General features: G+C 36.9%; 7 protein-coding genes and 2 long non-coding RNA genes across 10 annotated transcripts; 4 read left to right on the plus strand and 5 right to left on the minus strand.

Annotated features, from left to right (window-relative positions):
• The first annotated feature begins 914 nt into the window (after positions 1 to 914).
• On the plus strand, positions 915 to 2,360 carry LOC125186658 (xyloglucan endotransglucosylase protein 1-like). Its single transcript, XM_048083072.1, has 3 exons — positions 915 to 1,249; positions 1,332 to 1,525; positions 1,811 to 2,360. The coding sequence occupies exons 1-3, from the start codon at positions 986 to 988 to the stop codon at positions 2,190 to 2,192; spliced, it is 840 nt and encodes a 279-aa protein (XP_047939029.1). The 5' UTR covers positions 915 to 985; the 3' UTR covers positions 2,193 to 2,360.
• A 16,772-nt stretch (positions 2,361 to 19,132) lies between these two features.
• Positions 19,133 to 23,768, plus strand: LOC125186501 (ethanolamine-phosphate cytidylyltransferase-like). 2 transcript variants are annotated; one of them, XM_048082870.1, is made up of 10 exons: positions 19,133 to 19,274; positions 20,021 to 20,426; positions 21,007 to 21,242; positions 21,616 to 21,794; positions 22,400 to 22,471; positions 22,793 to 22,860; positions 22,963 to 23,083; positions 23,175 to 23,240; positions 23,332 to 23,454; positions 23,551 to 23,768. In XM_048082870.1, the coding sequence occupies exons 2-10, from the start codon at positions 20,074 to 20,076 to the stop codon at positions 23,620 to 23,622; spliced, it is 1,290 nt and encodes a 429-aa protein (XP_047938827.1). In that variant the 5' UTR covers positions 19,133 to 19,274; positions 20,021 to 20,073; the 3' UTR covers positions 23,623 to 23,768. The 2 variants fall into 2 exon arrangements, with proteins under 2 accessions (XP_047938827.1, XP_047938828.1); XM_048082871.1 differs by lacking the exon at positions 19,133 to 19,274 and adding an exon at positions 19,421 to 19,533.
• A 991-nt stretch (positions 23,769 to 24,759) lies between these two features.
• LOC125186500 (probable glycerol-3-phosphate acyltransferase 2) lies at positions 24,760 to 26,747 on the minus strand. The gene is made up of 2 exons (XM_048082869.1): positions 26,041 to 26,747; positions 24,760 to 25,704 (listed from the first exon to the last, which is right to left on the minus strand). Exons 1-2 carry the CDS (start codon positions 26,707 to 26,709, stop codon positions 24,829 to 24,831), a joined length of 1,545 nt encoding a protein of 514 aa, XP_047938826.1. The 5' UTR covers positions 26,710 to 26,747; the 3' UTR covers positions 24,760 to 24,828.
• A 10,702-nt stretch (positions 26,748 to 37,449) lies between these two features.
• LOC125186950 lies at positions 37,450 to 38,941 on the plus strand. The gene is made up of 3 exons (XM_048083436.1): positions 37,450 to 37,650; positions 37,719 to 37,938; positions 38,330 to 38,941. Exons 1-3 carry the CDS (start codon positions 37,567 to 37,569, stop codon positions 38,653 to 38,655), a joined length of 630 nt encoding a protein of 209 aa, XP_047939393.1. The 5' UTR covers positions 37,450 to 37,566; the 3' UTR covers positions 38,656 to 38,941.
• A 1,015-nt stretch (positions 38,942 to 39,956) lies between these two features.
• Positions 39,957 to 42,579, minus strand: LOC125187269. Its single transcript, XM_048083824.1, has 2 exons — positions 42,276 to 42,579; positions 39,957 to 40,172 (listed from the first exon to the last, which is right to left on the minus strand). Exons 1-2 carry the CDS (start codon positions 42,441 to 42,443, stop codon positions 40,119 to 40,121), a joined length of 222 nt encoding a protein of 73 aa, XP_047939781.1. The 5' UTR covers positions 42,444 to 42,579; the 3' UTR covers positions 39,957 to 40,118.
• Positions 42,580 to 43,067: 488 nt separating this feature from the next.
• Positions 43,068 to 47,455, minus strand: LOC125189545. Its single transcript, XM_048086812.1, has 2 exons — positions 47,381 to 47,455; positions 43,068 to 43,625 (listed from the first exon to the last, which is right to left on the minus strand). The coding sequence occupies exons 1-2, from the start codon at positions 47,453 to 47,455 to the stop codon at positions 43,068 to 43,070; spliced, it is 633 nt and encodes a 210-aa protein (XP_047942769.1).
• Positions 47,456 to 48,294: 839 nt separating this feature from the next.
• LOC125190960 lies at positions 48,295 to 51,164 on the minus strand. The gene is made up of 3 exons (XR_007171006.1): positions 50,921 to 51,164; positions 50,779 to 50,842; positions 48,295 to 48,501 (listed from the first exon to the last, which is right to left on the minus strand). It is a non-coding gene; the product is annotated as an uncharacterized LOC125190960 (long non-coding RNA).
• LOC125190959 lies at positions 50,200 to 51,481 on the plus strand. The gene is made up of 2 exons (XR_007171005.1): positions 50,200 to 50,622; positions 51,284 to 51,481. It is a non-coding gene; the product is annotated as an uncharacterized LOC125190959 (long non-coding RNA).
• Positions 51,482 to 64,198: 12,717 nt separating this feature from the next.
• Positions 64,199 to 68,388, minus strand: LOC125186749 (proteasome subunit beta type-6). Its single transcript, XM_048083195.1, has 8 exons — positions 68,182 to 68,388; positions 68,018 to 68,094; positions 67,283 to 67,338; positions 66,954 to 67,026; positions 65,855 to 65,966; positions 65,315 to 65,388; positions 64,924 to 64,998; positions 64,199 to 64,456 (listed from the first exon to the last, which is right to left on the minus strand). The coding sequence occupies exons 1-8, from the start codon at positions 68,291 to 68,293 to the stop codon at positions 64,325 to 64,327; spliced, it is 711 nt and encodes a 236-aa protein (XP_047939152.1). The 5' UTR covers positions 68,294 to 68,388; the 3' UTR covers positions 64,199 to 64,324.
• Positions 68,389 to 69,847: the final 1,459 nt, after the last annotated feature.

Consider the following 69,847-nt stretch of genomic DNA (forward strand, 5'->3'; position numbering starts at 1 on the left):
TCGTGTTCGTGTCGTTATCGTGTCGACACGATAACGACCCGACACGCACGATTTGTCACCCCTAATCTACACTGATTAAGCCTAAAAAACAGCACAATTAACTAACAGACCTAATCAAATAAGAATAAATCTAGAAATATGGCCCCAAAAAAAATAAAAATTCGTCAAGTATCAAGAAATGGAAATTGTCTCAAACATGATAATATCAGCAAAGATTAAAATTCACACGTTTTTTACTACGGATATTGGTGCCTAATATTACGAAATCTTTTAACTATATCACGAACTTAAATAGTTATTGAATTTTTCCCACCAGGGATATTTTAATCACGTCGGTATCATTTTTCAGTGGTAATAACCATATCTTAGGTGATGTAATAACAAATTAAATGTAGCCGGATTTTGTCACTGGTGGAAAAAATTCAACAACTATTAAATTCGTGATATTATATGTCAGGTTCAAAGTTCATGAGAAAAAATAGATTTTTGAAAAGTTTCGTGATATTAGGCGCATGATTCAAACTCGTAATTGTTAGAGTTCGCACGTACTTTGTCATCGTGTCAAGTCCATCTCGTTTTCTTCGACGCGTCTGCTTAACCATTGTTGCCTCAACCTGCTTAAAACCTCTGTTTTTTAAAGTCCAGAAACAAATCAGTCATCAGCAGACAGTTGTGAGAATAGAATAAGCCCCAATCTTTCCTTGAAAGATAAAACTAATAACAATTTCTTAGATAAAAAAGAGAAAAAACTATAAAATCTGGTTGCATGCATGTTGAATTGATTACTCTCATGTCATTACCTTAGCTGGCTCTACCTTGTCATATACCTATCCCTTTCCCACCAACTCATATCCTCATGCTTATTTATTTCACTTAAAACCCCTATTTAAACCCATTCTTCACTCTCATCTCATGCACACACCACCAACTTTTTTGATAGAATTCAAAGCACAATTAGATAGTTTTTGAAGTTGATTTACCTGAGATGAAGATGTTCCATGTGCTTCTGCTGTTGGTAGCAGCCTTTTCCGGGCCAGCTCTCGCTGGCCGCAATTTCAACCAGGATTTCGACATCATCTGGGGTGAAGGCCGGGGAAAAATACTCGATGATGGGAAGCTTCTTACCCTCTCCTTGGACAGGGCTTCCGGTTCGGGATTTAGATCCAAAAACCAATACATGTTCGGTAAGGTAGACATGCAGATAAAGCTCGTTGCCGGTAACTCTGCTGGCACGGTCACGACCTACTACGTTAGTATACACTCTTTCTCAAGTGAACATATACACATCCATCCGGATGCTTACTCATCATCTCTTTCTCTTTCTCTTTCAGTTATCTTCCTTGGGGCCTAACCACGACGAAATTGACTTCGAATTCCTTGGCAACCTCACCGGGGAGCCTTACATCCTGCACACAAACGTATTCGCACAAGGGGAAGGTAACAGAGAGCAGCAGTTCTACCTCTGGTTCGATCCCACAACGGACTTCCACACCTACTCCATCTTGTGGAATCCTCTCGGCATCATGTAATTTCTTCGCGATCCTCCAAAAAAAATAGACCAATTTTATTATATTTGGCTTCCACCAAAATTAGACTAATTTTAGAAATAGAAAGTTTTAAACCAATACCAACCTTACACCTCATTCTAAATGTGGACCCCACAGTCCACTAACATTACTTCCACCATATTTTCACTCTCTCTCTTACTTACCAGTTGTGCATTAAAACCCGTGCCATTTATAACTTTGTCTAATTTTTTGGACGGAAGTAGTATTACATACTGAAACTCAAGTGGTGTTTCAATGTGCAGATTCTCAGTAGATGGAACCCCCATCAGACAATTCAAGAACCATGAAACGAAAGGGATACCTTACCCCGAAAACCAGCCAATGTGGATCTTCTCAAGCCTCTGGGACGCGGAAGACTGGGCAACGAGAGGGGGGCTCGTCAAAACTGACTGGACACAAGCCCCTTTCACAGCCTCCTACAAACACTTCAACGCACTGGCTTGCACGAGCCCTTCCGGCTCCTGCTCCAATAACTCATCTGCCAATTCGTGGTTTTCACAATCACTGGACAATCCTGGGATAGAAAGAATAAAATGGGTGCAAAAGAACTACATGATCTACAACTATTGCACCGATTCTAAACGCTTCCCAAATGGATTTCCACCAGAGTGCTCCATTATATGATACTATAACTGAACTACTCATGCATTCCTGTTGTCTTTGATCACTAGAACCAATCCTTGCGCTCGGAGGTTATGATGATCCCCTGCTGCACGTATGTATACAAGTGTTCGTTTATTCATTCAGTAATATGTTAAATAACCGGAGCGAAGCAAGCATTATGCAACAAAATGTGTAGTTCACACGAACATATTCAAAATATCTCACGAGAACAAAATTGTGTACTGAATTAGTATGAAGAATCCAAAGTAAAATGCAGATTAGTAGCAGTAAAGACAAATTGGAAAACCACAAGCAAAATGAAGTAGTTCCATGCTGCTGGCAAGGCAAATGCCTATTCAATATGCTCAGGTAGAGCAGTGTAATTCATCTTCTACATAAACTTTTGTTGGCTAGATGTGCCATTTCAAAATGAGAAAATCTACCATTTCCTGAATGACGTCAGAGATGAGATATATGGTTCAAATTGAAGACAAGTCAGAAGATTAAAGTGGTTTAAAATACAAAGAAAAATCAAGATTCTTGCAAACCCATCAAAGCTTAGGGAACAAACTGGTGCATTTCCTCATTCCAAAAAAGGCTCTATTTCAGTAACACGATATTTGGGTTGGTCAGGTCCTTTTTGTAATGAATCATTTAGATAGAAATATCTAGATATTTTAGTAGAATTCCCTTGAATACAGTAAAATATTTAGACTTTTCTAGATATAAAATATTAAAGAATTAGTAGAGAATTCTAGAATATGAAACGAATGCATGTACCATTTTCCATAAGTTGAAGAAGTTTGAAATAGAGAGTTTCTTAGTTTATATATTCCAACAAAGTGGAACCAGAGCCATAAGTTCTATCTGTAGTAAGGCTAACTTGCTGTTGTTGTTCCAAATGAAACTGTCTCTAAGCAACACTAATGAAAAACATAGAATTTAATTCCAAATGCAAATCAAATAATTAATACCATTTCTAAACAAAATAGTGAAATCGTAAAATCACTACGCAATTCTGTTACGATCGTTCTTCGCATCGTATCTGATGAGCAATTGCCTCGCTGATTATGATGCTCAATCCTTCGACGTGCTCAAAGAAAAGTGCACAAATTCTTGTTGTTTTTCGGACGTGTTCCGTGGACAGCAAAGAGAGAAAGTAAATTCACGCTTCTTGCTCAAGTAGATTTAGGGAAAATATTTCATTCATAAAAATGTTGTAAAATACCGACTTAACCTAAGCATTTGGGAAAGAACCACAAAGAAAACCCGAACGGGGCTTATAGATGTTTGCCCGACTCAACATTAATTTAAATAAAAGGTTCAAAATAAATAAACACCAAAAAGAAGAACAAAAATAAAAATACAAACCGTCGCTGCTTTATTTATAGAATTTACTTGGTGGCTTCAGTTTATCTCTTGGTCTCAATGACCTGGTCTTCTCCGCTCCCCTGTTCCCTCGATCCTTTGGTTCTTCTGCAGACTCTGGCACGCTCTCTGGCTCCTTCACCTCCTCATCATGTGTATCCTCGTCCCTCGTTGTGACCACTGGGGTATTCGTATCAACCTCCCGCTGTTAACAAGGTGAATATCTGGAAAGCGACCCGCGATTACATCCAACGGCTCCCAGGTTGGTGCATCCTCTTCATCACTCCACCTCACGAGCACTTGTTTCTCAGGCTTGCCTTCGCGCCAAATCACCTTCTCGTTTAGAATTGCCACTAGTCTCACCACCGGACGATCCCCCACAAAATCTGCTGGAAGCTTAACACCATCAACATCCCCCGTACCTGCCACAAACTCACGCAAGAGGCTCACATGGAATACATTGTGGATTCTACTACCCTCCGGCAACCGAAGCTTGTATGCTACTGGTCCCACCCTCTCAAGAACTTCGAAAGGCCCATAATATCGTCGTGACAACTTCACAGAGAGAGGTTTTGCAACCGAATGTTGACGATAGGGCTGAAGTTTCAGCCACACCAGATCACCTACTTCGAACTCGACGTGGCGCCTATGGCGGTTTGCCCCCGCGACCATATGCTGCTGTGAGGACTGGAGATTCCGACGCAGCGTGACGAGCAGCTCTCCTCGCTGGCGGATCAGGTCTGCTACATTCAGGTGTCATGGCTGATGGTGGAGCTGCCACCAATGATGGTGGTTCTCTGCCATATAACGCCCGATAAGGCGACGTCCCTAAGCCGGAATGATGAAAACAATTTAAGGCGAGCTCTGTCCATGGTAAAAAATTTACCCATTTCGACGGCTTATCAGCGGTAAAGGCCCACAAATATTGTTCCAGGCCCTGTTGCGCACCTCTGTTTGACCATCCGATTGTGGGTGGTATGCTGTCGAGAATTGTAATTTGGTACCACTCAGTCGCATCATCTTCTCCCACCTCTGTTTGACCATCCGATTGTGGGTGGTATGCTGTCGAGAATTGTAATTTGGTACCACTCAGTCGCATCATCTCCTCCCACCTTTGTTTGACCATCCGATTGTGGGTGGTATGCTGTCGAGAATTATAATTTGGTACCACTCAGTCGCATCATCTCCTCCCACGTTGCATTCAAGAACACCGAATCACGATCCGACACCAATGTCTTCGAAAAACCATGGTGGCGGACTACCGTATTAACAAATAATTGAGCGGAGAGTGTTGAATTCGTAGGTAAGGGCGCAAAATGAGCATAATTAGATAGCCTATCAACAACCACCATAATTGTGGTGTACCCGCGAGATTGAAGCAACCCGGTGATGAAGTCCATGGATACATCCTCCCAAACCTGCGACGGAATCGGTAATGGTTGCAGCAACCCATCTGGTTTCCTTGTGGAATACTTTGTCGATTGGCACACAATACACTCGTCGACAAAAGCCTTTACATCCTTGCACATCGTTGGCCAAAAGAAACCTACAGCTAGCAAGCGAAAGGTTCTCTCGTGGCCCGGGTGACCCGCCAATGGAGAGCAGTGACGCTCCTCTAATAAAGCTCGCTTCGTAGCGAAATTGGGGCTTACCAGCACCCGCCTATTATAATAAATCAGACCATCAGCCCACGTAAGACGTGAAGGGGCTGAACCTGCCCGAATCTGACTCCCCAATTACACCAAATCATGTAATGTTGCTGCTTCTTCTCACAGAACCTGCATCACTTTCGGTACCGACTTCGCCACTGTGAAAAATGCATGCTCCACCTCGGCAGCCCCTACATCAGCCGAGTCCTCCTCTGTCACAGTACCAGGCGTCGCGCCCATGACCAGATCGCCGTCTAATTCGTGCTGGCGAGACAGCGCATCTGCCGCCTTATTTGCAATTCCTCGCTTGTACTCAATAGAGAACTTGTAAACCATCAGTTTCCGAACATACAATTGTTGGTCCGGTTTCTGCACCACTTGCTATAATAATTCTTTGAGGCTTTTGTGATCACTCTGAATAATAAATTCACGATCCAATAGGTATTGGCGCCACTTCTGGACAACCTCGACAATTGCATATAATTCCTTATGGTATGTTGAAGCGACTTTCCGACAGGGACCCGGTTTCTTACTAAAAAACGCAATAGGATGATCCTTCTGCATTAGGACAGCGCCAATTCCTACATCTGATGCATCCGTTTCCACACAAAAAGGTAAGCTGAAATCTGGCAGGCGTAATACCGGCCCCGACGTCATTGCCTTCTTCAACTCTGCAAAGGCCGAATCAGCCTCCTGAGACCACAGAAAACATCCTTCTTCAATAAATTTGTTAGAGGAACCACAATCATAGCGTAGTGCTGCACAAAACGGCGGTAATATCCCGTCAGACCCAAGAAACCCCGTAACTGTTTCACTTTCCTCGGAGTGGGCCAAGTTGTCATCGCCTCCAATTTAGCGGGGTCGGCCTTGAGATGTCCTTCAGAAATGAGGTGACCCAGATATTCCACTGATGTGCTACAAAAAGAGCACTTGGAGAGTTTTACAAAGAATTTGTGTGAACGGAGTAAACCCAATACCGCGGCCAGATGCTCCCCGTGCGACTCGAGCGTGGGGCTCTAAGCCAGAATATCATCAAAAAATACAATCACGCATCGGCGGAGGAATGGTTGGAAAATGGTATTCATAGCCGCTTGGAAAGTAGACGACGCGTTCGTAAGACCGAACGGCATCACTAGAAACTCGAAATGGCTGTCATGAGTTCAGAATGCCGTCTTAAATATGTCTATCTCGTTCATCCGGATTTGGTGATATCCCGAGCGAAGATCCAGCTTAGTAAAAAATTTGGCCTTGCCTAATTCATCGGCGGTGGGTATAGGGAAATGATCTGGTACTGTTGCTTTATTCAGAGCGCGGTAATCAATACAAAACCTGAAGGTGCCATCCTTTTTATGAATTAACAAAACCGGAGAAGAGAATGGGCTATGGCTGTGTTGAATAATGCCCTGCTCCAACATTTCGAATACCTGTTTCTCAATTTATGCCTTCTGAAAATATGGATATCGATAAGGTCTCACATTAACTGGTTTCGTGTTGGGCAAGAGATGAATCCGATGATCAAATGGTCTCTTGGATGGCATGCTACGGGGCTGATCAAAAACTGAGCTGTTTTCCTTCAAAACCCCCAATATCACGTCCGGCAGATCACTCGGAAACTCAGCCTGCGGATCACCTGCCTCTGGTCGCTCGTCATCGGCATTAGCAATCCGCACGATTTCGTAAAATTCATGTTAGGCTGGCTGTGCAGTCAAGAGGGATAAAGAATGAAACGAGATTCGTTTGGGGCTTGGAATTATACCTCGTAAAAATACCGATTGTCCTCCCTTTATGAATTCCAACGTTTTCTCCACAAAATCAGCCGAGATTTTCCCCCAACGACTCCTGCCATTTCATTCCAAGAATAACGTCCGGCCCATGGTGTGCGAGGATGTGGAGATCCACCAAAAATAATGTACCCTGCATTGTCAGTTTCGTTGCACGGGATATGTGAGTGCAAAGTTGAGAGGCGCCGCTACCCACCAACATCCGGAACGGTCGAATAGGGGTGTGCTCCAGCTGTAATCGTTCTGCGATACGGGGATGAAGAAAATCCAACGTGGCTCCCGTGTCTATCAAGACCCGGACAGCAGTCGTCCCTACAACACCCTACACAATGAAAGGTTTTGAACTCCCCCTACCATCTATAGCCTGCAGTGATCTTTCAATTTGCAGCTCTGTCCTGGTACCCACTTTTCCGGACAATGCCAACACAGCCCAGGACGGGACCTCTCCGACTTTTCAGCATTGGAAACCCGGATTGGTTGTATGCGGGCACGGTCCGGATCTCGATTGATCATCTCCCCTGTCGAGGCAGGAAATCCCGAGGTGGGAGTCGGCCCTGGCAGCGCGCTGCTACTGTGAATCGAGTGTCTCTTCCAGACCATTGTTTACGTGAAAAAGATGATGATTGGTGGTGGCGATCCTCCCGAGTTTCCGCCAAACGCAGCGCCAAAGCCATTGCATCCGCCAAGGAAGCTGGATGTTGTATAAAAATCGGAATCAAGGCATATTCCGACAAATTGTCAACACGATTGAGGTATCTCTCGAAAGTAGCGTGGTACTCTGCCACCATGGTTGTCTGCATCAATTTAGCAATCAATCCCGTATAATTTCTGAAGCTCTGTGGATCGAAGCGGTGTCGTACATCTTCCAAAAATTCCTACCAAGTGACAAAACCATTGTTTGCTCGATAATTAAAATCCATTCCGAGGCCGGCGGGTCGAACAACATCACCACATAATGTAAACGGTCTGTTTCCGGAATCATCATATGGTCAAAATAATACTGCACTCGCGAAATCCAATTCGCCGCATCAGATCTGTCAAAATGCGGAGCATCCATCTTCACCCCCGTCAGATGAACGTGTGGCTAGCGATTGTAGCGACCTCGACGCTGGGGAGGGTCCCAAAATGTTGGAGCACGATGGTCGTACTGATCATCGTCCTCCCAAGTGTCCTGCGTATACAGATAGGGATCCCCAGTTATTCCGGCGACGATTCCGCCGTAATTCCCTGTTGTCACGTTGCTGCTGAAGGTTTACACGAGTCAAATAACCACTCTCGCCAAAGCGGTTTCCATAAATCTGATAACCACCCTCGCCGAAGTGATTTCCGCAACCTCCACGATTATTTTGTGCACTACCACGACCCCTCATATTAGAAGAGCGGTTATCGCCAAATTTCTCGACGATCAGAACGTCAATAATCCTCCCATTCCTGGTCGGCGTCGTCATACTCCGAATTAAAACCCTCGTTGTGGATAGCAGGTGGTCTCTCCAAACTTTCCACTCGACGATCCAGATGATCAAAACGAACATTCAATTTCTCAAACCCCAAAGTAATTGGGTTTGTTGCCGCTTTACCCAAATTCAGTGATTGTGTTGCTCCTCTCGTCGGCATTTCCGATGTTGACGGACCATGATTCATTGATGTCATGAATACGGGATGAAAGCACCAGATGTTATGACTGTTCTTCGCAACGTATCTGATGAGCAATCGCCTCGCTGATTATGATGCTCAATCCTTCGACGTGCTCAAAGAAAAGTGCACAAATTCTTGCTGTTTTAATCAATTCACATGTTAAAACAGATAATTGCATGCTAGAACGCAAATAATTCATGCTTAGAAAATATAAATCCTAAACATGATTTCTACGGTTTAGAGTTACCGATTTGATTCTCCAAAGAATCGACGATTGCTCGCGCTTTCTCCACGATTATCTTCAATACTAGACCACAGATCTTTTGTCTTGTTCCCGGACTGTATCTCGATATCAGGGTGGGGTGATCTTAACAAAATACTAGGACTCGAATAAAGAAGACAGAAAAATCTCACGGAGGAGAGCTGAGAGAATTTTCGAGCTCCTCTTAAAACAGAGGGGGACGAAAATTTCTACTACTAATTAATTGTGATTCTGTCTCTCCTTTATTCTCCTATTTATATTAAGTTCATATTGGGCCCAGTCAGGGATCTATGGAAGGTTTTGGATATGGGTTCCCCCAATTAGCTTTTTACTAATTAAATTGAACCCACAATTTAACACAAGCTTATATTGGAATATTACGAGCAGCCACTACAGAAGTAATATTGCACTCCCAATCCAAATCCGAAATTACAAGTAATCCGGGTTTCCATTATTTATATTATTTATTTCCGCGCTTAAGATATAAATGTCCATTAATTAATTAATGTCGGCTATGGACTTAATTAATTAACATCTTATTTATTCCAAGAGTGGACTTAGCAAGAAACACTTATTTATTATTCATAGAGTAATAAACTCCAACGGCCAGTTTTCCGAATAATAAAACCTTGTTCGAGCTCCTCTTGAGGACATTATCAAACGAGACTTACCTCGCGCACGATTAAACATAATAGAAATCCTAGCATCGCTAGATATTAATCACCACCACCCAATATATCAAGATTATTGGGTTGCGAAAAACCCGCACCATTTGATAAGTCAAAGTAGTGCATAATCAATGCCGTATGCTCAATGCTAACGTATGTAGATTAAGAAATAGTTATTTATCAAGACCTAGTCTTTCAGTAGATAGCATAAAGACACGTCTTGTTGTTAGATCCATTCAGTGCTATACCACACCAATGTCATCTTATTTCAGTAAGGCTTAGAAATAATCGGATTTGACATTGCAACCTTTCACGATAGGTAGTCTAAGCCTATCTGGGTTGTGAAATTCTTCTTTTTATTTTGCAAAGCATTGCATAGAACCGATTGTGTTACCTTAAAGTGGACGACGCCCACAACCCGGTCTACTAAGTAAAAGACTTAGACTTTGTTTGCTTCTTATACATTTAAATGTTTATAAAACATCTTATAAATGCACAAGCAAACACAATGTAATAATTTACTGATTCTATTCGTGCGAAACTGCTCGAATAATACTGAATCGGGTTAAAAGTGGATTATAGAGTTTTACGTATACAAGCAAGATTCTATTCGAGCGAAACTTGCTCGAAACATGCTTTTCAGTATACCAAACCTAACACGTCCCTCGCTGTGACCAATGGGGTATTCGTATCAAATTCTCCTTATCTGCATAGGGCAAGAAGAGTCAGACTCTTCATTGTAGCTCCCTTTTTTTTTACTCAACCCCCAACCTCACCTCGTCTAGATCCACCACTGCTAGCGCCAGCAACGATCACCTCGTCTAGATCCACCACTGCTAGCGCCTAGATCCACGGCTGGCGCCGCCGCCTTCAGAACTGCACACGAGATGCTTGTGTAATTAACAACCTCTTCTTCTGAACTTATAGAGATGGACGAAATTGACGAGAAATTGTTGAATTAAAATAAATAAACTTGATTTTTGTAATAGAATTATCTAGATATGATGCAAATATCTGGATATTATAGAAATCTCTAGAATTAAATAGGAGAATATCTTGATAGTTTAGCAGAATTCTCTAGAATATTAAAATATCTAGATTTTTATGGAGATAAATCTAGATATAAAATATTAAAAAATCTAGTAGAGAATTCTAGAATATGAAATGGATGTCTATAAATATGGCATAGTTGTATCATTTTCCATAAGTTGAAGAAGTTTGAAATAGAGAGTTTCTTTGTTTCCACACATTACCGAGAAAAAATTCCCTAGTCCATGTATACCACATGACAATCTTATTTAGTATGCCTCTCTAATAATATATTGCCAAATGGAAATGCATAGCATACATGGAAAAATGATTATAATGACATAATATGATGATATAAGGAAATTTTTATAGTTCCAATATATAATATGTACAACCATACACACACAATACCCTTCAATTATTAAATATTAATCGTTCACTTTAATTATAAAAGTCACCCTTTAATTCTAAGCACACTCTTTTTTTTATTATGCTTTTTATTCTTTTGTTTTTTTTACTTAAGTACATACTCCCTCCGTCCCCTATTAGGAGTTACTCTTTGACCGGGCATGAGTTTTAAGAAATGTAAAGAAAAGTTGGTTGAAAAAGTTAGTGGAATGTGGGACCCATTTTTTTATATTGGTTTTATAATAAAATGTGAGTGAATTGAGTTAGTGGAATGTGAGACCTACTTATTATTTATGGTATAAATTAAGTGTGACTCTTAATTGGGGATGGACCGAAATGGAAAAGTGTGACTCTTAATGGGGGACGGAGGGAGTATTTATTTATTTTATACTTTATCACATAATTTTCTAGAATTTTCTATAATCATTTGTATCAAATTTGGTCTTTTTTTTACTTGACTAAATTTATAATTTATTGATTATATCTTTATATATGTGTAATTTTTATCTTCATTATTTTATAATTATTTTTACAGTTAAGTAACTATAAATTAAAGACGACATATTTGTCTACTAAAGTTTTATCTTCGTAGATTTATAGTTGATTTTTCTTTATTAAGATAATCTTATTTTAACATAAAATAAGATTGTAATCCTTAATTTGAATACTTAGTAGTATTTTGATTTCTTTAAATTCATATTCAATTTTATTCATATGTTGTCTATGGGGAGTGTTATATTGCTAACTCAATGCTTAATTGCTAACTACAACTCAATAATAGCCATTAGATATTCAAATTAAAGGCCTAGATCATCAACCACAAAATGTCAATATGATCAAAAAAAAACGTCAATAAGGCTATAGGATTAATTCCAATAAAAATCAATAGGGGTATTAATGTCAAGTTAGTTATAACTAACTTTTAAAAGAAATCCCAAAACTTTAAATTCATATAACATATATCAAATTAAAGATAATTTTATAAGGATTCCAACGATATACTACATGCATATGTTCCGACGTCAAAATTTGAAAAAAATTTAATTTTTTTTTTGAATTTTCGTATTTTTGACGAACAGATTTATGTCAATACACCTTACATAATATGTCAATAGTACGCTTGTAAAATGTCAATATGAAATTGTATTGACATTATTATGTCTTCGTGTTGATGTATTTCATACACTGTATTGACATTATATTTCTAAACCCTAAATTTGATAATTGCTATTATCTTTTTAATATTAAGAAATGAAAAATGAAATTACACATGGCAAATTGTAGACCACAAGATTTCTAAACTCTTATGGTCTTAAATTAGTTGTAGTTAGCAACTAAGGGATAAGTTAGCAATTGATCACTTCCCTGTTGTCTATTGTATAAAATCCATCAGATCAATTTATCATTATTAACTATCTTAATCAATATTTCAACTTAACATATAATCCTTTTATGTGTTATATGTAATGATAAAATGAAAAAATAGAATATGTTGTATAGTCATTCATATATTAAATTTATTGCGTGCAATGCTAACATATTTTAGTTTATATATACATCAATAAAAAAGATAAATATTTTCATGAAATAAATAAATAAAATTTATATTTTATATATCTATATAAAAGAATAGCAGTATCGATTAATAAATTGGTGGTGCATTATGAAAATCATTCGTGTTCTTGTTAAAAAAAATTGTAATATTACTAGGGATAGTTTCCATTATACATTACATGAGAATGTCTTTTTCTTTCCAAATATTTATGCTTCCAAAAAAATGAGTAAATATATACTCAAGTAAAAGAAAAAAGAAAAAAAAAGCATAATAAAATAAAAGTGCTTAGCATATCTCAATGGCAGTAAACAATGACTTTTATAATTAAAATGAACGATTAATAATTGAAGTGTATTGTGTGTGTATAACTAGTACTATATATTATTTATGGAAACTACAAAAATTTCCTTAAAATATCTTATTATGCCCAATGGCGGAGTAAAAATTTAATAGTCAATCCTCACCAAGGTGTCAATCCTATTTGGTATGCCCTACTAATAGAGATTTGACAAGTGGAAAATACATATGGTCATATTTCCAACTAGATATATAAACAACGGAAACATTAAATTATATGGAAAGTTTCTTCAAATTCCATGTATAATAAATACTCCACTACATATGAAAGAGATATTCATTATTCTATTTATTTAAATAATTAATCATCATCACAATTATTGTCAAGTCAATTTATATGTAAATATACTAAAATGGTAACTTTAGTTTATAACATTATTCGTTTTATTATGAAACCATGGTGATATTTCATGTATTAACTATTATCAATTAACTTGATAAGATTAAATTTTTTAATTGGGGATCACTATCACTTTTATTATAGTAGATTTAGTTTTTTATTATTTTAAATTTAAATGTTATTTATGGAATTTTTGTTTATGAAACTTTTTGATTTTATATTGAAAAGGATAAAAATGTACTGGTATAAATAGTTAAATAACAATAAGATGATCTAAAAAACTAATACTAGTATATTTTATCCTTTTCAGTATACCATCAAAAAGTTCCACAAACAAAACTTCCATAAATAACATTTAAATTTAAAATTATAAAAAACTAAAACTACTATAATAAAAGTGATAGTGATCCCCAAGTGAAAAATATAATCTTATCAAAGTTAATTGATAATAGTTAATACATGAAATATCACCATGGTTTCATATTAAAATACAACAAATAATGTTCTAATATAAAGTTACCATTTTTGTATATTTACGTATTAATTGATTTGACAATAATTGTGATGATGAATAATTATATAAATAAATAGAATAAAAAATATCTCTTTCATATATAGTGTATTTATTATACATAGAATTTGAAGAAACTTTCCATATAATTTAATGTTTCCATTGTTTATATATCTAGTTGGAAACATGACTATATATATTTTCCACTTGTCAAATCTCTATTAGTAGGGCATATCAAATAGGATTGACACCTTGGTGAGGATTGACCACCAAATTTTTACTCCAATGGCGGATCCAGGAACAAAATATCGTGGGGTCGAACAAGATAGTAAATGTTTATGTAAAATAATTATTTAAATTAATTATTTTCTATAAATATATATTTTAATATAAATAATTCATGCGAGTATCGATATTCTAAAAACAACATACTCCACCTTCTTTGGCCCGTCATAAGTGAGACGCTACATAATTTAAGAAAAAGACGTTTACGGAGTTAAGTGAAGAAATAATAAAATAGGAGGTTAGATAAAACAAAGGTGCAAATAAATAATAACGTAAGAGCGAACAATTATGTTATGGAGTACGTATTTTGACAAAAAAAAGTTTACATCCTTGGGTTGGGACGTACTAAAAATAATACGAGTCGCTTATGGTGGGACATAGCATAACTTTTTTGTAACATACCAAATTTTTAAAGATTTAAAAAATTGAATATGAATAATAAGATTGAAAATTTAAATTATAAAACTAAATTTGAAGAAATTAAGAAATATTTACTTATAAAAGTACGTGTTTAACTAAGATAAGTTGATTTTGATATACTGTACTACTACTATTTAACATTAATTGATATTTTAAGATGAAAATACATTTTTAATGGACTTCTAAGAATTAATGCAAATAAAGAAAGAAATTTCAAAGCATATTTTACAATTAGATAACATATTTAAGATATTTAATATTTTAAATTTAGTCGTGGGCATATATATTTATTGATGCCAGTTTATTCTAGTTCACGTTAACATAGGGATGAGAAATCAATAATGACATCTCCAATTCGATTCCTCTTTCTCTTTGAAAACAAAAACCGCGGAAGGACTCTTCCCCTCCAACTCTTTCGTTCTCGACAACAGTCTCCCCTGCGATGCCGGCATCCGGCTGCCTCACTTCCTTCCTTTTCTCTCTGCTCAGTCTCCTCATCATCTCACACTCACACGGCGTGAGGATGTGAGGTGGGGGCGGAGACGTGAACGCCGTAGGGTCGGAGGCCGAAGAAAGTAGCTTTCCGATGGCACTGCGGGGCATGCAGGTGGTGGGGTCGGCTGATGAGACCCGTTTCATGCATGTGTTTTATAGTAAAACTGCACGTAAATCAGCGAACTAACGACCCTTTTTGAGCCAGGTGTGTGTAGATTTCACCAGAAACCGAAGATCACACCATTTCAGAAGGCGAAAGCAAAAGTTGAGGAAAAGAGGAAAAAAGAAGCGGCAAACGAGCTGATCAAGTCAATCATCAACTGGAACCAGCCAGACCCTGCGCTGAAGAGAAGATTTCACAACTCCACTCTAGAGTGTGAAGGGCAGAAGCGTCATTTCAGGGCGGTGGTACCCTAAGGATCAGAGCCCTACGCCTCCCTATATAAATGAGCCTACTAAGAGAGGGGAGTTCCCCTACATTTCATGTCATGCTTAGTAGTTTAGGGAGGTTCTCTTTAGAGTATATAGGATTTCTAGCTTTCTTCTAGGGCTGAAATCAAAGTTCTCTTCAATTCCTCGCTTTTCAATTCATCGCACACACTTGGTTCTGTCTAGATAGCTGGTAGTTAGCTGATTTCTATTGCTGTTTTCTGGAACATTTCCATTTTCAGTCTGTAATTCCACTCCGAGAAGGGGTGATGAAATAATTTACTGCTTTCCTAGTGTAGTTCCTGTTTTATTTTCATGTAATTGACTCTTTCCTTGTTTCTGTTTTAGTTTAATCCAAGTTTCTATTTTCGTTTCTTTGTTATGCTCTTGTTTTCTGTTTTAATGTTTTAGATCTGTTTTCGCTTTTGTGTTTTGTGTTGAGTCTTAGATTAGATTTAATATTTGTTGTTTGATTCGTCGCTTTCCTTTTAGATCTAAGTGTTTTCTTTTCGCTTCTGCATGTGAGTGTCGTAGATAGTGTTTTTACGTTGTCATAGTTTAGATCTTAGAAGTAATTTTAAGTTTTATGTGTTTTCTTTTGTTTCGTCTTCTTCAGCTTTTCAGATCTGTCGCTGCTCTGTTTTCTTTACGTTGATCTGTTGAGGAAGACGATTCTATTAAAGTTGTTTTACTTTCCGTACCTTTTAGCAGGGCCTGACAACCCCGTTTATTCTGTTTGTCTTTTTATAGTAATGTTTAGTTGAGTTGATCAGTTATGTAGTTTAGTTGTTCAGTTTAGTTAGTCTTCTCCTTTCCAAACCAGTAGATAACTTAACTCACCTCCAAAGTGAAGCGTGGCAGCAGCCAAGCCCCAAGCCGTATCACACAAAATGTCACAATGCCTCATCTCTGTGGGATCGATCCTTACTTCCCTATACTAGTTAATTAGTAGTATTAGTGGGTTAAGGTTTTTGTTCGATCGCCCTCCAGTCAGCTATTCCCTTATTCTCACTCGAATCGGAGCCACTCAACATGATCAGCTTGAGCTTTTACCAGATCCACTAACCCACATTTTTGCAGGTAAACAAGCAGAAATAGGCTGGTCTGATCAGGTAGATTGCCCAATTTAAGCAGCTCGCAACGATACACACACGCTTTAAAGAGGATGAAGAGCGTGCTCGAAGAAGGAGGGCCAAACATCGGCCGACCCCGCCCGACCCCACCTGGATCCACCGCTGATTATGCCATTTAATCATTTTACCATGTATGCTATGCATTTCCATTTGGCAAGATATTATTAGTGACGCATACCAAATAAGATTGTCACATGGTATACATGGACTAGGGAATTTTTTCTCCACATTACCTCTTCTAAACTATTTCCCAAATATTCCATCTATTCTCCTCTCTAATATTTCCTCCAAACTAAATTACTCCTCTAACATATATCTTATATATTCCAATAAAAATCGCATAGATTGTCATTGAGGTCAACCTCCGCCTATCGCCTAGTCATCTTAACAATTTCGTCCTCCATAGTTTGAGAATTACTTTGATTGTTTTCAGAGAATGATTTCTAAACTTAGGGAGAAGTATAATTTATAGGCGTTGTGTTGCTTCCGTTGTGGATCTATTTTGTGCTTCTTGTTGCGGTTGTGGTGTGTAGTTGTACTAACTTTTCTTGTTTTCGAATTCTGATTACTTTCTCAGTTTGATTAAAAATCAAAACAAACACAAGAATTTAAAATTTAAAAAATCAAATTACTTTTCCAGACAGAATCCTGGCAACCAAACATGGCCTATATGATAAATGACTATAGATATAAGTGACTAAGAATGATTAATGAATCAAATACATCATATCTTTATTATATTAATACACCAAGTCAATGATAGCCACGTGTATATTTTTAATAATTTAAAACTGTTTTATCATAAAAAAAAAGTTGAAACCCTAACTCTAAGGGCCCCCCACATCTCAGTCTGACAATATTGTGATTGAATATTACTGATATAATGAACCCTTTTCCTGTTTCCCAATGACTTTAAAAAGGAACTTCTGGAAACTTGTTCTAAGAGCATTCACTATGGGAGATCTTTCCATCGCCTTCCGGGAAGGCGGTCGGGAAGGCTCCCATTGCAATAGCGGAGCCCTCCTAAGGAGAGAGAAAGTGCCGATAGCACGGCGGAGGGACGGCGTTGGGATGGCGCCTATTGCGCGCCGACCGCCGAACCCTCCTGATTTGTAATTTTAATTTTTTTTGTATTCTATTTTGTAGGGTCATATTCTAATGCTTATAGCACCTTAATCCAAAATCAAGACCAAATCTCCACCCTTAGATTTTAAATGAGTGGATGAGATTAAATCTTACGAATCTCAATAAATAGTAGACAAAATATCAATAAAGGGTAATATCGTCATTATGTTATCATATGATAATTTTCGTGAATATTTTTTATATCAACATAGTGTATTACAAATATCAACAATATGACATAGGAATATCAACACTAGTACAAGAAAATCTCAACACATATTTATTGAGATTTTTACATGGTTTTATTGAGATTTTTTGATTTATTTGTTAATGAAAATCTGGTTATCAACATTTACGAAAACTAAAATAAAAAATATCAAATTTCATCATCCGAACGTCGTCGTAACATATGCAATTGCGATCTCGTTGGAATCCTTATAAAATTATCTTTAATTTGATATATTTTTTGCGGAAAAAAATTTAAATAGAGAGAGTTACGTAAATTTAAAATTTTAAGATGATTTTAATGAGAAGGAATTGACATTAATACCCTCTAATTTTATTTATTAATTTTCTTAATTAAAAAAATATAATACATGTGGCATTATTTCAACCACTAGAACTTCTAATCTAATGGCTAAGATTTAGTCTTAGTTTGGGATTGTTAATTAGTTAGCAATTGATTACTCCCCCTATTTTGTATATACAACTTATTATATTTTAATTTTTTAATATTTGATACACACCAATGAATTAAATTAGAGGTAATGACTAGGGGTGGGTAGGTAAGGTATACCTTACCGAAACCACCATACCGTATACCTTACCGTAAATACAGTATGCGAAAAATTCATACCTTTACCTTACCAAAGTTTTCGGTATGCCGAACTTCGGTATACCTTATGTTCGGCATGAAGAATTTTCATACCGATACCGTACCTCATTTTCGATATACCGTACCGAAGTTCGGTATACCTTACTTTTGCGGTATACCTGACTTTCAACATCAATTAAAATAGAAAATTAGAGTTTTAAAATATTATTTATATTTTATAATTTTAAAAATAAATTAAATATAATTTATTCATAATTACATATATATTTCACAATAAATTTTATAATTTTAAAATATATAAAATATATTTTATATATTTTTGTGGTATATACCTTAGTTTACGGTATATACCGAATTTCGGTGTGCAGCGGTATACCGCGGTATTTGAAAATTCATACTGTTACCTTACCAGAATCTTTCGGTAAGGTATCATACCGTACCAAAAGTCACGGTATACCAAAAATTCAGTATTTTCAATATTTTTTCGGTACGATAAGGCCGGTATTTCGATATTTCTATATTTTTTTCCCAGCCCTAGGAATGAGAGGGCTCACATTACACCATAGTGAATGCTCCATGAGAAACGAAATTATTCTCTTGACCGAATCTGAATCAGTTCAAAACTTCAAATTCTTCTGTGGTGGCCATAGAAATTCAAAAAATTTAATTAAATCACATGTAAACCTTCTATTGTATTCTTTCTCGAAGCCAAAGATCCAATCTTTTTACCATATTTCTTAGTACAAAGGTTGTCATTGGTAAATCTCCCACCAAAGCAAGAAAAATTGGTGACACGGGAGGCACCAACCAAGAAAAAGGTGAAGATTCTCCACTGACAGGACACCCCCATTTGTTTCTGAATCTTGATTTCTGCCATGGTCCTTAACTTTTTTGTGCAATTTACATTATGGAAATGCATTTTTTATTATTTCCCACCACATGTATTGCAATCTAACAACGAGTAATTTCATTTTCTCCTTTCCATTTGACACTCACATTTTTGTGTATGTGTGTCATCGTACACACTTCTCTAATTTCTCGAAGTTCTCACCAACCCTTTCTCTCTGCTGCTCTCTGGTTCGATTTTATTTGAGTGTCTAATCTTTTTAACATTGCTTGTGATTACATTGTTGTTAAGTTTGTATTCATTGAGGGGTTACATTTGGATGTGGCTGCTGCTTTGATTTGAATGAAGTATCTTCGTGAAGATTCAGCTTTGGTGCTGCAGATCTTGTTTATTCTTCAAATTGGAGTATTAATTGTTCTGATTGGATTTGTTGGTTCCAAATTATTTTGAATTGTTTGATTTTGGCAGGTTCTGATTCCATGTTTTCCTTAGCAATTTTGCTGTTGATCTACTTTGCTTTCTTCACTGCATGTCTTCTTTTTTTGTTGTATTTTGATTTAAAGATATGATTTTGGATATGGTCATTGTGAGAACAAATCATTTTCAGTTTGAGTGATTGAACATCTAATCAAAACTCTGATATGATTTAAAAGAAATGGAATTTTTGCAATTTGTATACTTGTATGTATACTCACATTTGGTGTAATTTTGTTCAAGGTTTGTGTCTCCTCTTGTATTGAGTTGCAAAGGACCAAAGCAAGAGAAGGCAGATGGAATTTGAGAGCAGCAGTTGGATAAAAGATGGGGTTTGTTTCTATCCCCATCTCTTTGGTGGTATTATGATCACTTGTGCGCTGCTCAGTTTCTCAACGAGTTACTTCGGTATGATTGGTGTCCCACCCATGCCTCACCTTTTTCCTGACTTGAGGGTTTTCCACAAGAAAAAATCCGCTAAGAAACATGTTCGTGTATATATGGATGGATGTTTTGATCTTATGCACTACGGTCATGCCAACGCACTGAGACAAGCTAAGGTACTGGGAGATGAATTAGTTGTTGGAGTTGTCAGCGATGAAGAGATCATAGCCAATAAAGGGCCTCCCGTTTTGTCTATGGAAGAGAGGTTTGTATTTGCAATACATTCATTTCACTCTTGATTTTTACAACAGAGTACGCTTTCTACTCTTTAAGTTCATTATTCAACTTAAATTATGAATCTACCATTATTTGTCACCACAGCTTAGCTTTAATTTTTTATACGTTTTGTCTTGAATTATATATGCTGTGGAAAATCCACTTTCCTAAGCCTAGTGATTGGCCTTTTTGTTTCTTTGTTTACCACATAGGACAAGCTTGTTTATCCGTTTTTTGGGTTATGTAGTTGAATAGTTTCTACTTGAAATACTTTATTAAATACTCAATATTTTCATTCCTGGTCTTGTGTCGATCTTGAGCATCAAATTTCAGCCCAAAAGTAATGTCAAATGTATCTGCTAGCTCAAAGTCTACATTTAATCTTCCTCTTATATCTATGTCCTGAGATCAACTCACACAATAATCTGCATTATTGATCGATTCAGTTTGTTCAGTTTATTTCGCCAGTTTGGTTTTTAAAGATTCTATCAGCATGTTGTCAATTCCTATACTATCATGCATCTATAGATTTTTTATATGATTAAATGCCTGATTTTCTTATATCTCAGACTTGCACTTGTTAGTGGATTAAAGTGGGTGGATGAAGTAATTCCTAATGCTCCCTATGAGATTACAGAAGAATTTATGCACCGACTTTTTAAGGATCATAAAATTGATTATATAATACATGGTGATGATCCTTGTCTTCTTCCTGATGGAACTGATGCCTATGCTCTAGCTAAGAAAGCTGGTCGCTACAAGCAGATCAAACGTACAGAAGGTGTATCCAGTACGGATATTGTAGGTACTGTATTCCTCGTGTTCAAAGTTCATTTTTTTTGGTTAAACAATGCTTACTTGCTGTTGTATGAAGAAATCCTTTATTGATTTAATAGGTCCATTATTATAATTTTCCAAAGAACTCAAATATTGTTTACATCTCTAATGTTTCATGATTTTAATGATTTACTCGTCCAACTATGAACAACATGATATTTTTACGAGTTTATGATTAATTTGATTTAATATTTATATGTACAATCTACTCTGATTTGTTTAATTGTCTCAACTTATTAGCCTTTTATCCCTGGATTGTATTAAACAAAGAGCTATTCCCCGACACTCTAAGATTTGATGACTATATTACAATTTTAATTCTGGTAGTGATATGTATTTAGGAAGGATACTTTCGTGGGTGAAAGAAGCTAATGTCGGCAAACTATGCTTAGAATCATCTCAATCGGATGAAAGTGAAAATATAAACAGCAGCGCTACTAACAAAGTTCAAGCAAAGGGTGTCCAGGTTTCAAGTTTCCTCCCTACTTCAAGAAGAATTGTGCAGTTTTCAAATGGCAAGGTATCTTTCCGCTCTTTTGCTTATATTATCTTGCCGAACCTGAATGTCAAATATAGATCTTTAACTTAAAGTCTGTTCTCTAATAATATGGGCGACCTATGAAACATGGTTGTTGTTTAAATTTGCAAAATTGCATATTTATAAATTTTATAATGCTCTAATAGTCCTACAAGGAACTGTAACTAGAATATAGAGACCATATCCTGTCTATAATCGAATATATAAGTTTTCGCAACCAAATTTCCAGAATATTGTGTGCTCTGCTCTCAATTTGGCATGTGGCTCAAGGAACTGCAAAGTATAGGGCAATTTGATGCCAACTTGTTTCTTAAAAAACCATAGCAATGAATGAAATTTAGTATCCTTCTTTATGGCCTCCTTTTTTGTTTATTTTAAGACCAGATTTTTTACAAATAGAGTAACACTAAAAGAACCTGAGTTTCTAATTGTACTATAGCATTATCAGATAATCACAATTCAGTTACTTAGTAGCAAATGCCGATAACAGAGTGGTTAAACTGTGGTGTTTTCTTCAAACAGGAAATTTGATCATAGATTCTTCCCTGTTTTGGCTCTGAAGGATTTGCTGGTAAATTTAATTTCAGGGTCCTGGACCAAATTCCCGCGTTGTGTACATCGATGGTGCTTTTGATCTTTTCCATGCTGGACACGTGGAGGTATTCTTGAAGCTTGAAGCTTTAGTTCTCAGATCATTTTTTCAACTATATGTATACATTGTGTTAATATAAATTACATACTTGCTTCTGAAGACAACTGAAAGAATTCAGAATTATTTGCTTCTAAAGTGATTCATTCAATTCGTATATTTACCTGTTTAGGGTACAGTGTTTTTGGTCTCGATTTTTAGTAAGGAAAAGCAAATTTTGGAAAGTGCAAGTAGGAAATTACAATGTTAAAAATAGAAAAAATACTTCCCTTCTGTTCATCACTAGACTCAGATTTTCCTTTTGCGTTTGCTTTTGCTTTTCGGTTAACAGATTCTAAAGAGTGCCAGGGCACTTGGTGATTTCCTTCTTGTTGGTGTTTATCCCGACCAGACTGTGAGGTATGGATCATTTGCTCTGCGTAACTCTTGCAACTCTACTCTGAATAAATTGACATGTTTTAGCCTCGCCGTTATTCATGCTCATCATTTCATTTGCTGCAGTGAACTCCGTGGCTGTCGTTACCCGCTGATGACTCTCCACGAACGCAGCCTTAGTGTGTTGGCCTGCCGTTATGTCGATGAGGTCATTATTGGTGCGCCTTGGGAAGTCACAAAAGATGTGGTAAGTTGTTTCTGCATATTGATGAATTTTGTACTGGTTTTGGATGAATATTTGTATCTTGTTATATTTCCTAATATATGGCATGTTATAGATGACCACATTCAACATATCTTTGGTGGTACACGGGACAGTAGCTGAGAAGAACCCTTTCTCGAACGTGAGTTGAATCATTTCTTCAATTGTGGTGAATTTGAGCTACAGCTATATGTCGAAAGCACGGTGCTAAATATGGCTATTATTTTATACAGCGAAAACATGATCCATACGCGGTTCCAAAATCTATGGGGATTTTCCGAACGCTAGAGAGCCCGAAAAACATCACTACCACTTCGATAGCAGAGAGAATCATTGCCAACCATGAGATTTATTTGGTATTTTTCTCTAACATAGTAACGTTTTCTGTCCCATGTTGGAGATTCATTTCTGGACTTGGTTTATGAGTAATGTGCGGTTTATGTTGGCCACAGAAACGAAATGCAAAGAAAGAAGCAAGTGAGAAGAAATATTACGAGGAGAAGAAATTTGTGGCAGCAGACTGAGTAGATCCAATTTTGTTCTTAGGAATCCGTCGAGAAAAAGTTCGATTGTTTTGTAGAATTTTATTACGGCCAGTTTCACCTCTATCGATCGGTATGTATTTGTAAATTATCAGATGCCACCTCTTTTATTCGTTTATTTTTTCGCATCTTCTGCTTCAGTAGGTCGGTCGACCCCCAACCAATTCACCTCTCTCACTTCGCACACTCGTTTGAGCTCAAGCTCAACCAGATAACATCATCATAAACTAATCAAAGGATATTTTTGGTTGGTAAAACAACTTTAATCAAAATTTTTTCAATTGCAAGTGTTTATGGCACTTGTATTTTATGAACTTCTGATGCTCACTACTGGAGTTAGGAATCTTGCTCTTTTTAGGGTTAATGCATTCAATTCGTGGGGAGAAGATAAATGAATACCTAAAACAAAAAGGTGAATTAATGCTTAATCTCTCCAATCTTTTCGACCAAATATAACATAGAGTACATTATTTTAACAAGGTAGCTAATTTTTCTGTAACTATTCTTGACCTATTACGTCAGCATTTGATCAATTTTCGAAATCGCTTGATGGAAAAATGTCCCGAAATGTTGCTGAAATTACAGGTACAAAACCCATTTTCAGCTAAAATTCATTATTTTCATCCCCATAATTGAAACCTAATCGCTGGTGGTGGTATCTATATTTTTATTGATTATCACTTCTCACAATTTATAACCGTTGAAAAGCTAACTTATTCTGAAATGATACTTAAAATTAGAAGCTACCATTTTCATTTTGGACCGTCGCTTAAACATTTTATTTTAGGTAGTAGACCCTACAAATTCACTTACACTACTACTATTTTTTCTCTTCATATCTCTTACTTTATCATTTTTTTCTCTCTCTCTTCCTTTCCTATTTCTTTTTTCTTATTTTATAAATTATGCATTAAAATCTGTGACATTTTAAAAGTTTCTATTTTTTGAAGATGAGGTAGTAAATATTTGGAATCAAATTACATCGTCAAGATTTCATTGGATTGGATGAATTCGTCACCCATCCTCTAAATTCACGCCAAATATACTAGTGTTTTCCTAAACTCACGTATCTCATCTAAAAAGCACATTGATCCGATTAATATAAACAATCTACAACAATAAATTAAAAAAAATATATAAAAAACGTGCAATATTCCAAAGTTGTACTAATAAATTCAATTCATAAAGTCAGAAATAGTTCCCATCATTTCCTGCCAACATAAAGTACTTATCTTTCCTTGTGAGCTTAGTGCAAGTAAATCCTAACGCCTTAGCAATCTCATTTTGCACCAAATTTGCCACCACAAATCTCGAATCTCCATCACCACCAACGCCTCCACGCACCACATCTAGAAACCGGACCCCATACCTCACCCGCGGGTTCATGAGGAAGAACACCGGGTCCATCCACTTCGACCCGCCAGCTGTCGTCCCATAGAACATGCTGACGCAGCACTCCACCGCAACCGGGAATATCTCCTCGCTTACCTCAGCGAACAAAGGGCTAAATCTCAACAGATACGGCTCCCTACACGTAGTCCCCTCAGGGCACACCACGAGGTCGCCACCCTGGCCTAGCACCCTACACATCAATTCAGCATCCCGGACCCGGTTCCTCGTCAGCCGGACCGTCTCAATGACCGACACGGCCTCCGAGACCCTACTTAGACCATAGGTGACCGCGGTCAACGGGGTCCCGAGGCCGTAGTAAATGAAGACTGGGTCAAACAAGGTCTTGTGATTGCAAACATATAATATGCCCTTATCAAGGGGATTTCTTTTGGCGGCCAATTTGGAGAACGCCTTCGACTTACAAACCCTAAGATGAATTCCGAAGAAGCGAAATAGCGTCAGCGCGATTTTGGGCGGCGCTGTGAAGAAGATGATTGCTCTAGCGAGGGCGAGGGCGAGACCAAACGGGAGCCACACGAACATGAGAAGCGCGGCCACAAACGTCGGCCGGAAAGCCAGCCTTCCGTCGTGAAGGATGAGCGGTTTAGGGTATGAATGTCTTGCAAGTTGGCGCCAATTTCTCCTATCTTCATCGCTCACTAAGTAAATCTCCTACAATTATTCCAACTTCAAATTAAATTACAAAATAAAAACATCCATAATATTTGAGTAACATGAAAGAAAGAATTACTACCTTGTCCACAAAAACGAGACTAGTTTTACAATTTTAGGGCGTCTACCAAAATTAGACCAATTTCTAAATATAAAAATTTTAAATTATTTAAATACTAATAACGTGGACCACACAATTCACTTAAACTATTTCTACCACTTTTTCCCTTTTCTCTCCAATTATGCATTAAATTAAACCCGTGTTATTTACAACTTAGTCTACATTTAGTGAACGGAGGTAGTATAAAAAAAAGTAGTAGCTAGCTAGATTTGCACCTTGCAAGTGGAAAACAATTTATTTTGGAAAGGTTGGTTGGAGCTACAAACTCCAATGGCATTGGGAGTGATCACACCATCTAAAAAAGGCACCTTTCTTTCTTCCATAAATCCCAAAAAATAGCCATGAAAGAGTTTGAGATCTCTTCCAACAACAAAATCCACTTCTAGATAATCCATCAAGAAGCTCTCCACCATGACTTGAGGCAAACTGCTCACTGCAACCGTCGTCTTCGCCCTTCGTATGGCACGAAAGCTCTCGTCCCCCACGTCTGCTAGGAAGAACTTGGGGAGGACGGCCTTCCCCTCTTTAAATCTATCGGTCTTAAGCCCGAAAAAGCAGATCATTACCATGGCCTTGAAGGCGAAAGCGCGGGCACAAACCCTAATCAAAGGGTAGAGAAGGAGGAGGAGGAGTGACCTAATCGGGCCGCCCGCTTCAAACGCTACAAGCATGAAGTAAGGGAAGTGCGAAGGGGATTTCAGTAGGGCTTTTTCGACGTCGAAGATCAACACCTGGTTTTCGAGGTCGGATCTCTGCCCTAGAAACCGGAATTCTTTAAACTCGGTTTGTGATGTTGAGATGAATTCTTGGGGATTTTTCTTTGTAGGGGTTTTGAAATGATTGAGGAAAGTAGAAAAGAAGAGGGAGATGATTTTGAGAGCCATGTTTACAATTCATGGGATGGGGATGTAATGTAACATTTGCATGGAACTTGCTTGTTAATTTATAATAGTATTAATGGACTTTCTCTTATTTTGTGAACTTATTTTATGAAGTAGTAGTAATATTATACTTTTTTAGTCTATTAAAAATATGAACTTTTCAAAAGACATGAGTTTTAATATACAAATGTTAAAGTAAGATCAGAGATATAAAGAAAAAAGTTATTGAATTCTAAAATAGACATCCTAAAATGGAAATTATTTTTAAAACTGAATACTATCATATTAAGTATTAACAGCATTGCTGATGGTGATACATAAAAGGAAATTTGGGACCAACACTTTCTCCATCTATTTCAAATCTTGGGAATCATAAATTCAATAGATTTGGTGATATGGGTATATACAATGCCACAGTTGGCTAGTATATGTAATGTGTTGTAAGACCAACTATCATTAACCAAATCAACAAAATTTGTTCCTTTATATATTAAGTTAACTTAGTATGAAATGAAGATATAATTATTAATTAAGTTTAATTACTCACTGCGCACATCCTAATATAAATGATGCAGATTTTCACAACATAACAAATAAGAAAATTAAATTAAATTAAGTTTTCATTGAATAACTTTTAAATTAGGAGATTGGCACTCCGTATTAATATGAGTTCACACCAATTAATGTGAATGGCATTTATTTAGATTACTTAAATTACAGATGGTAGTATGTTAGTTGCATCAAGTAGTTAATGTTAGGAGGGAAATAATCCATATGTAGACGTTGGAACTTAATAGTAATAATAGTAAGCCAATCAAATAGGGAGCAAGCAAAATAGAAATATCATCTTTTTTCATATAAGAAAGTGGAAAATTGATGGTGATAATCATATGCTTTCTTGCTCCAACGCATTAAACTTTGACTCTATTATTGAAAACTTCCTATGTTAAGGTGCTCATAAGCTCACCATCTCTACACTCCAATTAATTTTACCCTTTACTTTATCGTCTTTTCATTTATTACGGAATTGACATACCACCGAATGATTTCTTTCATTTTTATTTTATTTTACTAGTTACAAAAATTTGTGCCCGCTAAAAAAAATACTCCACCATCAAAATATTCCATATTGATCCACCATTCTAATTTTATTTTTATTATGGAATCTACGTTCTATTAACTTATTCATTTAAATTTTAATGTATTTCCTTATCATTTATACTTTATTTTTCTATTAAAACTTAAAGTGAGACATTAGAACATCTCCAATCATTCCACTAAACTCAAACTCATTTTAGTGTAAATCTCATACTAAATATTGATTTTACTTCAACCATTTATATTAAAATCAAACTTAAAAGAATATTCTCTATATTATGCCTTTTTTATTCTCAAAATTTGAAAAAAATTTAGGTTTTAGTTTATTGTAAATTTAAAGATAGGTATTTTTTTTTCTAAAAAACCTAAAATAGGATTGATTTTTGAGTACTATTGAAGCTAAATACCTATCTTATTTTAGATTTTAGTGTACCCTTAAAGATGGTCTTGTTAATAGACGGAAGAAGTATTAGTCAATGTTAGATCAAGAATACCTACTTTACTAGTTAGGCATCACTCGTCATCAATGAATGTCTCTTTCCTTTTAAAATTTTTAATCGCTTACATCTTTGATTTTTTTATATTAAGAAATTGTGAGATTAATATATGAGATTTTGTGATTTAGAGCTTAAATAACACACAAGCATACATATATACAGTGGCGGACCTATATGGGGTGTTGGGGACCCATGGAACCCCCAACAATTTCACATATTACTATATACTTTATATTCATTAAGTAGAATATGGTGACTTAGCACAGGTGGTAAGTGCCTTGCCTAGCGTTTTCTCAGCCTGTGTTCGAGTCCCATCAAGCTCAACTTGGCTTTTACTTGTATTTTTACTATTTTTCTGATGTTTTTTAATATTTCTTACATCAATTATACACAAAAAAATCATATTTTATGTACTTCACCAATTAATCCATTCAAAAAAAAAAAAAAAAATAGCTAGTATTTTTTTTGTGATGTTTATTTTTTTATTTTTCTACAACTATTATACATAAAAATTTTCATGCTATATAGACTTCATTACTTAACTTATTTCAAAATTTATTCATAATTAATATTAAGTATTATATACACATATCTAGTTTCTATATCATCTAATTAAATCTATCTCATTACTAATTTCCATCGCATCATAATAATATCGCAACTTTCGACTACGACTACATCAAATAATACCTTACAATTATTATAAAAAAATTGGATCCCCCAACTACAAAATCCTGCGTCCACCACTACATATATATATATATATAGGGGTGCATTACCCTCCTTATCACCCCCTAGTATAAAACATAAAACTAATATAAACCCTTGGATCTATTAATCTAATGGCTTTGATTTAAAGAATCGCCGTACATTATTATACCAGTTTCGTACATTAAGGGCAATTTGGGTATATTACTGTTACATCATTTATATAGATTAGTACATTAACTTAATGTGTACATTAATGTGTTAATAATGTACATTAATGTGTTTTAATGTATATACCCCTTCTACGTAATGTAGATTATAATTTTTTTACTAATTGACGAAAGTTATATCCATTCCCCAGGGGTTTAGTAATCCATGAGGTTAGGGTGTAGTACTGACTCAGTAACACAACGTTCATTAAGGTAATCTTGTAGATACTATACCCTAGCCCTATGGATGAGTTAACCCTAGGGGACTGGATCTAACTTCCATCGGTTAGTGAACTTATGTTAATATGATGGTACTACACCCTACCCCCATGGACTACTAAACCCTTGGTGAATGATGTTAACTTTGGGTCTGATGTGTAATGCGATGCTACATTATCATGGGTGTATCGTACATTATCATAGGTACATCGTGCATTATCACGGGTATTTCGTACATCACTCTCCGACGGGGTATGGATTTGTGAATTTGTGGATGCTATATAGTATAGCTTCCATCCGCGAATTCATACCCCGGTACATTATCATAAGTATATCGTACATTATCATCGGTATATCGTGCATTATCACGGGTATTTCGTACATCACTTTCCGACGGGGTATGGATTTGTGAATTTGTGGATGCTATATAGTATAGCTTCCATCCGCGAATTCATACCCCGGTACATTATCATGAGTGTATCGTACATTATCATCGGTATATCGTGCATTATCACGGGTATTTCGTACATCACTCTCCGACGGGGTATGGATTTGTGAATTTGTGGATGCTATATAGTATAGCTTCCATCCGCGAATTCATACCCCGGTACATTATCATGTTTATATCGTACATTATCATGGTTATATCGTGCATTATCACTGGTATTTCGTACATCACTCTCCGACGGGGTATGGATTTGTGAATTTGTGGATGCTATATAGTATAGCTTCCATCCGCGAATTCATACCCCGGTACATTATCATGTTTATATCGTACATTATCATGGTTATATCGTGCATTATCACTGGTATTTCGTACATCACTCTCCGACGGGGTATGGATTTGTGAATTTGTGGATGCTATATAGTATAGCTTCCATCCGCGAATTCATACCCCGGTACATTATCATGGGTATGTTGTACATTAAAGCTTGAGAATTGTACATTAGAATACAATTTTCATACATCAACATCATGTACTAATAGAACATAATGTACAAATATAACAACATCATGTACCGAAATCATGTACAATTGTGCTTTACCATTTTTACCCTTTTTGATTATTTTATTAATTTTTAAATTCCACGTAGTGGCATCCATATCAACCATCAGATCACACCTAATCAAGGGATGAGATTAGTTTTCCCTTTTAACAGATTTTTACACATTAATCTGAATACACCCCTATATATATATCCCTATATATATATATTGTGATTATAATAAGAACTTTCTCATTGTGTGCAAAATGAATCGTGCGAATTTTTGGGGACTATACCGATCGAGTACAACGTTGTCGTCAATTTAAATATACTAATATTTTTTTTGAAAAAAATATATAGAAGAAGAATGATTGAACAGAATGTGTAGGGACTTGGTAGAAGAAGAAAAATACATGATCTTGTTTCACACCACCGATGATAGAATGAAAATAAATACCTCTATCCACGAAAAATATTGTTGATTTATTATTTTAGATCCTCCACCAAAATTTGTCTATATTTATTTAGTTTTTCTCATTTTTCAATTACTATACTTTAATAATTTATTTTCTCTATATTTTTATTAATTTTATATTAAAATTCATGTCATTTACGATCAGTGGACAAACACATAGTATTGGGGACCCACATAACCCCAACAATTTCAAATTTCACCTATATAAATATTTATTGTGAAATATTTTTTTATTTTTCTACAACTATTTATAAATAAATAATTTCAACTTTTATACTTCATTAATTTACTTATTACATAATTTATTCATAATTAATAATATAAAATAAATACATATCTTTAGTTTAATTATTTCTATCTCATTACTCATCTCCCTCGCAATTTCCGGCTATGCCGTAAAAATACCCTACAATTATTATCTATGCATTGGACTCCCAGCGTCAAAATTTTGCGTTTGTGTCTGCCTCTGTCCATGACTACGACTATTTATTAGAACGTAAGTGGTAGAAAGAATCTTGTAATAGATGAAGGCAAAGTGGTGTGATCTTTCAGATCAAGGAAGCAGCCTACAACATCTTATACTCGCGTTTCTCTCATGATCAGGTTGTTCTTCACCTCCCTGATAGATGATGTTTGTTACTCCCTCCGTCCCAAGATATTAGAGCCCTTTCTTTTGGGCACTGGAATTTAGGAGATGTTGTTTAGTGGTGTAAGTGGAGTTGGTAGTAAAATAAATTTTTACCATAAATAAAAATTAGTCAAATATGTTGGGACACCCCAAAAAGGAATAAAGGTCTAATATCTTGGGACGGAGGGAGTATGATTTTTCGGGTGACTGTGGAGGTATGGCACGTCTTGAGTCACTCATCAGGATACTCTTCTTTCCCTTGGAAAGCTTTTTTCCATGGGATTTTATTCCCAAGGATTTTAAGGAGGCCCGCCCACCTAGGGTTTTAATGGGTGTCTCAAGACACTGCTCTTTTGGGACTCAATATCAACCTTGATGACTTAGTTTCTTCCATGGACTTGTTGTGTTTACTCTGTATGCTTAGTCTACGTAGTGTCTAGTTGATGTTGTTTCCTCCGGGTATGTCCGAGTGTATGATGTAAACGTTTGATTTTGATGATATTTAATTTATTTATTCATAAAAAAAATATATGAATTTTATGAGGTCTATGGATTATCGAAATGACATATGAAAATCATTAAGTGCAGTTTTAAATTTTTAAATTCAGTTACTACAGTTATTTGATAAACCTGGTTAGTTGTAGAGGTGCTCACGGTTCAGGAACCGGCGGTTACGGTTCGGAACTGTCGGTTCCAGTTTTGGATATTGTTGAACTGGAACCGAACTGCGAGGGTGTTTCGCGGTAACGGTTCTGGTTCAAAAATAGCCGGTTTCGGTTCGGTTCCTAACCGCTGATTTTTTGCGGTTCCGGCTTAGTTTCACAGTTTATCGGCAGTTTTTTGCGATTCCGATTTGGAACCGGCGGTTCCGGCACGGTTTCGGTTAAAAAAAATTTGAACTTGGACCGAACCACGGTTCAAAGATCAATGATTTCGGTTCGGATAAATTCTCACGGTTTCGGTTCAGAACTGTAACCGGCGGTTACGGTTTCGGTATTAAGCGTTGGTTCGGTAAACCTTAGAGCATCTCCAATGGCTTTAAGCCAGCCACAGGCTAGCCACTCTCTCTCCCTGCCACGTCATCAGCACTAAAATTCCACCTGCCACATCATCATTTTACTCAAATAGGCTAGCCTAAGGCCAGCCACAGGCAGGCCGCAATAAAAATAATTCAAAAACAACTACATTTACGCAATGAAATTTACGATAAACTACGGAATTAAATTTACGAGACATATACGGAAAACTGCATTCATTTAATTTAAATAAAAAAAAGATATATAGATAAAAAAAGTACATAATAAAAAAAAATCGGGCTTCCACACATGAGCCCCGCCTCTCTCTACTCCTCATCGCCGTCGCCGCTGCCACCCGGGACCTCCACATCGGTGGCATCTGAGCCCGCGTCTGTGCCCCCCCATCAGTGCCCTCGTGGCATCCAAATCCACTTGTATGTTCTCGAGCATCGAGTGAAGAAACCTCTTCTCCGTGGGGTCAGTTGCGGCCCTCCACTCTTGGAAGACCTTGTACATCTATTCCCGCGTTTTTTTACGCGAGAATAAGGCATGTCTAGTTAGTTGTCAAACCAATTTTAAAAAGGTACCCGGACTAGTTTTTAGTTTAGCGTATTAATTTTGTCATTTAATAGATAAATTGGTTCGATTAAAATCGAACTGGTCAATTAATTAACCTCAATGATAAAAATAAAAAAAATAAAAAATCTACTCCATCCGTCCACAAACAATAGATCTATTGTTGTTCGACACGGGTTTTAATGTAGAATTGGTAAAGTAAGAGAGATGAGGAGAAAAAGTAGGTAAAGTAAGAGAGATATGGAGAAAAAGTAGGTAAAGTATTGAGAGAGGGAAGAAAAAGTGAGAAAAGTATGAGAGATAAACTTTGCATTTTTAGAAAGTGATCTATTTTTTATAGACGTCCCAAAATGGCAAAAGTGATCTATTTTTTGTGGACGGAGGGAGTATTTTGTAAGAGTAAAGATTCTAATCAATTGCAAGCAAGAGAAAAGTCACAATTATCTAGAGAAGCCCAAAACACACTCCAAAAAGTCTCAATTTGGTAGAGGAGTCCAAAGCACATAAGAAAAAAATGAAATCTAAATAAAATAATACTCACTCCGTTCCATAATAAGAGTTACATCTTGTCATTTCGGTTTGTCCCACAATAAGAATCACATTTCTTTTTTACTATAAATGGTAAGTAGGTCTCACATCCCACTAACTCACTTCACTCACATTTTTATTACTTCCTCCGTCCCCGATTAAGAGTCACACTTTGACCGGGCACGAGTTTTAAGAAGTGTAAAGAAAAGTTGTTTGAAAAAGTCAGTGGAATGTGGGACCCATTTTTTTATATTAGTTTTATAATAAAATGTGAGTGAATTGAGTTAGTGGAATGTGAGACCTATTTACTATTTATGGTAAAAATGAAGTGTGACTCTTAATTGGGGACATGCCGAAATGGAAAAGTGTGACTCTTAATCGGGGACCGAGGGAGTATAAAACAATTACTCCCTCAGTCTCACTTTTAGAGTCCCGGTTGATTTCGACACGGCTTTAAAGAAATGTAAACGAAAGTTGGTGAAAAAAGATAGTGAAAAGTGGGTCCTACTTTTTTATATTAGTTTTATAATAAAATGTGAGTGAGAAAAAGTTAGTGGAATGTGGGGCCTAATACCATTTATGGAATATTCTAACCGGGACTCCTAAAGTGAGACACCCAAAAATGGTAAACCGGGACTCCTAAAGTGAGACGGAGGAAGTATAAAAAAGTGGACTCCACGTCCCACTAACTTTTCCAATCCATTATTCTTTATACTACCTCCGTCCCACATTAAATGTCACATTTAGTATGGGCGCGAGTTTTAAGAAATGTAAAGAAAGTAGGTTGAATAAGTTAGTGGATTATGAGTCTCACTTATATATATTAGTTATATAATAAAATGTGAGTATAATTGGTTGGTGTAATGTGGGGTCTATTTACCATTTATGATAAAAGTGAAATGTGACTCTTATTATGAGACGGACCGAAATGACAAAATGTAATACTTAATGTGGGACGGGGGTAGTATTTCTTAAATTTGTACACACTAAAATTCAACTCCTATTCTGGGAGAGAGTACTCTACAGGAGTACCTAATGAGAAAAAAAAAAGACCAAAAAAAATAAAACAAGTAGATGCATGGTCGAAGGTAACCTATATTATGAGAATATAATTACAATATGGTTCAGTAAAAAAATTATAGTTTGAATCCTCCATTCCAATATTTTAATTCGTTCATGTTTCATTCACGTCCACCATTAATTTTATTGGTTAAGAGTGTCCAGTAAGGCAGCCCAACCAAGTCACAGCCATAGAAAACTTATCCGTCTAGTCAGCACAGCTACAAAAACTTGTTTTGGTATGCCACAATTACAAATCACTTATTTTATCAATTGTTAGTATATTTTAATTATAGTGTGGATGTGTGAAGTAAAAAATGAGGAATAGGTTGTATTTATAAAAATAAATTAAAAAAAAAAAGATCAGAAATTGCAGCCGCGGCGGTCTCGCGGCTTGCAATAGGCTGCCGCGGCGCCGCCGTGCTCTCCGCCACCCCCGCCACATGGGGACCCGTGTTCGCTGCTGTTCCTCCCCGCTGCAGCGGCCCCCGCCTTGCAATAGACCGCCGCAGCTGCGCCGCGGCGTCACGCGGCAACCTATTGTGGTTACTCTAATTTTATTATTTTACTAATATTTAATAGTAGTATATAACTATTCTGAAAATTAATAAAATGTGTGTGTAATGAGATTGGTGAACGTGGGTTCTCTTATATAAAATGGAAAAAATAAATGAGACTTTAAATTAAGGACATCCCAAAATAGCAAAATAAGACATTATTTCACGGACTTTGAGAGTACCAGTACTAAAATTTGTGAAGTTGACACAGTGGAGCTAATGTAGGCATGAAGGTCTTTTTACAATGAAAATATCTTTTGTACTCCCTCTATTTCATTAGATGTAAAATATTCTTTTTTGGGCACGGTTTTTAAGAGTAGTAGAGAGAAAAAGTAAGACAGATGATAAAGTAAAGGGAGATGGAGTGTTGTTTTTTGTCATAGATGTATATATCTCATTTATAGTGGGATGGTCTAAAAAAGAATACGTCTCACTTATAATGTGACCAAAATGAGTAGTTTTCTCCTTTAAGTGGAAAGACAACCATCATTGCTGAAGAGTTATGCTATAAAATGTTATAGCAGATTGGTTACTCTTTGCCAAATCTCGACCAAATATATTTGATTAGATCTTTCTGTAATTGGGTGTGGCGAAGGAATTGTTGTAAGAACTCACAAAATGGTACTGGCGCACCCTCGCGTGGGGAACTGTTTGCGGTGGAACCAGTTTGCCGTGTTTGGTCATTCATCAATAATTATCAGGTTTTGCATATGGTAATGAGGTTTTGCACATACCACATTCGACCCGAGACTTTGATGCAAAAATTGTAAAGTAAGAGAGAGGTAGAAAGAAAAAATAATTAAAATATTGTTAGTGGAAAATAGATCTCACGTCGTTAGGGCATTGACAATGGGGGTCGATAGCAAGGGCCTATCTATTGGGCCCCCCATCGGCTCTCTAAGGCTCCCATTGTGGAGCAAGGGCCGATGGCCACTCTTATGGGCTCCTCCCCAAAGATCAATAGATCGGCTAAGCCGATATCCTTTTTTTTGTTATGTTTTTATTTATTTTTTATCCCATATATATGCTCTATTCTCCATTAATTATTCACATTCATCCCATTTCATTTTATCTCACTTTACTTCTCTCTAGTCACAATGTTTTCAATATTTTTATTAATATTTTTATTTGTTTTTTTCCATAATTTTTTTAAATGTAGGATATTTTTTTACTGAAATTTGTTTTTTATTGAGTTGTCTTTATTTCTAGTTATTTTATATTATTTTATTTCACACTAAATTAAAAGTGAAAAATATAAAATAGTGATGATGTGGAAATGAGATGGGCTCTGAGATAGGCTCTGAGATGGGCACTCATTGCAGGGAGATAGACTTTAGGATGGGCCTGCTAACATGGCATGAAAAAAATAGAGATAGGCTCTCCAAAGATAGGCTCTTATTGTGAATGCTCTAAGAAAGAAAAAGTTTTCCAAAATCAAAAAGTGTATACTCTTGTGGGACGGAGGGAATACTACTTTTGGTAATGGACCTCACGTTCCACTAACTATTTCAACAATTTCCAATATATTTTTTTAAAACCTATGTTTAGGTCAAAGGGTGACGTTTAATGGCAGATATTTTTGTAAATTAAGTATGCGTGTTGAGGATAAGAGGAGGTTCACTGTTCCACCATATGGTCCATATCTAAGGTATATATGTTGGTTCAGTTGTATGGTTATTGTAATTTGCCTATGCATATTCTGATGACTTATTTATTTGATTGATACAATTATGGAGATGAAGTTCGTGAGGGTAAAGTACCACTCAATTTTGGCTTGTGTATAAGATTTAAGTTGCTTGCTCATGGCCCATGGGTATCCGTATATCTTGGAATATCTTGAAATATGTTTTTCATTATATTAACCCTAACATGAGTCACTAAGCAGGTTTTCAAAGAATTTTGACCACCTAATCAAAGATCGTGACTCATGTTCTTTGAAATGGAAGGGGTAATATTTTATTAAAATATAATATCATAATTGATTGAACATAATATTTGAAGGGTTGATATAGAAACATTAAGTCTATGCAGATTAATCATCTTTTTTCTATTGGGATTTTACAACCTAAACCCTTTTTGTACTGTACTACTATCCACCAAAGCACTAATTTCAAATGTAAAATAAATTGCTGCATAATGAATTATGTAGAATAAAAACATAAATTTACACAGAGACAGGTCTCCTAGTTTCTGGAGACATCTGGAAAAATTCAGTCGTATAAATATACTCCCAACTAGTTGAATGTAGAATCCCACTTTTGACGCCAAATTTCAATCGATTGATTGTCTCTCCTCGGAATCTCGATGAAAAGGAAAGACTTTGAAGACGTTGATGATGATGTCTCAGATTTTATCTTCTCTTCTCCCGCAACTAAAATCCGTCGGCTGGTAAATTCATGGTTTTAGCTAATTCTAATTACTAGCTTAGTTACGAGTACTAATTTATACTAGTGTAGGATGCTGAATTGCCGCCGATGGTAATCGTAGAGGACGAACCTGAGGTCGTCGATCAATCGCCGGAACAGAGCTGCAGCGGTGTCAAAATTGAGGAGTTGCCCAATTCGGAGAGGGCTATCGTGCTTTTCCACCCAACCATCACTACACCAAATCCAATCATGCATTCTCCTTCCAATTTTTCGGTCTCCCTTGATCCTCGATTCATTGCGGGCTGGAAAGGTAGAAATTGCAATTTACTACCTTATGTCTCAAGAAATCCCAATTTGATTGTGAAATTGATCTAACCTTAGGTCATACTTATAATTGTACTGATTAGGTCAAGATGTTATGCTATTAAGGCCTCATTAGTCTTTTCATTTTGTACCAACATTTCTACTACCAATTGTGTTTGAACTCTTTATTTAAGCAAACACTTAGGGGGCGTTCGGTTTGCAAGATTATATCTCGAGATTAAATTTGTAGTGTGTTTGGTTCATCAGATTAAATCTCACGACTCGATCTTTGATGGATAAACATGGGATAATCTCATAGTTCAATCCTATATTATATCTTGATATTATTTTATCTAGGAAACCGGACACCATCTTACTGATTTGTGTGATTTGTGTAGATCAAGTGTTGAGGTCAAGCACCGGAAATTCTTGGAGACTAGCTGAGGCTACCACAGAGGATGACAGCTCTAGTAGCCCTAGCAACGGGTGCCAAGCTGTTGTTCCATGGTTTCCACCGCAGTTTCCATCTTCGGGTGGAGGTGGTAGTGAAACGGTGGACGATGAAGCGATGGGAGAGGCAAGCATGGATGTTGATGATAGTTCAAGCATCCAACAAATGAGCTCTGGCTCGGTCGCAGTAAGCCAAGGTTTGCCTCAATGGCAGCACTGCACGATCTTGCAACCTCCTCAGAACACTACACCGCCGATTGTATGGTACCGGTGATTAGGTTAGGCGACGCGACATCAGTCTTCAGCTCTAGGTATTGAAGTACTTGGAATGAGATGTGGGTTTTCATCTGCTTGGAGAGAGGCACGGCACGGTTTGATTGGCACTTCTTTGTGTGGTATTGTTTAATGATAAAATGGGATTCTCCTTGCTTGATCACTTGGAAAATGGATCAAATTAGCTTTCACCTTTGTTGGGTTGTAAATGAGTTCTGCTATACGTGATCAAATGAGGCCCGATTAAAAATACATATTTTAATGAGAAACACTATGGAAGTTTGTTAGCTGCTTATGTGTTAAGTAGTGTTTTCTGCTGAATAGAACGTTTAGCCACTACAGCCTTATCTTGTACTTATTCAACTACTACTAGTTACCATTGTTATTATGTATATGATGAGATGGGGTATGAGAGCATCCGCAAAGCAAAACTAGGATCCCTTTCCGGCGGGACGAGATAGGGAGATGTGTAACATGTTCTGCCTCCCGGCGAGACTCACGCGAAGGGGGGAGTGAGAGTGGGTTATCCCCTACGAGGTGGCTCCAAACTTGTTGTGTTGCGAAGCCATGATTTGGCAGGAAAGGGCACAAATTTATCTATGAAGGAAATTTAAAATTTTGAAGAGGGCATTTAGTGAGAAATTAAAAGAAATAAATTTCACAATAGGTAATGGGTAATATATATATGTGGAGTAGAAAATATGAAATGGGGCAAATGCCCCTCCTATCCCTTTACTAGATCCGCCCACAGGAAAATAAATTAATCAGAAATTATACAGTAAAATATAAAAATTATCCTACTTTTCCAAATCGGAAATTAATGTGCTGCAAAAAGTTTATTGTTTAATATTTTAATTATGTTTCTACACCATGTCATTTAGAATGGGACGAAGGAAGTATCATACTATCATAGAGTAAATGATGTGTTAAAATGCTAACTTTTCTTAAATGGCTAACTTGCTAACTCATCAACGTAGTGCATTAAAAATATCAACATGATCACATTAAAATGTCAATACATATTTGTGTTGACATTTTAATAAACTATGTTGACATTTAAATATCAATGTCAACATAATATATTAAAATATCAACATAAGTTTATATTGACATTTCAATATCATCGTGTTGATATTTTTAATACATTGCACTGATGAGTTAACAAGTTAACAACTTAAGAAAAGTTAGCAATGAATCACACCCTAATAGAGTAACATGTATAGATTACATAACTGCAGCTCACTAATATTATTGAAATGGATGGGAAACTCATTTTGGAGAGTAATTTCTTGCAAACAGAAAAACACCAAAACTGATAAAATATTATCGTACAAAGTAAAGTTTGCCGTTTTATTTGTTAAAACATAATTCGGGAAAAAAAGTTGCAGTTTAACCTCCAATGACCACTGAAGATGATATTCAGCAAAAGCAAAAAAACGAACAGGGAATGACAAGATCACTGCATCATGTGAACCAGAATTTTCTGGGGGGTCTTCCTGCATCCTCATCTTGCATGTGCTGCCACAATAAATATGGAGGTTAGTATTGGAAAATAGTCCCAGGTCACAGCCATGGTAAAGGAGAATCACTATGAAATTAAATTAAAATAAATTTAAAGCACTAAGCTTCTTAGATACCCATTTGAACAGATTATAACCATGAAAGTCACATCAAACCAACAAAATCAAGAGTAACAAGAAAGAGTAATCAGTTATGAACCCAAACCGCTGCCACTCGAGGGACATTTGGTAGCTATGTTAGAACAAGTTACAAGCTGTTATCTAGCTTTAATCGTGTGTTTAGTAATCATATTAAACTCACATGTTTAAATATAATTCGATTTCCTAAAGGAGTAATCTGAAAACAAGAATTGTTTGGAAGAAAATCCAAATACTAATAAACAAGAAAACAAAATAAACTAGTATCATATACACTAGCATTATTTCCAAAGGATGACCACTGGTCAAGACTTGTAATTATTTTATATTACAGCACATAATATGATCATAAAGAGACTTTAGTCATTAGAGAATCTTATGTTTCATAATAATCTACAAACGAGAACAAGAGACATCTTTGTACACAAGGAACCTAAGACCAAAGTACTTCCACACCAGTAAAGTTCAGAAACTGTGGAATCACATCGGCCAAGTCACTTTTGATTTTGAAAGCAAAATTAGTTCTCATGTTCAATGGTGTATCGCTTCCGCAGAATCCTAATGAAAAATGGTCTATGCTATCACAGTCAATATTTAACCTACTAGGTACCAGAGGAATGATCACAATATTTAATGATAAAGACGAGAATATAATTAAACACTCATGACTGGGACAACAATACCATTTTCGAAACACAGGAAAGCGGTGGATAGATAACACACGGACAAGTCTAAATTGGTGCCATGGACAAGCTTCGTATTGTTAAAAAATAGAATATCAAAAGCGATGTGAATGCCAGACAGCAGAATAATGAATAGTATGTCGTGTTGACTCAAATAGACCATGAAGCACCAAGTGACTACAATTAATACAAAGGATTTTACGTGGACATCACCTAACAATTGTGCAATGGACCTCATCAAAGTAACCATGAAAAGTGCAGGAAATGGAAGTTAAAAATAATAGGCTTAATTGCATATTTGCATCGAGTATTTGCTATCTTAAATAGGGAAAGTAACATATAGTACCGATGGAACTGAACAAAGTAAATTATGGCTTACATAACAAAGCAAATTATGGCTTACATAACAAAGCAAACATACAATCACAAAAAAAAAAGCAATAAAAAATAGGAGAATTGGTTAACAGTTCGACTCTACGAGACTACATCTAGGGGCACTGTAAAGCCAAAGATATTTCACTAGAGAGTATGATGCCCACTATAATTACAATCAGAGGCTATTAATATTCAGAAAGAATCCTAATCTGAATATAATTTCTCTTAGGCCATGGGCTCTAATTCTAATCATTATGAGACTCCTAACACAACAAAAGGAAAGGCAAATAGGTAACAATAAGAAAAGTTTAAGGTATGTCTTCAGCTGATTATAATCTGTGGCGTGAATAATCGAAGAGTTCACGGATAAGAAAGCAGACAGCATATCCTTCCAATAACACTGATAAGAGTGCACTGCACCCTTCACTAGTATATGAACATGAATGTACAGCTACGAGAAAGATGAAAGGTGTTATATCCAATGAATTGTTACAGATAACTACCAGTGATACTACTCAATCTCTTGCCTAGAATTTTTCATTGATTCCATAGTATCATCTCAACTAAAGCCTTCAAGCAGTTTTTGCTTCACACTCCAAATAACTAACCATGATTAATCACTTTAATTTTGAGAAATTCAATTAATAAAAGCTATGAAAGGATATGAGTTTAATATTTTCTTTCTCATCAACGACAACTCTAGACGATCGAATTGAGTTTTATACTCCATCAAAGATAAAAAATTAAAAGCAATCGAGAGAAAGCCAGCATTTCGCACACATTTCGCGTTTTTAGGGAAACAAAACCGATAGAATTAACGGAAACATGAAGCAGTAAGTTAGGGCACAGATACAAGCGAAGAGATGATTCATAAATTGATTTGGGGGAATATAAAAAGAACGTACGAATTCTTTGACGACGCCTTTGTAGACGAGGATGGGAACGGCGACGCCGAAGATTCCGACGAGGGCAAGGTTGCGACGGGTCCAGCGGAAGTGGTGCTCGAGATTCTCTCTATTAGTAGCCCAATCCTCGATCCAACGGTTCTTGTTAGTCTCCATTCCGCCCCCCATCTTTTTCTTTCTACTCACTACTTTCTCTCTCTAGGTTTCAGGTAAGATCAAGTGTATTTTGAATCTAAAACCTGCGTTCCGTCTATTCAAAGGCCATCCGCCATAGGAGGCTCATTGATGAGAGAATAAGGGTGTTCCTAGTAATTTCACTAACAACGTGTTTCTAGCGGAATATGGATCCTATTTCTATGTAATTTCATTTGTCCTATAAAAATTGAAACTATTTCCAAATATAGTCCACTTTTATTTATAGTAACTTCTTTCACTTTTATTCTCTAGTAAGAGCATTTCCAGTGGGGACGGATTTCCCATAATCTTTCCGACGGACTTCTCAAAAACACCTCCTGACACGTCAAAAGGATCTCCCATAGCCTTCCTACCATTGCCACGTCATAAGGACTTCCCACTGCACAGTGGCGGACATCCCATAGCCTTCCCGCGCGGACTTCCCGCAATTAAAAAAATTTCACAAATTCACCAAATTATAAACAATTTACGGAATTGAACAATGTACATTATTAAAATTTCGGCATGAATACAGAATTAAACAAAGTGCAAAATAATTTCATTAGATAAAAAAAACAACAAAAAAAACAACTTAATCAAATTACACTCATGAACATATCAACGATGACCCCGACGCAACCATAGCTCTTCAATTAAATCGTTCTGGAGTCGAATATGGGCTTGTCGTTGGCGCATGTCGGCAAACGCACGCACCCGGTCGGCCCCTTCTTGGGGTACCCCGTGGCTTGGACCGGCACCATCATCATCATCACTGGCCCAATCAGTCAGTGTTGCACCTTCATCTGTGACAATCATGTTGTGCATGATAATACATGCGTACATGACATCAGCGATGCAGTCCATATGCCACAACCGCGATGGACCCTTCACTATCGCCCATCGACTCTGGAGCACACCAAATGCCCACTCCACATCCTTGCGCGCTGCCTCCTGACGACTCACAAAGTATTTCTTCTTATCTTTTGTTGCGCATCTAATCGTCTTCACGAAGACGGGCCACATAGGATAAATCTCATCCGCCAAATAGTAGCTAATGTTGTGCTGGTTGCCGTTGGCGACGAAACTGACAGCCGGACCAACGCCAAGTTCTTGGTCGTTGAAAAGAGGGGACGACTGTAGGACATTGATGTCGTTGTTCGAACCGGCTACTCCAAACTATGCATGTCAAATCCACATACGGTAGTCAGCTACCGCCTCAAGGACAATCGTGGGATGCTTGCTCTTGAAATCGGTTGTGTACAACCCTTTCTAGGAGGAGGGGCAGTTCTGTTAGAGTTTGTATCCTAGAAATCACCTTTCGAGTGATTGAATACTGTTAAAACTCTTATTTTATTTTCCAAAAGAATAAACAGATTATTTTTGTCATAATGTTGTTATGTTTTACATTTAATGGATGTTTATTACATGTTTAAATGGATAAGTAACTTAACAAAGTCTAAGTCTTTGTTTTACTAGACCGGTTGTGGGCGTCGTTCACTTTAACGTAACACGGTCAGTTCTGAACAAAGAAAAAGAAAAATTTCACAACCTAGATAGGCCTAGACTACCTATCGTGAAAGGTTGCAATGTCAGTCCGATTATTTCTAAGCCTTACTGAAAAGATGACGTTGGTGTGGTATAGCACTGAATTGGATCTAACAGCGAGACATGTCTTTATGCTATCTACTGAATGACGAGGTCTCGTAAATTATTGTTTCTTAATCAATGTACGTTAGCATTGAGCATACGGTATTGATTATGCACTACTTTGACTTACCAAATGGTGCGAGTTTTTCGCAACCCAATAAGCCTGGTATATTGGGTAGTGGTGATTAATATCTAGCGGTGCTAGGATTGCTATTATGTTGAATCGTGCGCGAGGTGAGTCTCGTTTGATAACATCCTCAAGAGGAGCTTGAAATAAGGTTTTATTATTCGGAACCTAGTTAGTTGGAGTTTGATTACTCTAAGAATAATAAATAAGTTTTTCTTGCTGAGTCCACTCTTGGAATAAATAAGATATTAATTAATTAAGTCCATAGCAGACAATAATTAATTAATGGATGTTTCTATCTTAAGCGCGAGAAATAAATATCAAGTAATGGAAACCCGGAGTACTTATAATTTCGGATTTGGATGGGGAGTGCAATATTACTTCTGTAGTGGCTGCTCGTAATATTCCAATTATAAGCTTATATTAAATTGGATTTAATTTAATTAGTAAAAAGCTAATTGGAGGAGCTCATATCCAAAACCTTCCTAGATCCTTATCTGGGCCCAATATGTGACTTAATATAAATAGGAGAATAAAGGAGACAGAAAACACAATTATTTTTTAAGCAAAATTTCGTCCCTCTCTCTTCTTTGAAGAGGACGAAAATTCCTCTTTTCTCTCCTCCGTGGGATAGGTTTTACGTCTTCTTTATTTAAGCTTCGGATTTGGATGGGGAATGCAATATTACTTCTGTAGTGGCTGCTCGTAATATTCAAATTATAAGCTTATATTAAATTGTGTTTAATTTAATTAGTAAAAAGCTAATTGGAGGAGCTAATATCCAAAATCTTCCATAGATCCTTATCTGGGCCCAATATGTGACTTAATATAAATAGGAGAATAAAGGAGACAGAAAACACAATTATTTTTTAAGCAAAATTTCATCCCCCTCTCTTCTTTGAAGATGACGAAAATTCATCTTTTCTCTCCTCCGTGGGATAGGTTTTACGTCTTCTTTATTTAAGTCCTAGTATACTGGTGAGATCAGTCCACCCTGATATCAGTTTACAGTCCGGGAACCAGACAGAAGATTCGTGGTTTAGTACGGAAGATCTTCACCTGAAGAAGGCGCTAGCTATCTTCGATTCTTTGGAGAATCATCAAGGTAAAATAGCTAAACCGTAGAAAAGCATGTTTTAGGTTTTAATTAATTTAAAGCATGATTTATTTTAGTTATGCGCATGATACATGTGATAATTGCGCGAATTGAATTTGTCTAAATAATCTGCTAAATAGATCAGGATTATTATGTAATCGATTTATGTTAGCGCTTTCGCTGCCAACCCCTTCAACTTCTTCCATTCCCAATGCTTACAGTCAATGCTGCCCAACATTTCCGGAAACCAGTGCTGAGCCCCGTGCATATTCATCATATCCTGGTAGTCTTGAGAGGTAGGCTTCCGAAGATAGGTATCCCTGAATATCTCCCTAATGCCTTGACAAAAAAAACTCCAGACATTCGCGGGCAGTCGACTCGCCGCCGATGTGGAGGTACTCGTCGACCATGTCGGCCGTACCTCCGTACGCCAGCTGCTTGATTGATGTCGTGCACTTCTAAATGGGCGTGTGACCGGGTTTACCAACCGCATCCTCTCTCATCCTGAAATATTCGTATCTACACTTTAAAGCACCAACAATACGAAGAAACAGTGGACGACTCATCCTAAAACAGTGATTGAATACTGTAAAACTCTTATTTTATTTTCCAAGGAATTAAACAGATTATTTTTGTCATAATGTTGTTATGTTTTACATTTAGTGGATGTTAAATGCATGTTTAAATGTATAAGTTAACTTAAAAAAGTCTAAGTCTTTGTTTTAGTAGAGCGGTTGTGGGCGATGTCCACTTTAAGATAACACGGTCAGTCCTAAACCAAGAAAAAAAAAAGGATTTCACGACCTAAATGAAATTAGACTATCCATCGTGAAAGGTTGCAATGCCAGTCCGCATATTTCTAAGCCTTACTGAAATAAGATGACAATGATGTGGTAAAGCACTGAACGGATCTAACAGCAAGACTTGTCTTTGTGCTATGTACTGAAAGGCGAGGTCTTACAAATATTTGTTTCTTAATCAATGTACGTTAGCATTGAGCATACGGTATTGATTATGCACTACTTTGACTTACCAAATGGTGCGGGTTTTTCGTAAACCAATAATCCTAATATATTGGGTAGTGGTGATTAATATCTAGCGGTGCTAGGATTGCTATTATATTGAATCGTGCGCGAGGTGGGTCTCGTTTGATAATGTCCTCAAGAGGAGCGCGAAACAAGGTTTTATCATTCGGAACCTAGCTAGTTGGAGTTTGATCACTCTATGAATAATAAATAAGCGTTTCATGCTAAGTCCACTCCTGGAAATGGATATTTTTATCTTAAGCGCGGGAAATGAAAGTTAAACGGAAACTCGGATTACTTATAATTTCGGATTTGGATGGGGAGAGTTCAATATTACTTCTGTAGTTGCTGCTCGTAATATTCCAATTAAAGCTTATATTAAATTGTGGGTTCAATTTAGTTAGTAAAAAGTAAATTGGATGAGCCCATATCTAAAACCTTCCATAGATCCATGTCTGGGCCCAAAAGGAATTTAAAATAAATAGGAGAATAAAGGAGACAGAAATCATAATTTTTATTGCTTAAATTTTCGTCCCCCTCTACCTAGAGGAGTTCGAAATTTTCTCCTCTTAGGAGTAGGATTTCTTCTGTCTTCTTTATTTAAATCCTAGTATTCCGGTGAGATCAGCCCACACTGATATTGGAGTACAGTTCGGGAACCAGAGAGAAGATCCGTGGTCTAGTATACAAAGCGTCACGTGGAGAAGTCGCTAGCCATCGTCGATTCTTTGGAAAATTAATAAGGTATTACTTTTGCTCCGTAGAAAAGCATGTTTTAGGTTTCTATATACTTAAAGCATTATCAATTCAAGTTATGAGCATGATACATGTGAAAATTACGCGAATAGATTTTTTCTAAATAATCTGCTAAATAGATCTGATTATTATGTGATTTATTTGTTCGATTAATTATTAAATTATGTAACTCGGATCGCGCTTCCGCTGCTAGTTCCTTCAGTCGCTGCTGTTGCATGGCCGTTTGTAACGCCCGATTTATCTTCCTAGACGTAACGGCACGCTGCTCATCCCTAATGACCTGGCACCAATCTGGAGCACCGCTACCACCCGCACCACTACCACTATCACTACCACTTCCACTGCTACTTGCCATTGTAATAAGAAACGTAGAGAGAGAGAAACTTGTTAACACAAGTGGTGCGAATGAAATGAAGTTCAACGAGCCGTATATATAGAGTTTGAAAAAAAAATTAATTATATCGGACGTTCGTCCGCATGCCATAGCGGTGGACGTCTCGTAGTCTTCGCGACGGACGTCGCGCAATAACCGCGGAACTCCCGTATCCGCACGGGACGTCCGTCCGCCTGCCTTCCTCGCCCAATGGTGGACATCCGCCACGGACGTCGGGCACGCCGGTCTGACGCCCGGCGAACGTCCGCCGCTGCTGATGCTCTAACATACTCCAATAACTTTTTCTTTCTATATGTCTCACTTTACAAATTGTGCATTCAAATATAGATGAATGATATGTTACATACCATATGTGACATTCTTATATGAGCATCACTCTCGTTTGATGCACGTTTAATGTTATTCGTTTTGATTTATATATTTAGTTTAATTATAATACATTAAAAACTATTATTGAAAATTTTAATTTCACAAAACTCATAAAAATCAAAGTTTGATTTGTTGTTTTATTAATTTATTTGAAATTATAAACGAGCAAATCAAACTTTGATTTTTATGAATTTTGTGAAATTAAAAATTTCCGTAACACTTTTAAATGTATTAGAGTCAAATTAAATATATAAATCGAAACGAACAACACTAAACATGTCACGACCGACCTTTCAGGGGTTAGTAAATGCGGGTGGTCGCAATGGGACTTTAAGAAAGGGAAATAGTCTAGAGTTTCAATAAATAATTTGACTGAAACATTTAATATCCAAATAACTGAGGAATAATCAGAGTAATGCCTTAGCATTTAAATCAAAAGACAACAGGTATCATATTTAATAAACCAATAGTAAACAGGGTTCATAACATAGTTGTGAAAGAATGTATTATCTCAGCGGAAGCATTCAAGAGTAAGAGTGACGCCATGTATGAAGACACGACGCCCCTTAGAGTTCAAAATAAATCCAAGAATGATTAAGGTTCGACTCAACACCACCACAAGCTCGTCGCCGCTCAATCTGCACATAAGGAAAACATATGCATGGCTGAGTACTATAAAATACTCAGTGGACTCATGCCGAAAACAAGTTATCAAAAAAATTTATATGTATCATGCCATTGTAGGTAGCCATCGGGGTTTTAGCTTTTTAAAGGCCCGAGACACCAAAATATTCCTTTGTTCAAAATTCGCGGTTGCGCAGCAATTTTCCCATAAATATTTACCATATCTGCTCATACAAGACTTGGAATGTGGCCACAAACTAAGTCACTAGACCGGCCCCCCGTACGCTGACACACGGTCTACCATAAGTGTACACTAATCCAAGTAGGGTTTGCGGCCCTACAAGGACCCAAATTCGATTTAAATAATAAATGGCGAAGCCATTTCAGATAGGCACGTTAAAACAAAATACGGCATGATAAACGTATTTGCATTTCATTCTCATTGATAAAAATAGTTAGGACATTGTCCTTATTTAAAAGAGAGCCCACCTCGAGTGCTTAATCCGAAATTAGATTCTTTCCCTTGCGATCACGGCTCACTTGCGAAATATCACCTTTAAATTTAAGGGCAAATTGGCTTTAAAATCGTGAACTTTCATAGAAATTTGGGTTTTCCAGTAAAGTATAAATGTTGCGTAAAAAATCGTGAACTTTGTCGAGTTGTGTAAATTTCTCGTAAGACCTGACCCGGTATATTTCCGGCCAAAACTTATCCTACGTGGCTGCCGGAGTTGTGACATGGCATACCAACTGTCAATACACAAAACGGCGTCGTTTTTACACGCTCAAAACGACGTCGTTTTGTGTAGTTTCTGGTAAAAAATTAAATTTAATCAAATTGGGTTATATTATTCTTCTTCAATTTCTTCCTCCTATCGCGATTCCTCTTCCTCCAGCTGCAATTCCTCCATCCCATCGCTAATTCTCCTCCTCCATTTGCAATTCTCCATCTCGTCCTCCTCCCCAGCTGCAATTCCTCCATCCCGTCGCGATTTCGTCTTCAATCAAATACGAGGTTAGATTTAATCGATTGTTAAATGTAGGGTTCGAAATCGATTGTTAGATGTAGGGTTCGAAATCGAGGTTAGATTCCGTAGTCCTCGCCGCCGTTGTCGTAGCCCTCGCCGCCGCTGTTGCAGTCGTAGGCGTCGCCGTCGCCGTCAGAAGATGGGAGCACTTGAGGCAAAAGAAGGGTTTGCTAATTCTCGTTTCCGTCAATTCAGTCAATTTGGGGATTTATGGATAAGTATTATAAGTATAATAAGTAATGCTTTAGTTTATAAAAAAATATTCCATCTCAGCAGTCAACTCATTGTCCACGTCAGCGTCAATATCGCCATCTTAGTCCGAATACCTGATACGGGAAATCGGCACATTTAATGAAAGTTCACGATTTTTTGCGCAACATTTATACTTTACGGGAAAAACCAAACTTTTATGAAAGTTCACGCCAATTTGCCCTAAATTTAAATAACACATAGATTAATACAATGGATCAAATAAATAAATAGATGCATGCATCTTGTTTATTTTTATTGAGTAGATTACGAATTTTTCCCAATTAAAAGCTTAAGAATTTCTATCAATTCCAGTTCACGCCGCAGCAAATTTTGGAAAAGATAAATCAACCCACTATTATCTAATTAAGCCCAAACATATAAACTAAACACAAACATAAAAAGGAGAGGAAAAGGTTTTAAATAACCAACAAAAGAAAATACTCCCTTCCAAACTCATGTGTACTCCCTTTCCATCATCCACAAACAAAACTTTGAAATTCTTTTTGAAAAGAAAAAGTAACGAACATAACACTCTCCTTCCTAAAATCCATCGGCTACTCTCTCTCTCTCTACTGTTTCTTCCCAAACATTGAACAAGAATTTAAAACTCCAAACTTGAAACTCAGCACCCCTCCACAAAATAAATCCCGTCGGCTCTCACTCAAAATCACAACACCAAAAGAACAGAAAAATTTAAGCTCCGTCGCCCTGCACAAACCGATCGGTCACCACCGCAGCTCCCTTCGTCGGCTCGCTGGTGGCACTCCGCACCCACCGTCGTCGCAGCAGCCACTGCGTCGCTGCTCCGGCAGCCCCAAACTCACCCCGAAGCGCAGCCCCGTTTTCCCATTAAAGGTACGATTTTGATTTGGCTATTTTTCAAATTTTTAATTCGGGTTGCTTTGATTTCTTCAATTAGGAGATTGATTCCAGATTTTCAGTATGTGGTGTAGGATGTATGAACGAAAAGAGATAGAATTGAATGCTGGTGTAGGTGTGTGGGGTGTATACCTTAGATTGTCAGATTTGCAACTGAACGAACAAGCAGGATCTCCCTCTCTTTAGCTCTCAGTTTCTGACAGGAAGAATGGAAGAGTTGATTTCTAAAACATTTTAGAATAGCAGGAGGGGGAAAATCTGCATATGAAATTACCTAGAATCTGTTTCGAGGGGATAGGAAGAAGGACAGCCTTGTTCTTGTAAATTCTTGCAGGAGTGGAACTTGATTTGTGAATGAAATACTATGGAGGAGTGGCGGTAGAAAAAAGAGCAGATTAGAGTTGGGAGATTTGAAATAAATATAGCGTGTGATTTGAGGGAGTAGAATATGGAATTTGATTTCACAAAATAAATCATCTTAATGGCTAATGGAAGTTTAAATTTGGGTATTATTTGCAGATTAGGGTGAGGGAGCGTGAAATCATGGGAGGAGAGTATTTTTAGTAATGGATTTCACAATTAAATTGAGAATAAGAGTTGCCTTGACTAAATTTTAAATTGGCAAAATTATTTGCAGATTTGGAAGAAGAACACGGTAGACTGGAGGAAAGATCCGCGCTGGGATCTTTTAAGAGAAGGCTTTGGGCTCAAGAAAAAGGATCAAGGATTAATTAGATAAATTTGGCTCATAAACCTTTGTATTTTATTTAAATTGTGCAGCCCACAATTTATTCTTCGCAATATTTAATTTGTTCTATTTATTTAATTTATCAAATCCAACTCGGAATTGAGTCCAATAATTATTCCTCAAGGAAAGGATTTAATTAAATTCACATTGTGATTTTACCATCACAAATTTCGAGCTTATAAAACAAGGAAAATGTTTTAGAGACATAATTTCTCCAAACCATAATGCCATAATGAGGTTAAAATAGTCATTTTAGATTGTTTTAGATTTTTATTTAAATTTATGTTTTGTAAATATACCATACTACCCTCGTGCATATGAAACATTTATTTGTATTTAAAAATCTTGCTTAGGAAAATTGTGTGTATATTTATGAATGGCTTGATTTAAGCAAATATATACTCAAATCTTCTCGCCAATCTCTCATAAATTTCCAAATAGCTTATTACGTAATATTAGTTTATTTAAATTCATTACATAAATATGCTTTTGAATTATTCTTTCTAACTTCACGTAATATTAGTTTATTTACATTTACTTTAATATAATGAACTAACCTTTATTTAAATAATACTTTATACAATATCTTTTAAATTCTAAACTTATAGGTATTTAATAGATTTAATACTCAATCTTAATTTTATTTTTACAAAACATTATTGAATCTAGAATTTATATTTATAAAAGTAATAAATCAATTTAATTGCATGAGTTCTTAGAACATCAAAATTAAAATTTGAAATTTATACATCTTTTATTTTATATTTTTATTAATGGACAAAATGTTAGGGAACAACGATTTAAATTTGTATACTGAAATTAAATTCTTGCATGGTGTCAAAAAAATATTTTTTTTTTACTATTAGAAAATTAATAGTCATGTTTAACAATAAAGAAAAATTATTTTTTATTCGCAACTCTCCCTTCCATTGATGTGAATGACTATTACTATATAGTCATATTTATGATTCAGAATTATAATAATTATTTAATATTATTAAAATAATTTGATGAGAATGACTATTACTATTTCGTCGAATGATAACAATTAAATATATATAATATACATATGCACATATATATACTAGTCTTTTACAATTTAGAACTTTAACGATTATTTAAGAACAAAATAATTGGATGCGAATGAATACTACTATTTCATTGGATAATAACACTAAAAAATTAAGTATATATACACATGTAGTCATTTTTATGAGTTCAAATTTTAATAATTATTAATAAAATAATTTGATGCCAATGACTATTATCCTTTCATTAGATGATAACAAGTACAGTATATAACATAGGTATACTACTAGTATTTTATGATTTAGAATTTTAAATATTATTTAATAAAAAAAATAATTTGATGTGAATGACTATACTATTTCGTTTGACGATAACAAGAAAATAAGTATATAAATGCATGTATTCATTTTTATGACTAAGAATTTTAATAATTATGTAATACTAATAAAATAATTTGATGCGAATGACTATAACTATTCCATTGGATGATAACACTAAGAAATTAAGTATGTATGTGCATTTAGTCATTTTTATGACTTAGATTTTAATAATTATTAATACTACAAATAAAATAATTTGATGCGAATAATTATTACTATTTCATTAGATGATCACAATCAGAAATTAAGTATATATACATAGGGGAGTGATCAATTGCTAACTCATCATTTAATTGCTAACTACAACTAATTTAAGGCCATAGGATTTTAGAAAACGTGTGGTCTACAATTTGCCACGTGTAATTTTCGTTTTTATTAATAAAATCAAAAAAGATAAAAAAAAACGCCAAATTAGGGTTTTAGATGAAAATGTCAATATAGTGTTTCGGAAATATCAACACAATGCTTTGAGAATGTCAACACGATGCTTTAAGAATGTTAACCCATTGCTTATATTGACATTCTACATGTATTATATTGACATATTTTATATAGTATGTTGACATTTCTGCTTTACGAAAAAATTGAAAAATTTTTGAATTTTTTTTCAAATTTTGACGTCGAAACATATGCATATATGATATCGTTGGAATCCTTATAAAATTATCTTTAATTTGATATATGTTATATGAATTTAAAGTTTTGGGATTTCTTTTAAAAGTTAGTTATAACTAAACATGTAGTTAATTGACATTAATACCCCTATTGATATTTTATGAAATTAATCCTATGGCTTTATTGACGTTTTTTATTGATCGTATTGATATTTCTTGGTTGATGATCTAGGCTCTTAATTTGAATATCTAATGGCTATTATTTAGTTGTAGTTAGCAATTAGGTATTGAGTTAACAATATAACACTCCCCTATATACATATGTACTCATTTTTATGACTTGGAATTTTATAATTATTTAATACTAATAAAATAATTAGATGCGAATGATTATTACTATTACGTTGGGCAATAACACTAAGCAATTAAGTATGTATATGCATATAGTCATTTTTATGACTTAGAATTTTAATAATTATTTAGTACTAATAAAATAATTAGATGTGAATGACTATTACTATTTCGTTGGACGATAACACTAAAAAATTAAGTATGTATATGCATGTAGTCATTTTTATGACTAAGAATTTTAATAGTTATCTTATAGTACAACTAATAAAATAATTTGATGCGAATGACTTTTATTATTTTGTTAGATGATAACAATTAAAAATGAAGTGTATGCACGTATAGTCGTTTTTATAACTTAGAATTTTAATAATTATTTAATACTTTCTTAAAAAAAATAATTATTTAATAGAGTACTAATAAAATAATTTGATGAGAATGACTATAACTATTCCGTTGGACGATAACACGAAGAAATTAAGTATGTATGTGCATGTCGTCATTTTTAAGACTTAGAATATTAATAATTATTTAATACTAATAATATAATTTGATGCGAATAACTATTACTATACCGTTGGATAATAAGACTAAAAAATTAAGTATGTATGTTTATGTAGTCATTTTTACGACTTAGAATTTTAATAATTATTTAATACCACTAAGAAAATAATTTGATGCGAATAATTATTACTATTTCGTTGGATGATAACAATTAAAAATTAAGTGTATATATATGTAGTCATTATTATGACTTCGAATTTAGTAATTATTTAATATTAATAAAATAATTTAAATTTGAATGATTATTACTATTTCTTTGGATGATGATACTAAGAAATTAAGTATGTATATGCATGTAGTCATTTTTATGATTTATGGAGTGAGAAATTAATATATTTGAGATTTATGCAATTGTTTAATTCTCGTTAGTTTTGATTTGAGTATATTTAGATGATTGAGTATATTTTGATAAAAGAGTGTAATTTAATGAGTTGACTTTTGATATGTATTTGATTGATTACTTAGATAAATGACATAATAAATGAATTGTCTTTCCTTTTATAATTTAATATTAATTTAATATAAGGGTATATTAGTCCATATAATAATTTGGTTTATGGCAAAGTGACATAGGGGTATTATGGCTCGGAGACATTATGTCTCTAAATCATCACTCATAAAACAAATAGATTCGTCAAGCACCCATTATTCCAAAAGCCACTTCATGTAATAAATGAAATTGACTCAATCAACGCATAGTCAAAACACCAAATAAAAATAGGTCTCGAGCATTTCAAAACCAAAATTCACTCGCTAATAAATCCACCGACTTCACGACATCAAAAGCATTAAATGCGAAAATTTTAGGGTTCAAAAAATTAGGGTTCAAAAAGTGGGGCGTTACAAAACATGTGTCAAACGAGAATGGTGCTCACATGAGAAGCTTGCATAAGGTATGTAGCACATCATTCCTTATAAAATATGTATCATCCCAAATGTCCCTATTTTTATGGTACTGATGGAATATTAGAGTGTCCACAATAAGCCCACCGCAGCGGTCTATTGCTGGACGAGGACAGCCATGCGTAGTGTGTGGGGGGGGGGGGCATTTGCGGCGGGGAGAGGGCGGAGGTGGTGGCGGAGCCGCGGAGTGTATTGCATGCCCTGAAGGGAGCCACGACAGTCTCTTACGCCATTTTTTTTTTATTTTCTTAATTTATTTTGTGATGATGTGGCGGAAGAGTTTTTATTAGGCGGATAAGTTTTTTGTGGCTGTGGCATGGCTGTTCCGCCTTATTGTGGACACTCTTAATTTTATAGCGAAATGTAAGTATAATGATATAGTTGAATGTGGAGCCGCCTACCTAGGAGGAAAAAAAGTAAATGAGGCACAATATGGACACCCTAAAATAGAAAGTAGACAATATTTTAATAGAATGGAAATCTCAATTCCTATATTTAAGTTTTTGAACGGTAATTTTAATGAAATGAGTAGGGTTGTGCATATTCTACAGAAAAAATGGTGAAAGGTTTGATACGGACAAATGCTAAGGATTTGGCTAGAAACAGAAGGCAGGTTATGTCACTATAAATGCAATGCAGATACTGAGGAGCCTCAGATCAACTCCACTATACACCAAAATCAATTTTTGGTGTAAAAATCATCTCCCATCATATACCTGATAAGGCTAATTTCATGCATCGGTTATGTGATGAAAAGTCACCATTTACTGGGTCTAACGCATTATTTAAGCCAGGTGTGTGAAGGAAGTCGCCAGGTCCAGGAAGAACTGAAGGGCAGTGGACCAGCGAAGAAAAAAGGCGAAAAAGTGAGCGAATTCGAGGAGAAAATGGCTGGACGAAGGGAGTCAAAAGCTGAGGGCAAAGAAGACTATTCACACAAGAGAGCCCTTGCTGGACCCACTTCCACGCCTATATATAGAGGAACATGCAACACTTTGGCGTGTGGAGGTCACTTTGGACCAAGGAAGACAGCAAGGAAAGTATTGGATAGTGGGTTCTACTGGCCGACGCTTAATAAAGATGCCTTCGAGTTTTGTCAGTGTTGCGAGAGGTGCCAACAGACAAGGGGGAATTTCAAGGAGGGACGAGATGCCCCAGGTCCTGGTGATTGTCTGCGAAATCTTCGACGTGTGGGGATGGACTTCATGGGACCGTTTCCATCATCCTATGGGAACACATATATATTGGTCGCAGTGGACTATGTGTCTAAGTGGATAGAGGCCAAGGCCACCACGACATGTGAATCGAAGGAGGTAGCAAAGTTTCTGAAGACTAATATCTTCAACAGATACGGAGTTCCTCGAGCCATCGTCTCGGACCAAGGTACACATTTCTGTAATCGCACCATCGAAGCTCTGACGAAGAAATATGATGTTCATCATAGGGTATCTACCCCGTACTACCCTCAGTCTAACGGCCAAGCAGAAATTTCTAATCGCGAGATCAAGGCAATATTGGAGAAGACAGTTAATCCATCAAGGAAAGACTGGAGTAAGAGGCTCGGTGATGTATTATGGGCCTACAGAACTGCTTTCAAGACTCCTATCGGAATGTCGCCTTATAGGCTGGTGTTTGGCAAAATGTGCCACCTGCCCGTGGGTATAGAGCACAAGGCGTACTGGGCAGTAAAAGAGATGAATATGAAGCCTTCGGCTTGTGAAGAGGAAAGGAAGTTGCAGTTACAAGAGCTGGAGGAACTGAGGCTGGAGACTTATGAGTCTGCTATGTGGTATAAGGAAAGGACAAAGCTATGGCATGACAAGAATCTCCGGGTCAAGGAACTCCATGTGGGACAGAAGGTGCTTCTTTTCCAATCCCGGCTCAAGCTGATGCCAAGAAAATTGAAGTCTAAGTGGATCGGACTGTGTACCATTGTTGGCCTCCGCGCAAATGGAGCAGTAGAGATCTAGGGAAGTGCCTCTAACTCTGTCCATTTCCTTGTTAATGGTCATAGAGTGAAAGTCTATAGGGATAATTCTGAGTTGTGTGTAGTGGAGGAAGTGCCACTACGCGCACTCTCTATTATCACCTAGTCAGACAAGGAAGTATTCTCGATGAATTCCTGGGTCAGGTAAATTGGTTTACATTTTAAATATATACACTGAACCAGAGGATCTCGGGAATACTCAAAAGGAATGTGTAAATAATTTAATTGCGTTATAAAAATTCAAGTAAAAGTCCAAAAAAAAAAGGAAAATCTAAATCTTCCAAAAATATTTTCGAAGCACCAGACTCCGTAGGAAAACCGTTGTCTTGTATTCTATCCTTGACCTAGGAGTCTGGCGTCTTCAATTTCTTTTTAAGTGTAAAGTCGTGGTCAAGGAAATCAGCTAGGGAAGGAGAGTCTAGAGAAGGAATTTTAGGAGGGATGAAGATAATTCGAATTTCAAATTGGTCGATATTTATGGGAGGTGTACGGTTGCTTACATCACGCCTGTAACCGCACCATCTTTTCACCAAAAAGGCCAACCGGCAGTTTCTCTCTCCAATAATCCCAAACGACGAACCACAGTTTCTCTCCCTTCTCTCTACTTCGTTTCTCTCTCAAGAAATACAAACCCTAACCCTATTTCTACCGAGTTTTCTTTTGATTTCAGATTTACAGAGATGGATCCAACTCAGGCCACAAGAAGTTCACAGCCGGAGGTCTACGGCGCGGTTCTTCTGGCGGAATTGGGAAGCGTCGAGAAAGCGAAGGAGGTTTACACCCTATTCTCAACCAGCCTAATGACGACCGTGAATGCCACACCACCGCCGACGATCCCTGTTGATTCGGCGGCCGAACCCGCAGTTCCCCACAACGAGAGGCCTCAAGCTTCAACCAGGGTATCAGACTCTGGTCTTCAACAGGCAGAAACCGCTCCAAGCACAAGTTCATTGGAGGCGGACAAGAAAGAGGCGACGAGGGAACTGGCGGCAGATGGTGGACTGGAAGATGGTGATGAGACGGTGGAGTCCGAGAGACAAGGAGATGAAAACCCTAACTCTAAGGGTGAGAAAAAGGGGGAAACCCCTATTCGAGAGGAAGTTGCTGAGGGGGAAACCCCTGTTCTAGAAATGATGGCTGAGGGGAAACCCCAAAGGATTTTAGGGGAGCGACCCCTGAACCAATGGAGGAGGGGGCGACCCCGAGCGATGTCAGGGGGGAAAACCCCTGTTTATATCGAGGGGGGGACCCCAACGGTGGATGATGTGGGGGAAACCCCAAAAGAGTTTTTGGAGGAGACAAACCCCGACAATACTGGAGTACCAGAGCCCGCCGAGGAAGGGAAAAATCTGATCGTGGACCTGGTGGATGACCAGGAAGAAGACGAACCCCGGATGGACGAGAGAACAGAGAGGCGTAGGGCCAGGAGGAGTCTACTAGACGAAGTGGATGACTTGTCTATTCTGAGAAAGAGGAGTTCCCTGCCCGAGAGACAGAAGCTGAAGAGGTGGAGGATCGTCGCCTGGCCAAGGAAAGGACGAGGAAAGGAAAAGCAGCTGCGACCCAGTCAAAGCGGTCAAGGAAAGCTCCCTCCGTCAAGGAGGTTGAGGAGCCACTTTCCCTATTGACCGAAGTTCCCTCTACCGAGGAACAAGCCGAGCCTACTCCTGGATCTAATTCCGAACTTGGAGAATCTGATGAGGAGTTTAGCCATGAGCGCCCGGAGGTTTGGGTGAATAGGGAGCTGCTTGAGTCGATGAGACGCTTTGATGATCAGAAAAGGGCAACCACATATAAGGAGAGATGTAGCGCAGGGAAGATGGCGAAATCAGGTAAGCAGTACAATCCCAAGGAGCTTAGGATGATTGCATGCGATGAGGATTTCCACGCATGTATATACGCGATCGAATTCGAGTGGTTATTGAAGCACAGCCAGGCAAAGGTGCCGGTGGACTTAGCTCGGGAGTTTTTCTCAACGTTCCGACTAAAGAACACTTCTGACCTCGACACGGACTCCATCACATTCAGGCTTTTCAATGAAGAATATGAGATGAGCATCAGGGAGTGGTCCTTGAGGATGGGGTTGTTTTCCAGGGCTGAAGATGACGAGGGCATCTGGAACGAGAGGATGGTCGGCATACCAAAGAACACACCAGGGTTTAAAGTGCAGGCAGCATGGGAGCTGGTCACCCACTCTAACGCGGGGACGTTCAAATCCAGCTACTCCAAGGCCTCACACATTGAAGACCGCATCCTCCGATTCGCCCAGACATTTATTAGCTACAATCTAATGGGAACGGCGAACTCAGCTCTGACAACTACCGACCTCTACTTCACTTGGTGCATGGCGAAAGGCGTGAAGGTGCATCTAGGCTACTGGTTGGCTCAAGCATGTCATCAAATGACAAGCAACCCTGCTCGACATATGTATACCTGCCATCTCCTCGGCGCCTACCTCCAACGGAACATCAACATGAAGATAGCCAAAACCGCTCCTTTGGTCGTGATGTGCGAGCCCCCGGAGACTTTCAGCGTTGAATACTTTTTCAACAAAGGGTTGCTCCAAGCTCACGGCAAAGAGACTTTCTTCTACGAGGTAGGAGACAAGGTGAAAACGGAGACGGAGGCGGTGGAGGCTGTGCCCAGTGAGGAGGTCGAGGAGTTGAGGAAAGATGTACAAGAGTTGAGGAAGGAAATGCAAGTGATGAGAAAGGAGATGGTGAGAGAGCTTGGTGGGATGCGGAAGGAATTAAGCGAGGAACAGAGAGGAGGTGAAGACACTGCGAGAGAACATTGCAGACTTGGCGGTGAAGTCTCCAAGCAGAATGAGCGGATGACGGAGGCTGTGGAGTTGATAATGAAAATGTTAAAATGGTTGGAAAAGACACTCTCGACCCAGCCAGGTTGTTCTTCCCTGATCCGGCAATGGTGTCGCTGTTCCCGGCTGGGCGCTTCCCCGGGGCCGTCCCCACACCCGCCAAGCAAGTGGTCACCCCATCCGCGTCTAAGCCCAGTGTTAATCCCATCCAAATCAAAGTCCCCGACGTTAAAGAAAACCAAGTCCGATCGCAAAGGTATGAGAGTTAAGCACGGAGTCGCCGCGAAGCATAGCTGAGACGACCCGACCCTAATCCCACCCTGGCCCGCTCGATAGGCCAGACCTTTATGAATTGCCCCCATGACCAAGTAACTTTTATCAGATAACAGAATTTTTTTGTTCTTTACGTCTGTGGCTATTTTCCCCGTGTCTCTGCTAATAATTGTTATATGTGTTTATTTTCTTCCACTTGTACCTAACGCTGGGTCTAAGCAGTGAGAAGTTTCAGGTTTTCTGGTTGCTATTTTTTTCCTCACTTAATTTCGATGTTCTGGCCTAAGTGTGGAGGTTTTATTCGCTTGTATTGTTGGTTGTGTTGAATCGACCAATTGCTTCCCCCTTCACGACGATGTATTGGGACAAGCTCGAGTGAAGCTGGAGCGGGAGGGGAGTCAATGCGTGTATTTGTTTAACATGTTAAGAGTCGTTAAGTCTGTGTTTCTTTGTTTCAGGTTTGGTATTTGTACTGTGAATATAATACTAATAGATTCTAGTGAGTAGCACCGAAGATGGGGACGTATTTCAACTTAGAAGCCTTTTCCTTTAATAAGCCGTAGGTCAACTGATGAAGTAAGAACGATAGAAGATGTCTTAGTCGATTTAGTTGTGAAGCCCCACTATAAGAGCGTAGTTATAAGCCTAAAACAATTTCTTGAGCTAACACATGTAAATGGGGCCGCATCGAATGCTTAGTATAAGAGTCATGAAGCAGAGAAAAATAGTGGGAAATTGGTTAAGGAGCAGTATGAGCTGGACGAAAGTCCGTGAGAAAAAAAAAAAAGAAGAAGAAATGAGAATAAATGACAAAGTCCGTAGAGAAAAAATGAATGAAAAAAAGAGGGTGTATAGCTGGACGAAGTCCAGGAGAAATATGTCTAAGGGCGTAGGTTAGCCAGTAACCCCAGGTGCCGGGGGATCAAGTGTGGGGAGCGAGATGTGTTTATGTGTTTTTTTTCTTTAAGGGTTTGTTATTGTGTGTGCTATTTTGTGTCTAGGTCTAGGTGTCTGTGTTAAGTTAGAGTCTAGAGAGTCGGTCAGGGGATAACCATGCGTTGAAATTCGCCTTATTCTTTTTTTTCTTGTCTTTATACTTGAGGACAAGTATGGTTTAAGTGTGAGTAGTTTGATAAGGCTAATTTCATGCATCGGTTATGTGATGAAAAGTCACCATTTACTGGGTCTAACGCATTATTTAAGCCAGGTGTGTGAAGGAAGTCGCTAGGTCCAAGAAGAACTAAAGGGCAGTGGACAGCAAAGAAAAAAGGCGAAAAAAAGTGAGCGAATTCGAGGAGAAAATGGCTGGACGAAGGGAGAAAAGGGCAAAGAAGACTATTCACACAAGAGAGCCCCTGCTGGACCCACTTCCACGCCTATATATAGAGGAGCATGCAACACACGAAATATACATGATTTAGCTCTCAGCTCACACACTCACACACACTTGGGAAAATGGGGATTCTGCGGTAGTTAGAGGTTTCATCTTCGGAAAAATTCTGTTGCAACACCATCCTCACGAAAGGCGAAGATACAATCATTTACATTCAGTTTTTGCATTTTTATTCCGTCGAACTTCAACGTTTCTGAAGTCAATTGGTTGTTTGCTACTTACCGTTTATCTATGCATTTAGTTTACGTCACGATGTTGTTCATTTTGTGTTGATTTACGTTGATTCTGTGTTTTGAGGTTTTATTTCAGAGGTTGAATGTTATTCTCTGTTTTGGATGTTTCTGTGCTTGATCTGGGAAATAGGTTGTGGATCTGTGCTGTTGTTGTTGATCTGTGGTGAATCGGCGAATATGTAGTTATGGATATAATTTTGTACGGAGTTTGTTTCGGATGCTTGGATCCTGAGTGGATTTAGCATCCGAAGTGTGGATCTGAACAGGGGAAACCGAGTTGTGCATGGATTTTGAACTTTCTATTTTCTTTTTACTTTATTTCGTCTAGTAGCCGTAGATCTGCCTTAGTTTTGATTGTTCTTCGATTTTGTCGCTTTAATTTCTGTTGCTTCGTTTCGAATTACGTTCTCACTCTGTTTTTACTGGATGTTTCATGCCAATTGTTGGAGAAGATGATGTCGCTGTTAGTTAGTACTTTAGTTAGTTGTTTTCCAACTTTTCATCCGTATTTTACTTTTTCAGTAAATGGTCCCCACCGTCAGTTGTTTTCCCAGGTCTGGGTAAATTTAGGAAGTAGTTCTTTCGATCAAGTTGTTAGAATAGCATATCTCAATTACCAAGTCTAGGATAAAAAGCTCAACCCTAAAATTGCGTGGCAGCAGCCAACCCAAAAATAGCTATACCACCCCAAATCCTTGAACGTGCTTACTTGCGCATTCATCTCTGTGGATTCGATCCCTACTTCCACGTACTAGTTTCTTTTAGTTAAACGGGTTGAGGGTTTTTGAAGAGGGAATTAAGATTGCGATTGTGTGCCCAACGACAGGTAGCTTGAGGTTCTTTGAATTCCTAGACCCAGTAGCGAATCCTCTGGACCGAAGGTTTTCTTCAGTATTTTCTTAAGAACACTCTTTCGTTAACCAGCACATTCTCATAACCAAAACATTAGTATCTTCAATACCAAACTCAAATCGATTTTTGGTGTTTTCAACGGACTTACACCAAATATGGTGTTACTATAAAAATTTATGACATATTGCAAATCGGTCCATTATTATTTAGTTATCTGAATTTAAAAACGAAAAAAAAAATTACAATAACAAACGAAGATGCTCGATTTCAAAAGTATTTAACTTGATATGACGCAAAAAGAAGTAAAATGCTCCTCTGGACATGCACTAGTTGATCAGCTGTGAAAAAATCTCAAACTCATTTTTTGTAATTATGTTGTTTTTAAATATGTTTTGATTTATGTTTTAATTTTATCATAGCACGTGAAGTGTATATTAATTTTAAAATTAATGTATTTTAATATAGTGTATATTTAATATATAATAAGAAAATTTATTTTATTATTTAATTTAATTTAAATTTTTGATATAATGTTGTGCATAAATGTGTAATTGAAATAAGTACTTGGGCATAATTGAAAATGTATAAAAAGTAGGTTAGTATGGAATATTCTTTTGAGTTTGAATTCGGTGTAACTTACTTTTGATGTTAGCATATACTCCCTCCGTCCCGCTTTAGGAGTCCCGGTTTATTAATTTTGGGCGTCCCGCTTTAGGAGTCCCGGTTAGTATAAATTAATAAAAAATACCTAGAAAGTGTTAAAAGTGTTAATAGTGGGTCCCAACATCCACTACAACTAATAAAAAAGTGTTAAAAGTGGGTCTCAACATCCACTATAAAATTTATTTATTGGACACTAAGTGGATCCCAACATCCACTACAACATTTATTTATTACACACTTAAACACTTTTTTCTTAAAACATGTGCCCGACTCAACCAGGACTCCTAAAGCGGGACGGAGGGAGTACTATAATAAAAAATGAGTTTGAGTTTGAGTTTGATGTAAATGGTTGAAGACAGTCTCAGTTCAGATGATTTGTCATTTAATTTTGGCTCTGCTGGACAAGAAGGTGGAAGGCTCACCATCTTCGCGGCCACCACGATGAGTGATCCGACCACAACATCGACCTGATTGGCACCGGCGAGTACACTCTCACTTCTTCAGAAAGACCAAATTCCTAAATATAGTTTCTCTAGCCGAGGCATTATCTCGGGAATAAAAATGATGGTGGTTAGGATTTTACAACTCACTGTTTTAAAAACAAGGGTTTGGACAATTAAACTAGTGCTTTTTCCAACTGTCCAGTGCTTATAGCCTATGTTAACCAAATAAGAATCAGAGAATTGACGTCAAGAAAAGATGCAACGGAAAATGAGAGTTTGAAGTCTTTAGTTTTGAGGGGTATCAGAAAAAAACAAGAAAAAATTTATAAAATTCTAGAATGAGTACATGGATGGACAGTAGATTAAGGAATTAAGTGCAAGAACAGAGCATGAGTTAGTAGTAGACACTGTGGCTGGGACGACCCACGATTTAGCTGACCATTGGTTCAGGACTGGCGGCAGACAAAATATCCAACAGGGAATCCTTTGCTTCCAGCTCTTCATGCCATAAGGGAAGAGTGTTGCCTGGGTAGAACTTCCGCGAAACCCCGTCTTTGTTAATCTGCAATAACCACCCCAAAAACTATCAGATTTCTACAGCCCTCTATATCTTGTGTCACAACAATAATAGCTTTTCTGATAGAAGAATGGGGTATCATTTGTAGAGAAGATAAATGTTGGTTTTAACTTTTAAGCCTTAACTAAAAAACACCCTTTTCATAGGGGCTACACACTCTCACATCAACTCTTCTAGCTGACTCAACCTCCGACCTAATAATACTGGTTGAAATTGGGGGAAACATCTTACAGACTGAGTCTGTGCTAGTTGTCAAAAACACCCATAAGTATATTTCTAGAACTTTTCATTTGCAGAGTTGGGCAATAACTATATGCACTTAATTTAAACTAGGCAGAATATAGGTGGAGCAGACAACGCAGCACGTCTGAGATTTAATTTTTCCAACTTTAAACGGGGGGTGGGTCATAATGTAACCAGGAAGAATACTGCATTATCAAAAAGGTACTCACAGTCACTGTTCGAACAACACCACCACTGGCACCATCACGAGCTATTGCAAGAGAGACTGCTTTAACGACTAGTTTCTGTGAAGATGTCAAAAAATCCAAACGGTTACATAATAAAAAAAAAGAATTTATTGCAGAAGGTAGCAAAATTATGAGAATAATAGAATACATGAACATCTCTTAAGAAATTTATAGTTGATCAAGGAGAAAAGCATGCGCAGGATCTTAGTTATATAAGGAAAGTATGAATACTGAGATCTTAATCAGCCGGAACTTAAAGAGTCACAGATTAGAAGCTAGTGAGCGAAGGAGAGTTCCATGTTCCAACACCTATTTCTCAGAACAGATTCTCTAAAGTCTTGCAAGTTCATAAGAATTCGGACAAAACACAAACCTCAGCTTCATCCTGTGTCATCCCTTCCTTCCATACTTGGTCAAAGAAACCATACAGATACGATGAGCCAGATCCTGAGATAAAAAGATAGAATTGCTATATAAAATCTGCCTCCATGAGTAAGGGAGAAATATTAAACCTGACATGCAACAATGCAAGTTGAAACCAGGAAGCAGAGGCTTTACATTGAGAAATTCAGCTAGTGAAAACTAGAAAATTTTAGCCCTACTTATTGTGAAACCAGCACCAACAAAAATATATGGACTAAAGGATCTTCAAGAAACTTAATATACAAGGATAGAAATAAGGATATGTGGAATAAAACATATTTCTGCATTCAAGTTTCGGCAAAACGTCTACCTAGATACTGCTACTAGTACAAAGCAACTGCTATTATGGTCAACAATATCAAAATCATGCTTATTTAGTATCATGGAGGCTACTAATTAAGGAGATATGGCTATATTGAACATCTGGGCGATTCTGAAATAGATTACAACCGGACAGAGCAGATATAGATCAAAAGATGGGATGGGAAACCTCCAATAGTGAAAGGCTGCTCCAACAAAGTTCCTCCGAGAGGTATTCCATAAATTTTACCACCTTCATACTTGTCCCACCCACCAACTATCAATCCAGTTTGCAACATGTTCTGCAAAATAAATAGGTTAGTGTAAACTCAACATTAGATACAAAATAGTATGCAGCTACTTCTAAAACAGTGAAACCCAGCTAAAATAAAAGTACAAAGAACAAAACATCTTGGAGAGTTTTAAAAAAATTATCGTCATATTGCTGTGACTCTTGGATAGTGCACATAAGATCACCAGCTTGAGTTGAAACATTTCTCTATTAACAAACATTCTGGACTTATTTATTTTTGCATCGAGAAATTATACACTTCTTGTGGTCTAAGAAAGATTTGAATCTCTATAACAAAATTCAGTGGAGCAGAATGAACTGTTTTACTAATAAACATAAGGCAAATCTACTTGCAATTAATGAATAATATGAACTATAAAAAGTGGATAACCTTTGCAGAAATTAGGACTTCACATGGTAAGCTTATCAGTAGCATTCATTCTCTCATGAAACATTGTTTTTTAAGGGAATCAGTTATATCTTGTTTAAAACCACCGTTTCGCAGCAATCATGAAGAGCCTACTCCAAATACTGCAAATACTGAATAACTACATTGTTATTTTTTCTTGTGTGCCTACTCCAAAATAATTAATTTAACAATTTCAGCATTGCATATATATTGGAATAATGCGTGACAAATATATAGAATAATCTCCATCATCTTACTTCCATTTGAATTTACCAATGTGACAAAATTGCAAGGAGAATTATCTCATTAGGTACACAATTTTTCACTGCAAGAGGTTTTGTGGCCAATAGTCAAAGATTCTGATGCATGAGATCCAATTGCGTAAGAAAGATGATTTGCATTCAGTCACACAAGCTAATAAAAAATGAGAAATATAATAACAAATTAGGGTTCCAGGATATTTTATAATAAGAAGCAACAAATGCCCTTGTAGTTAGATAAAGAATGATGTTTTGTACATCGATTACTCTAATACTTGACTTGCTATGAACACAGAGATCAGTTGAATATAAGGGAGCATTGGCAGACCTTGTTATTGTAAGATACCATTCTGACAAGGTTTGCTGCAACTTTTACAGTTGCAGGCTGCCCAAGCTGTATCCTGCACCCATAAGCAATTAGAAGAGTGTCATCTTATTTAACACTTTTAGGAGTCCTTAATAACATATGCAACCAATTTAGTGAAACCCAGAGTAAGGGTGCCTATTAGCCTTTAAAACTGGGATATATAGATTCGTGCAACCTATGGAAGAAGTTCACTGTTCTTAAATTCTTAGGTACTGGGCTGGTTGTTTATAGAACAACAAAATAAACAATGAATCAAGCGACAATATGTGATAGTTGTTATCTGGACTTACGTGTGTTGATGGAGGTAGTAACGAACATAGTCTGAAAGAACCTGAGAATCTGCAGCCTGATCAAAAGAATAAGGCCAATTGTGTTATTTTGATGAAGGGTTGGGAAATCTGTCCAATTATGCAGCTTATTTATCAAGGAGTGAGCTTATAGATAAAGCCACGATTTTGCACTAAAAGCCAAAAATGATGATACACTAAATTGTGAACGGCCATCACCATCATCAATAGGAATTGATATGAAAACGCAGTGGCACCAAAAGTGCAGAACATAACATAACAGAAGGAGGCAGTAAAGATGTAGCAGCAAGGCTCGGACATGTATACACAGCTTTTTCCCCATTAAAGCTACTCCCTCCGTCCCCTAAGTGTGACGTATTCCTTTTTGATATACGTCCAAGCTAAGTGAGACCGTCTCCTTTTTTGACAATAATTAACTCACTTCTCCCTCTTAATTTATCCTCTCATCTATCCTACTTTGTCTATCTCTTAATTTATTCTCTATTTCTCTTTCATACTTTACACTCTCCCCTTCTTTACTATTAATAATTTAATTATAAACACCACTACCTAATTTTTTGTGCCAAAATAGAAACGTATTGCTCAGGCCGGGAGTACAATTTTTCGAATTCAGAGAGTACAAAAAAATTGGTAGAAAATTAGAGAAAAGCAACACTAAATGTGCAAAACCAATTTCCAAACGAATAAACGAAAAAAAAAAACGTGTGAAGCTCTCACCGAACCAGAGCGGCAAATGTAGACGTTGTCGGTTAACTGAGTGATCTTATCAGACGCCCTATTCGCCACATACATTCCTGCAAATACATCCATATAAGAAATACTTAATGACGACAAAAAAAAATTGTACGAAGTAACAAAAATTGTTTGAAGATAAAAGATACCGGTGCTGGTGCGAGAGTCGGCGCCCAAAACAACACCGCCATCGTATGTGACGCCGATGATGGTGGTTCCCATCGAGTGCGGAGCGTTGAGGTCGTTGTAAATTGAATCCATGATAATGCTCTGTTGAAGATCGATTTGAATATGTTTGAACTTGATGAATTAACAACAGAGAGTTTTGAGCTCGAAGAATTGGGGAAAATATAGAAAATATATTAAAGGAGTTTCGTGCTGCTAAAGATGCCTTGTAGTGTGATACTATACAATTTTACCCCTCAATTTGTACGAATTAGTAATTGACCTCTAAATTCAACCAGATGTATAGCAATGGGATCATGTTTGGTTGCTAGAAATATACTTGAGAGAGTAATTTGATTTGATAAAAATTTCTGCATTTATTTTGAATTTTAATCAAATTACAAATAATCACAATTTTTTCGTATTTTAATTAAATTAAAAAAATAATCAGAATTCTTAAAACAAAAAAAGTAATATTCCCTCCGTCCCACAAGAATATGCACTCTTTCTTTTTTAGTCCGTCCCACAAGAATATGCATTTTCCATTTAGAAACTATTTTCTCTCTAATAAGGTGAGACTCATTCCATACTAATAATACTTTAATTACTTTTTCTCTCTGCTTCTCTCTTACTTTACTAATTTTGCATTAAAACTCGTGTCGAACTCAAAGTGCATAATCTTTGGGGACAAAGGGGTATTTAACTTTCCAAGATTCTTGATACTAACTTCCTTATGTATTTTTTTTCTAGTTGTATGATTCTTACATACTTTCTCCGTCCACAAAAAATAGTCACATTTGTGGACGACACGAGTTTTAATTAGAAATTGGTAAAATAAGATGATCGAGAAAAAGTATGTAAAATAAGAGAGAAACAAGAAAGTGGGTAAAGTATGAGAGATGAGAGAAACATAGGTAAACTAGAAGAGAGAAACTTTCCATTTTTATAAATGGAACTATTTTTTGTGGATATCACAAGACTATTTTTCGTAGACGAATGGAGTATTCACGTATTTAATGGAATATGGTGTATCCACGTATTTAATGGATACTTTGCCTCAACCGGGATCATGCTGCCCGGGAGATACTCGGACCACTCGCCAGCGGTCACGACGTTGTTCAGTAATATTGTGTCCTATCCCAAGCCTTTTAAGTTCTTTAACTTCAGGCTCATGCATGCAAATGCAAGGTTTAACGAGCATATGGACGAGAAATGGCACGTACCCCTTCCAGTAACGGCCCAATTTATGCTTGCCGAACGGGGTAAACAGTTCAAATCTCACCTCAAAGCCTTCAATTTCAAAGAATTCAACGAACTATCCAAGAGGGCAAAGGAAGTTGCTGAGACTTAGGTTGAGCTACAAAATGGTCAGATGCCGATACGGTTAACTTGGTGTTGAGAGAGCATATTAAGAGCCAAAGGCACCTGGCTTCTCACCTAGAAGAATCTAAAAGGGAGTTGTATGAACGGAAGGCCAAACTCAAATACTCCCTCCTTAGCGATCGGGGCGACGTTCTTCTCCTCTCTCAAATGGCTCAATCACAAGGGACCAGGGAGAGATTATCCAAGATTTTGTGGGATATTTTACATCACTTTTTGGAACGAAGAAGTAGGTCGTACCTATTGATGTCGATGTACTACGACAAGGGC

This window comes from Salvia hispanica, chromosome 5 (assembly GCF_023119035.1).
Source record: "Salvia hispanica cultivar TCC Black 2014 chromosome 5, UniMelb_Shisp_WGS_1.0, whole genome shotgun sequence".
In the NCBI taxonomy this organism is placed as follows: domain Eukaryota; kingdom Viridiplantae; phylum Streptophyta; class Magnoliopsida; order Lamiales; family Lamiaceae; genus Salvia; species Salvia hispanica.

Bases quoted from the DNA above. Each gene is read 5' to 3' on its own strand.
- LOC125186658 (XM_048083072.1), top strand. From the start codon at position 986: ATGAAGATGTTCCATGTGCTTCTGCTGTTGGTAGCAGCCTTTTCCGGG. The intron at 1,250-1,331 runs GTTAGTATACAC...TTTCTCTTTCAG, and splicing joins GCACGGTCACGACCTACTAC to TTATCTTCCTTGGGGCCTAA. The intron at 1,526-1,810 runs GTAATTTCTTCG...TTCAATGTGCAG, and splicing joins TGGAATCCTCTCGGCATCAT to ATTCTCAGTAGATGGAACCC.
- LOC125186501 (XM_048082870.1), top strand. From the start codon at position 20,074: ATGGAATTTGAGAGCAGCAGTTGGATAAAAGATGGGGTTTGTTTCTAT. The intron at 20,427-21,006 runs GTTTGTATTTGC...CTTATATCTCAG, and splicing joins GTTTTGTCTATGGAAGAGAG to ACTTGCACTTGTTAGTGGAT. The intron at 22,472-22,792 runs GTATTCTTGAAG...TTCGGTTAACAG, and splicing joins TCCATGCTGGACACGTGGAG to ATTCTAAAGAGTGCCAGGGC.
- LOC125186500 (XM_048082869.1), bottom strand. From the start codon at position 26,709: ATGGCTCTCAAAATCATCTCCCTCTTCTTTTCTACTTTCCTCAATCAT. The intron at 25,705-26,040 runs GTGCAAATCTAG...GAATAATTGTAG, and splicing joins AATTGTTTTCCACTTGCAAG to GAGATTTACTTAGTGAGCGA.
- LOC125186950 (XM_048083436.1), top strand. From the start codon at position 37,567: ATGAAAAGGAAAGACTTTGAAGACGTTGATGATGATGTCTCAGATTTT. The intron at 37,651-37,718 runs GTAAATTCATGG...ATACTAGTGTAG, and splicing joins CAACTAAAATCCGTCGGCTG to GATGCTGAATTGCCGCCGAT. The intron at 37,939-38,329 runs GTAGAAATTGCA...TGATTTGTGTAG, and splicing joins ATTCATTGCGGGCTGGAAAG to ATCAAGTGTTGAGGTCAAGC.
- LOC125187269 (XM_048083824.1), bottom strand. From the start codon at position 42,443: ATGGGGGGCGGAATGGAGACTAACAAGAACCGTTGGATCGAGGATTGG. The intron at 40,173-42,275 runs GTACGTTCTTTT...TTATTGTGGCAG, and splicing joins AAGGCGTCGTCAAAGAATTC to CACATGCAAGATGAGGATGC.
- LOC125189545 (XM_048086812.1), bottom strand. From the start codon at position 47,455: ATGGCAAGTAGCAGTGGAAGTGGTAGTGATAGTGGTAGTGGTGCGGGT. The intron at 43,626-47,380 runs GTCATTAGGGAT...TGACATGCATAG, and splicing joins GTGCTCCAGATTGGTGCCAG to TTTGGAGTAGCCGGTTCGAA.
- LOC125186749 (XM_048083195.1), bottom strand. From the start codon at position 68,293: ATGGATTCAATTTACAACGACCTCAACGCTCCGCACTCGATGGGAACC. The intron at 67,339-68,017 runs GTGAGAGCTTCA...TCTTTTGATCAG, and splicing joins ACATTTGCCGCTCTGGTTCG to GCTGCAGATTCTCAGGTTCT. The intron at 65,967-66,953 runs GTCTGCCAATGC...TTTATTTTGCAG, and splicing joins TGGTATCTTACAATAACAAG to AACATGTTGCAAACTGGATT.